We start from the raw sequence: 72,089 nt of genomic DNA, 5'->3' as shown, positions 1-72,089 counted from the left end.
GCTTATCTGCCAGCTACCCTATGATGTCATGTGTCTGTTCATAGTCAACTTCCTTGCTTCCCAATGTGCTTCTTCCTGTTGGCTTTATCCAAGACCTTGGTTCTTACCGCTTTTAACCTGTTGATGACAGAAAAAGTTATCTGGGCTTCCCATGATTGAGCATATTTTAAAATATGCTTAAAGTTAGGCCACTTCTTGCTTTCTACCAAAAAAATATTTTTGAAAAGTTGAATATTTGTGAATTAGCTGTCTGTTTTATGAGGCCTATTTGTCTGCTAAATTTGTTATTTTGTATCATGAAGGGATATCGTTGTCTCCCTTAAATGATAAACCATTTTGAAATCACTTCCTAAAAGCTTTCGTTTAAAGTTCAAGACAAAGCTGTTTCTTTAGGTTTGCAGTGGATACAGTCAGCTGATAGATAGAAATGTTTGAACAGCTTTTCTTGTTGGCTGTAACTGACATTGAAATATTTAAACCTTCAACCTAGAGAAAGAAAGAACAAAATTCTAATCACTATCACTTTAACAGTTGAAAGATAAATTGTGTTTCTGAACAGTGTTGACACAAGTATAAATCACATGTACTTTACCGAAAAAAAACTGACCTTTTTACCTCTTTCTGCTCTTCTGGAAGAGATATTTGTGACTTGATGATGCCATATCCCTACATCGTGATGCACACTGTATGACTATTTGAGGGAGCAGGTCATAGAGGTCAGTCCCAGGGAATCACAGTACCATTTTAAGGTGGGAGGACTATGTAGAGCACTTGGGCAGTTTAGAGGGCATGATCATCAGCTGGCATCATTTTCCTTAGAGGAACGACTTGCTTCCCAAGTCTTCTTCTTTAGGGACTGAAACATGTGTTTCTTCCCATGATGCCCCTCTTTACTAGGAGCTCAGAAGGTTGGTAGGTATGAGGGAGTCAAAGGATTCTTCTGCCCTTAAAGTAAGAATGTATAATAGGAACAGCAGAAAATGTGTTTATACATTAAATTCCATCTATAAAAAATACTATCTGTGTTCTAAATTACTTACAATATTACTGACATAGCTGTCAATAGTTCACAAAGTCAACCCCTAATAATCATGTACAATGTGGTGCATATTCTATCTAATCTATTTCCTTTCTTCCTTCCATACATTTCTCTTTTCTCCTTTCCTTTCTTCCTTTTTATCTTCCTTTCTTCCCTTCTTCTTGTCTTCTTTCTTTCTTCTTTGTTTTTCTTTCTTTTTCTTAGTTCCCTTCCATTCTTCCCTTCTTCTTTCCTTTCTTCCCTTTTTTCCCTTTCTTTCCTTTTTTCCCTTCTTTCCCTTGTTCCTTCTTTTCTTCTTTCTTCCCCTTCTGAAACCAAGTGTGTGTGAAAGCAAAATGATTTACCACGCTCACAATTAAAAAATATCTTCTAAATAGCAGGAGATCAGATTTCTAACTAGCCCTTGAAACTATAACTTTAAGCTAGAAAGAACCGAGTCTCCCCTTTTCCCAGTTTCTTTATAAAAAGAATAAAACAAAACTCTGTAGGGAGATAACATTTATTATACGTTATAGAATAAAAATCGCTGAACACGTAAAGTGCAGTAGGAGAAAGACAATAATCAGAGAGACTGACAAACTAATGGCGAGTGGGCGTAGCAAAATGTATTCACTAAAGGATTTTACTTGTCTTTCTGGATGTCATATCGGAGCATTAACATCTTAATCTGCAAAGATGCACATTTTCTTCTCCCTTTTTTTCTGCAGTCATTCTCAGGAAAGTAAGAATTTCTAATCATATTTCCTCCTTTTTTTTTCTTGTAACATTACTATGTTATTTTTCAAACACAGTGGGCTTGATTCAACGACCCATCTAGACCTTAATTGGCTTTCATGGAAGTGAATAACGCATGGTTAGCAATTCAATGGCCTGTCTAAAATCAACTTGTCAGGGTAACATCTCGACAACAGCCACTACAAAAGGCTACAATGATAGCTAATGGAAAAACCTGCACTTCAGTGTGGTCCTTAGCGTGTGTCAAAATAATACATTGTAGCCAGATTTTCTAGAAGTCTAGAAATTTATAGACAGGTCTCAATTAAAGGCAATATTAACACACAATAAAGAACATAATGTACATCTAATAATTTATAGCTTAATCTAGGAATCCTACTGTGTCTTAATTATTGTGAACCGAAAAAACCAAATAACACGTGTCACTCAGGTAAGGTGTAATGAAAAATTAAATAATAATAATACTTCCCTAATTGAACCGCAGCTCCCAAACAACACTCTCCTCGAAGTGTAAAATGCAAACAAACCAAAAATTGTATGGGGCGCAGGAACATATATGGGAAAAAACAAAATGGAAAACAACACAATATAGTGTAGATGGTACTTCCAATATTAGTGATTAAGTGATATATTGCACTCACAAGAAAAAAGGTAAATCCAACCTTTCAATATGGACTGTAAAAGGCTTTAATATTCTTCAAAGAAAATAATTTCTTCATGCATAAAATGCATATACAGGCATAGGTTGAAGTCCAATTGAATCTATATCTACGCGTTTCGCCCTTAGGCTTCTTCAGGAAATCAACTGGTCAGGTCTCTGCGTGTATCAGCAAAGTCTTACAGACTACAGACTTTGCTGATACACGCAGAGACCTGACCAGTTGATTTCCTGAAGAAGCCTAAGGGCGAAACGCGTAGATATAGATTCAATTGGACTTCAACCTATGCCTGTATATGCATTTTATGCATGAAGAAATTATTTTCTTTGAAGAATATTAAAGCCTTTTACAGTCCATATTGAAAGGTTGGATTTACCTTTTTTCTTGTGAGTGCAATATATCACTTAATCACTAATATTGGAAGTACCATCTACACTATATTGTGTTGTTTTCCATTTTGTTTTTTCCCATATATGTTCCTGCGCCCCATACAATTTTTGGTTTGTGTCTTAATTATGCAAAAGCCTTAACGCCGTCACTTGTTCCAGCTAATGTCAGACATTCAGCCCTTCAGACATCGCTTAACTAATAGTCATAGTCGTACGGCTTTGATCACTCAATATATGTCATACTTGTTTGTGTTATACAGTTTTTTATATTTTTCCCCTTATTTAACCCCTTAAGGACAATGGGCGGTCCCTAAACCCATTGAAAACAATGCATTTTGAGCCCGTACATGTACAGGCTTTGTCATTAAGGGGTTAATATGAAAAGCGGATGGTTAACACTCAAGCGACATCCAGTTCAGCCTGTGTATATCTAAGATGGCGCACCAAAGGGCAGGCAAAAGGGTTTATTCACTAAGAGGTCAAGTGGTCAGTTGGGTCAAGGGTCTATTCGAATGACCAGACTCAATGAAGATACGAGCATCGCATACGTTCAGCCAGCGGATTATGTCAAGGCTGTTAAAATAATTGCCCCGCGGGGTGGATGTTTTTTTTTTAAAAACATCTCTAGTTAAAAGAGGCCATCTCGTTAACCCGCGCCTCTGCAGTTTAAGGTTAGATCTTTTCAGATTCACAATATGCAGCAAAAGCTGGAGGAGGGAGGCTTGTTCCTGATCATGACGAATCAAGGTCATCTGTGCCTTTATAAAGCTGTTTGTGTGCTGTATGAAGCGAAGCTTTTCACAATTTCCATCGATGCGACGTCGTGTGTATCTGTAAGAATTATCGGTTCAGCATTTTAAGAGAAGTAAATCAGAGACAGGTGCAGGTTTTTTTTTAAACACACACACACACGCAGACATTCACAAAAGGTCTTTGTCCAAACTAGACAACAGTACAGTGTTTAAGAGGCAGCTTAATGAAATGCCCCAGTGTTCTGAACTATACTAACTACTTTGAGTAATTTGTAAGTGTCTTTTTCCAGGCCTTTCCTTTAACCCCTTAAGGACAATGGGCGGTCCCAAAACCCATTGAAAACAATGCATTTTGAGCCCATACATGTATTGTCATTAAGGGGTTAACATTATTAAAAAAGCGCAATTAGCCACCGCACTTATTACAAATGAGACGACCACCAAGCGAGAAACCCATTTGCATTTTAAGTCACACATTTTTTGGTAATTGATTTTTTTTCATCATTAAAAGCAAAGAAAACAGACTTTAAAACAATTATTTGAATATGTTTATCAGCATTTATACATTTTCTGATGGGGCTACTTAATAGGTCTGATGAGACCTGTGTAGGTTTCAGTCAAAGTGTAAATATCACTAATATTTGTGCGACATATGAGAGATTCATAAAACTTTTGAAAAGAAGTTGCTTTTGCTTTTGCCACCAGATGTACCGTACTTTGAAAAAAAACCCTTATTATAAAATTCTACAATGTTTCAGAAAAAATATAAAATAAATAACTGATTGTATTACCATCCTCGTGTGTCAGCGATGACTGGTGTGCTGGATTATTCAAAAATGTAACATTTAGGTCAATTTGTTCTCACAAAACGAGAATTAAAAGCCAAAATATACAATAATTGCTTAAAAAGGTCACAAAATTGGAATCCTTATAGAAATTCTGTTTTCGTCAGCCAAGACCGTGGTAGAAATTCACATCTGAGCAGGATAACAATCTGAACCATAAATGCTAAACTGTATTGGATGGAGGAGATCGGATTCTTGCGTAAGTGGCTTTACATAACGCAAAATGAAAACCTGCTGTGGGTTTTACCCTTTGACATCGTAGAAAAAAGCTGGTCTATCTTGGTGTCTTTTTCTACATGTTTTCGGGAAAAATTAAGCCCAGTTACATATCATATGATAACTTGCTTGGCCAATCCTGATGTGTATTTGAGTAAAAATTTACAAGATTTTTTATTTTATTTTTTAAATTGCTTTAGATGATCCATTGGAGACCATAATGAAGAAATGTGATAACTTTTTATTGGCTTCAAAATACCAAATTCACATTTTTTTAAAAAAAACAACTTACATATCATACAGAGATTCTGTATGCCAAAGAAAAACAGTGTTATCATCAATATAAAAATTATTTCAATAATGGTGCTTGGTACGATATGCCATGAATTAATATACATGCCATCACAGATGGTGGTCTTGATCACAACTGAAAGTGGCAATTAGCTTAATTGGAACTGGAAACGATTAATTATGAGACCATGAGCAACAATGTTGAGGTTGCATTAGTTGACTGCCAGTAGCTATATTTTTTCCCATTCCGTACTATTGCAACAAATGGGTTAACAAACCCACATTCTATCCACGGATATGGTGACCAAAACAGTGCTGTCTTTTGTGATGGAATATATTTATTTTTAAGAATATTCTAGTAAGCGAATATTAAGATACTGCAGTCATTTTTATTTTTTATTTCATAATTTTCAATTTTATCATAAAAGGCTTCTTCCATTTTAACGTAAAAGTGACTTTTGGGTCTCAATGGTTAAAAAAGGCAGGTTTGAACAAATTTTGCTGTTTTAACAACCCTAAAGGTTTGCACTTGCCATGCGTGACTCATTTTAATGAGCCTCAAGACAAAAAAACCTACTTGGTCTACAAAACGCTTCCTCGGTCTACATTCTCTGCTGTATGATATTCCGCACATCCAATTTGAATTGCCAAGATAGAACCTTTTTTTTATATGTGCAATATGACATTAAGGGCCGTTTCATTTCTTAAATTCACTCATTTTGACTTGTTGCAAATATTTTAAGACATGTGAAGTGTGTTGGCATTATTGAAATCCGTATAAAGGAATCTTACATCTGGAGAATTTTTTCTCTCTTTAGGCTTTTCTCTTACGTTGCACAAAAAAAGGATATTGGGACTCTACAGTTGGACTGTTGGACATCGCGCCATGTACATTGTGCTGGTGTCCTAGTGAACTATTCATATATTGTCTAGAGAACAGGAACCCAGGGTAATCCTGTGCTTGTAAAATCCTAACATCTTCTTATGTCATTTCTCCTATATATTCCATATTTCAATGCATAACGTCTTTTGGTATGCTAGTTTTCCACTGGGCAAAATGTTCGGTGCTGAATTGGTTCCAATTTGAGTTTATTTTGTTAGCAAAGCTGTTCCGTCGCCTAGTAACACTAGATAGAAAATGTCTCCTAACACTGTGTGTTTCAAACCAACAAACCCTAAAATACAGTAATATATATAAAAAAATAATGTAAATGGAAGACAAAAAAAAATTATTGAATAACAGTAACAGAGCTAGGCCTCTGATCTCGCCATGCGTGACAGAGCCTTTGCGTATCTGGGCCCCGGTGTTGCTGATATGGGTGGTTTATGCTTCATTAAACCTTTCGCATTGTGCTTTCATTCAATGTCTGCGATTCTGAGACAGGCAGTTTGCTTACGCTGATGCTCGAAGGGGGCATTGATGAAAAGGGTGAGGAATTTAACAGGCGATATCTTTTGGATCTGTCAGAGGCTGGAAAATGTCAGCCCTTTTTTCTTTTTTACCTGTCTGATAAGCAAATAAGGTTTAATTTGTGTAAATAGTGAATACGGTTAGCAAGCCATTTGACTTAAAGTGTTTGCTTCTTTCACAGACACAAATTCTGTTTCTGAGCAAATACTGTGACAGGACAGTCAGGTCTGTCTTTAACGTGGCATGGCTGCTCAGGGTCATTCCAGGGGCAGTGGCACACTTAGGTAGGCGGAGGGCACTCTGCCCCAGGTACCAATCTTCAGAGGTGGCCACAGTGGACTATACTGCCCGCTGGGGGAGCAATGCCGGTTGGATTAGTGCAAGGTCTGTTCATACAGACACCGTATCGCTGCTCCCTTGTGATGAACGCCGGCTACTGATGCTGAGCGCCTGGATATGATGCTCAGCACTGAAGCAGCACCTACCACCCTTATGCAGAAGCGCTCCGGAGCGGAAGGCCTTGTCAAAGACAAAGTAGACAAAGACAGAAGAAGAAGAAGAGGAGCTGCAGGAAAGGAGACAGAAATTTATTAAACTTCTCATTTCGTATTAATGTCCAAAAATGATGAGTTGCTCCCAGAGCCGGCCTTAGGCGTTGTGGCGCCCTGTGCGGACTACTCCTCTGGCGCCCCCCCCTGCCCCTTCAAACTACCCCTCCCTCTCTACCCCTTCAAACTACACCCCCCCTGTGTCCCTTCAAACTACACCCCCCTCCCTCTGTCCCTTCAAACTACACCCCCCCTCTGTCCCTTCAAACTACACCCCCCCCTGTCCTTTCAAACTACACCCCCCCTCTGTCCCTTCAAACTACACCCCCCCCTTCAAACTACTTCCCCCCCCCTTTCCCCCTTCAAACTACCCCCCCACACACACACTTACCTTGTTGCCGGAGTCCTGCGGTGAGAACGGGAGGCATCCGTCTTCTCGCTCTGCCGGCATTTCATGTTGAGCGCCGGAATAGCCCGGCGCTCAACATGAGATGCCGGCACAGCGACGGAGTCACGGAGAGTAAGGGGCGCCGAGCGGTTGCTGAGAACTTCACGAGCAACCGCTCGGCGCCCCTGACCAGGACTTGGATTAAAGCATCGTTTTTTTTCTTTAAAACTTTATTTAACATGAATGATGTTAAATAAAGTTTAAAAACAAAACAAAACGATGCTTTAATCTAAGTCCCGGTCAGGCGCCCCTGCAACCATGGCGCCCTGTGCCGTCGCACAGGTCGCACACCCCTAAGGCCGGCCCTGGTTGCTCCAACAAAACAAAGGAAAACAAAGCAGAGAGCTCTGAATTTTCCTTTGCATTATGTGTTCTTCTCACTCTCACATGCTGTCTCGTTCTTGCCAATGTCTCCCTGAAGCATTATTCTCGACATTTCAAAATGAACAAGAACGTGTAACTAATTACATTACGTCTTAGTATTACGTGAGTGATCGAGTTGTTTGATCATGTTACTTGACCCATGTGATTTTTATCGTATAAAGACTATGTTCAGTGAACTGAATGTTCATGACATAAATCATCTCAATAACTTTGGAGCTACATAGACTACTCTGATAATGCCTTTGGATTTTTTATTAGCCACGTGATTCCATACAATACATGTAGTGTGTAACCGAGTAACCTTTCCCCTTATTTATAAATTCCATGGGAAATGCATATAGGCCCTGGAACCAACAGCCAATATGGCAGCCTTTACATATGATTCATTCATTTACTAAAACATACTCCATTTATAAAAATAGCTATGTGTCTTCAAAGTGCATATTGTACCTGAGATGTTTGATAAAGGTTTAAATGTTTGATTTGTTTTACACTCTATTGACTTAACACACTTTTAAGTTGGATAAAAATACATGAAATGCGCAAGTTTATTCACTAAAATGTAAGCTTGTGTCGGTAAACGCACATGAATTAGAAGCCCAGCTTGCATATTCACTGCTGCCAACTCTCCTACACACTTATAATTTATATATATTACGTAAACATATACACATGTTTACGTAATATATATAATATAGAATTATTTTGACTTTGTGACCGTCTCTTCTCAATCAGAGGAAACAGTAATTTCACACAAGATATGTTTGCTTTGAAACAGTGATACCAATACCTGCTTACACTACTGATTCCAATGAACGCTACGGCTATTACATTTTGAAAATTAAATTACAGATATAATTACTTTCAGTATATCATACGTTTCCCAAATGGAAAAAAAAAAAGAACTGCTCTTCACTGTAAAGAGAGAAGGGGTGACATTTTCTCCAAGTGACTGTATGCGAGGAAGTAACCTTTAAAAATGATCCAACATTGTTCTGTTTGCTCATCTAAATGCAAATGTAGGCACTCGTTCTGATCAGTGAGAGATGTGGAGTGCACCGAGCCAATGCACTGATTCAATTAAGAGGTTTAATTACACTAACCAATGGGGAATCACTATTTTCACTCTCTAGCTCTTCAATTGTGGTTGGGTTTTTTTCTTATTTACTTAGCTTACACTTGTTCAAGTAATCATGCACCCATGGGGAGCATATGTTTTTTTTTTATTCTATGTGAACTACACTTTCTAAATTCTCCATATTGAGTTTGATGTGTACTGTTAATAGACTGAGTCGTCAAGTGGAAAGTCTATTGTCTAAATTGTATCCATTAGACTTGCGCGTTTAGATTCGTATGAACTTTAATTTTGCTGAAATTTGCCAATTTTGTTAGTTTGTATGAAGGAGGGACCCAAAGGAAACAAACAAAAATGAAGCAGAGAGCTCTCAAACTTGCTCTCAAACTCTCACTCACTCTCTCTCACTCTCTTCCTAATGCCTCGTTACCTTCTCCATCAACCTTTTCCGTGTCCTTGTCTCCCTTTCCACAGCTCCGCTTCTTCTCTGATTGGAGGAACAGGGAGAGGTTGTCCCTGTTGAGCTCACCGTGGCTCCGCCCCTTTGCGGAAGTACTCCAAGAGGCCAGAATGTTGTAGATGGATTTGTAGAGAAAGGGAAGCGTTTCTGCACCTCTCTTTTCTGTGAATCCATCTGCAATATTCCACCATGGTAACAGCTTCTCCTCTTCCAAGTGGGGCAGAGGTTGTGCACAGAGGCTCTGCTGTTTTGCGGAAGTACCTGAATAACCGAGCTGATACCGGGGAGAAGTGGATGAATTAGACAGAAGAAAGAAGACAGAAGAGGCAAGAGAAAATGCGGAGCTGCTGGAAAGGACACGGAAGTGGAAGGCGAAGAAGATAGAAAGCCAGTGAGAGATAGTGAATGAGAGCGCATAAGAGAGTGTGAGAGCGAGTAAAAAGAAATTTCATTTGTGAATGGAAAAGACTTTTCAAATCGAAAAGCACAGGAAACAAAATTTGTTGTCTCAAAACAATGGACCGAAAACAAAACAAAAAATGTATTCGAATAGTTTTAGGTTATTTTTCACAAGTCTACTAGCCGCGGTTTAGCTTCTTTGTTATATAACATATTATGCCAGTGTCTCTTGAGAGTACGTTCGTATTTTTTAATGAGTTTGTTAGAGATGTAACTAATCTATATGTAGTCATCTTTGAAGGTGACAATATATATATTTAAAGTTGATTAAATATGGCCAATTTTGGCATTTCTTAACATTTGTAATATTTCATTTCAGTATATTAGGGCACATATTCATCAGGATCAGCCTCAATATGCTTAATTAGTCATCTGAAATAATACAGAACATCCAAAATTACTATAAATTTAATGAAATCCTTTTGTCACCTTCTTTTGTTCCAGTAGTGTTAATTAGTCGAGATAATAATACCCGTCACTATAAAATCTTTTTTAGGAGCTCTTATCAAAGATCTATAGAGCTTCCACAGATGGCACCTATTCAGTGAATGGCAAAGGGATAATCTCAGATAAATAATTGTCGAATATAGATTATGGCGGAGCTTGGTGGCAAAATTACCCATATTAGCACATCGGTGGGCCATCGATGTCACAGTGCGTCCATCACTTCCTTGACATTAAAGGTTCAGTGCTTTCAGGAACAAAACATTCAAATATACCAAACCATAGCTCGTTTCTCCTCGTTCATCCTCTCTCATGACCGGCATCCCAGATGGCCAGTCCAGGGCTCGTAAATATAAGCTTAGCTCAGGACAATGAGAAACCCGTAGAGGTTGGCCTTTTGTAATAGACCATAAAGCTTACCAAGACACCTGATTCTTTTTCTTATGTTAGGCCAAATGTAATCTTATCCAGTAATTATGCATTTTGAAGGACCAAGTCTACCGTCCTTGCATTGATAATATTTTGGAACAAGGTCTCAGCTGACTCTTTATAATATATAGTCCCATTAGTGAGAATTCCATATTCAGTCACAGCTACTTAATGATATATTATACAGAGTCTGCTCTTGCAAGGGAAACAAACTTAGGGTTGGCAGTTCATATTAAAGCTTAGTAGAGTCAGAATTGAATTCACCCTTTGAAATGTACCTAAAACTTCCAGTTTCGTGAAGGAACCTATAGGCTTAGAAGGATTATAGCCTCCTGTGGTCCTGTTCTATCTGAAAAATTACCGAGGACATGGGAGTTAAAGTAAGATATAAAGTTAAAAGAACACAAGGAACATAAAAACAAAATATCAACCAGCTGCAACAGATCTAATCCTAAAAGTATTGCAGATATTCTGTAACATATTTGAAAATATATATAATCGAAATGAGGTACAAGAAATGTGCTCAAAGTGCATGTATCAATTGTCTCGATTTCTATGTAATCATGATCTGAGCTAATTGGTTTGACAGATTACTATGCTTACATGATTAAAGTTACGTGGGAGGAAAATCCACAGTTTAACTTCAAAACTGCTTTCATGTGCTTCTCTATTGTCGGATATTCAACTCCAGAATAACCCACGCTTCTTGTTCCTTAGTGTGATTTTGGCTTTGAATGATGCTTACCTACGGTACAAACACATGCCAATTTCATAAAGTACTAATTAGCCAGAAATAAAGCTGAAATGCTTTTTCAGCTGCTCTAAACAGATTCCAGTTATCAGAAATAAAGTGATTTGTGACTTTTGCTGCCAAACTGGGAAATTATTGGAGACCGAAATACTGGAACGTTAATCAAAGAAACAAATCTTTTAGCTGTTAGTCTGTCTTGGGTAGGTTTTTGTGAAATTGCACCAATGGATTAGGAAGAAAGAAAAGATGGAAGAAGGAAGGTGTCATTAAGCCGAATGAGTCTATGGAATAGCTGAAGTAAAGGCGTATGTATGTTTCCATTTGTAAGAGTTTTAAATATTTAAGTGTATTAAATCAAGTAGTGACAGTAGTTGTGGTCACACATGTGTACCCCAACACTGCATATCATGGATATTTACATTCAAGAACTACCCATAAAAAAAGTCCAGAGGTCCAACCAAAGTGAAGTGAAAGATAGTTTGGAGATTGATGCAGATGCAGATAACTAGCGCCAACATGTGGAATGTTTTATTGTGAGATTATGGACCAAAGGGATTATGGAACCCTTGCCTACAGCAAATAGTCACCACAGGAAAGGAGATACCCATCTCTCATTTAATGAACTGGATCCATTCACGGTTTGGTGCAGATTTTAACCAATATAAGAGGGGTGAGTTCCATCACATATACCAAGGAACTCTCATTTAACTTTGAGATTGAACAAATGAGTGGTTTCATTGTGTCTTTATTGGTAGTCAGCATTGCCATTAGAACATCATATAAAACTGCTTTGGAATTTATCTTTTGGGACCATTCTGATGAAATTGTCACAACGTAACTATAAGCATTGTCTGAAGTTGGGACTTTAGTTATGGGTAATTGATGTCCTATAACTACTTACAGCACAGTCAGTGATGCTTTCTCGTATAATCTAAATTTTAATCTTTGGGTTCTATTAGGTTAGAACAGGAGCTGATATCAGATAATATACTTCTCCAAAACTTCTCTTGTGAAGGTAGTGTTCAAACAAACAATTACATTGTCCTCTTAATTGAAGTTCTATCCATGCTTGCCAATAATCCTGATGTGGAATATATTTAATATTGGAATTTATGTTTCCTTTATTTATGTATTTTCTAATTTCACGTAATAACTGGGCTCATACAGTGGTAAATTTGGCATGAATTAAATATGAGAAGCTGAAGAGTTGGGTAGGCAGGAGATGGCGTGACATCACAATTATAGACCCTTATGTTCATTAGTAGTATTTTGCACGTTGTCCTGACTTTATTCCATGAATAATGATACATTTTTTGACTTTAGTTTGGGAAACCCAGGCGTTTTTCCTTTGCGGTAAAGAAGGTTGCTTTCTAGTAGCATTTCAGCAGTAATTTTAATTTAGTAGATTTAACTGGAGGCTGTTGGTTAACAGAGCAAGGCTGTAGTTGAAGGGAATATTAAAAACATGGCCTACTTTTTAGTCTAGCGGATAAATTTCTGAGTGTTTAGAATGTTACAAGTTACAACTCCAAAGCGCCAAGCCTTATCTAGGAGTTATATAATGCCATGTAAAATATTTTCTTTGGAATGATTGAAGTTCCTACAAAACAGAAACTGATAAGTGACAATTAGGAGAATTTCCAGGATGAAAGCAGAATATTCCATAACACAATTAGATACCTTTCTCTTTGGCACTTTAAGTGTTACTAGGTTACGTTGTAAGCATTTCTTGGCCACTTGAGCGTCATTAAAATTTACAACAAGCAACGAGAAAGGAAAGAAAGAGAACTGTCTAGGGTATTTAGTAGCATTCAGAACCGGTTTATGATAATCCAGAATGGATGTTCTCAGCTATGCTTTGACTGCTTTTCTTGCCAAAACATAAATTTGAAAAAAGGTAGAGATAATAATTGGGAGGGATAATGGTACAAATCCTGAGAACATACAGATAAAGGTAGCTTAACCCATGATATGCACATAAAATGGGTTTATAATATAGGTAGATATCTTATTTTAGTATGTAATTTATTTTTTATTTAGTGTAAATTAATATAAAATGTAGGTTCTGTGGAAAGTGACAATTCTGCTTTGCTGTCTTTAGAAAACTCTTTGCAAGTTGGCAGGGAGCTAAATCACTCTCCACGTGTTTTTCGATGTGGAATCTTCTTGTGTTTTATCTGTGCTTTGTGTTTTACTGTTTACTCATTGTCATAGCTTTTTTTTACCCTCTACAGGACAAGGGACAAATCACGAACCTACAAAATTTCTAATCCGCACAACAATCCTACCATCCTATGTCCCGCATTTCTTTTGTAAGTGTTTTCCATCTTTCATCTGCCTTTTTATATGAGACAAATGTGTTTTATTATGTTTTTAACGTTGTATTCCATTTTTCCTCTTTTTTTTTTTTGCAATGGTTTTTTTAACCAATTTAAAAAACTGGAGTAAATCTTTTGAGATCCATCATGCTGTTTTAGTTGGTTTCCATCATTGTTGTCATGCGTTCCCGCATGTTTTTCCCTGTCATCATATCTGACGCCGCTGATCCAAAGTTGCTTTTACATGCATCAATTTGTTTGTTATTAGTTGCTAGTATTGCGTGTTTAGCTGCAATAAATGCTTCTTATGTTAAAATCAGAAATGTGTTGCCCTACATAGCAATGCTCCATAATAGGGGAAACATTTACATAGTAAAAAAGATTGCCAATTTTTGTAAAAATTGTCGGTTATATCAGTTGGTCTTTTCTATGTTTCTAATAAATTCCAGTGGGACTTTGCACTTATGGAAAACACTGCCTGAGTGTTGATTATCCCGAGGGTCACACATAGCTGATAACGCTATTCGTTTTAGAGAAGGTTGTTAAGGAGTAAGTCAAAGGACCACGATGTGCACGATGACTTCAGCAACAAGTGATTGCCCCGAGATAAGCTTCTTTTCTTTAGAAAATCACTAAAGATGCTAGTGCTAGCAGCAAAATATGTACAGCCTTAGTCTAGAAAAAAATCTAGACAACCTGGTCATGGCCCACGGGTCTGTGCCTTCCCAGATTTAGAATTGGCCATATAACACTTCACACTGAAATGTAGCCAACAGCAGAAAAACCCGAATCTGCAAAAGGGTGCCCTTTTGCCCAAACTCACCGGGAGGCTAGAATAATGAAGACGGATTTGCTGAGAAACATAAGCGTTTCTGCACCTCTATCTAAATTATTTTGGTCTCTCTGAGGACTTCTGCAAAAGGGTGGTGCCCAGAGGACAGCCTCTACCTCATTCCACTAATTGGTGGAGAGGCTCCTCTCTCTTGCAGAAGTTCACTGATAGGGCATGTCCAGTTGTTAACGGAGAAGAGGACGAAGAAAGAAGACCTTTTGGATGAAGAAAGAAGACAGAAGAACAAGAAGATGCAAGAGAAGAAGCGAAGGAGACAAGGACACAGAAGCGGTTGGCAGAGAAGGTGGGTGAGACATTTAGAGTGAGCATAAAAAAAGAGTGAATTAGAGTGCGAGAATGTGAATGAGAGTGTGAGAAAGTGTAAAAAAGCATGAGAGAGTGAATGAGGGTGAGCAAAAAAACAAAAACATTTGAATGCAAATTCAGAGCTTCATTTTTGTTTGTTTCATTGTGGGTGCTTCATCCTTTTCAGTGATTTGTACAAATTGATGAAATTGGCACAGTTTCATAAAATTTCAAATGCACAAGTCTAGTGTATATTGCCCAAAATATACCCCCTCACAACATCCATAAAAAAAAAATCACAATCTTTTCCATTTCTTTTTAAAAACTGTATGTTAGTTGTTTTGCCGTTAATAACTATACGAAGAAACTAACCTAATATTGGTTTCCTGTTACATAATTTTAGATCTACAGCAACATAATTTGAGTCACTGTCATTATTTAAATGCTGCAGTAAAGTTAATAAATTAGGTATATCGTGACATTTAAACAATCCCAAAGAATCACATTCTGTGGATGTTTTAGCAGTTGGCTTGCAGAACATGCTGTTAGCATGAAGCTGACTTTTTTTAAAGGTCAGACTCTTTTATGTCAGAATATATTCTTCATGCTTTGGTTGATTCATTTTTTTCCTTTTTCATGAAAATATTGTGTTGGTTTTTTTTAAGTAAATTAAGTATTATTAATAGTAATTAGAAAATTAGTAATTGAAAAAAATATATATATTCTATTGGGAATGTCTTATCTTTGGTGAAAGGCAACCAAACCTGGGAACTCTCTGGGTTTGACCTGGAGTCTCCGGTTAAAGCGTTGCTTCCCTAGATCTCCAGGGCAGTTTCCTATTTCTCTATGTAGGGGAGCAGACATTTGTGGTTATGTCCATTCTCCTACTCACAGCCCACTTAAGACTGTCTTGGGCTGGAAAGTACATGATGTGTGTTACCAAATTAATTTCAACTAAATACTCATAAAAATCAAATACGCATCCAAATATGGCAGTTCCTGCTTGCTTTTCCTGAAATTTATGGAATGGGATTGTATCCTGGAGTAGAGATATAAACAGGGTACAGTGGGCTGGTGAGCAAGGGAAGGCTGGTAGCCCTCTGGCCTGAGGAAAAGGTAAAAACAAAAGGTAGAAAGGCACACTGGTACCGTAACAAAATGTACCAATAAGCATATATGGGATACTCACAGGAAAAGTGTACAATAAGATATACAGAAAAAGATGGCACTGACTGGACAGCGTGGAGTATCAGCTATGGGCAGGTAAAGCCAAGTGGCCCCATCGGCCCTCTGTCCCACGAGTAACTCACATGCACACATTTACACAATCATGCTAACACATAAACATTCATGGTTACACATACTTACACACCCATGCTTTAACATAGTACCTATCACACACTTACCAACACACATTCAAGCTAACACACACTTACACATACACATTCATGCTCACACGCACTTATCCATACACCCTCACTCTAATATACATACATACTCCTCTTTACCTACCTCACCCTGTTACCACACATTCAGCTTTCTTTCTGGTTGCTCCCATGCTAGCAGCCTTGGTTTTACCATAGGGTCATGTAGCATCATGTGTTCTCCAATGTGTTCCCCAAGCTGGTCTGATAGGATGGATCAGCCCCGTTTGTGTTCCAAAAAGTTCTTCCTTTGCAATAAATATACAAAGTAGTATTTTATGACAGCTCAACTGTTGAGAGTAACGTACCCCACACATATATTTTTCACAAGTATTTAGCAGATTGCAAAAGAAAAATGTGTCATATGCATTTCAAAAAGCGGATCTAACACTCATCCAGCAGGTGATAAATCTTAAACAATAGTGATAGCCTTTAGTTAATGATCATATCGGAGCTCGCTGTATACCAGCTGAATGTATAATGAACCAGTAATTGCTCATTTGGATATGTTTCTCCCTCTCGATAAATATCGATGAATAAAAGCACAACATACGTTTGGTGCAAAGGTGACATTTGTAGTAACCAGCTGGGAATAAAGAGATTACAAGCCTTAGTTGCTATCACTCCAGCCATCTCTATTTTACAGTTCATTAAGATATTTACCACCGTTTATGGTCCTTATTTACTATACTTACCATCCTTCTTATTTGTAGGGCTTACTTATTAAACCATGAGATGCTGGCGAAGAACAGTGGGTCGAAACATCAATGATTTACACCAATCACCTCTAAGAGGCTACGACATTTCTTTGAGTTTTTTGAAAATTCTATAAATGTAACATTATATATGAGACTTTAGTTAAATAAGATAGAATGTCTGGAAGCATATACATTAAAATATAATTCTGTAGACCAAGCACTATTTATCTATATGAATGCACGTGTCACGGTCTGTGCTGGACGTTTGGTTCATTTTACCAATTAGTAAAGATATAAACTAAAGATTTAAGTCAATCCATAAGAAGACTTTTCTCTCTATATATTATCTAATCTCACCTTTGGCATCACACATTTTATAGAAAAGGCATGCTACAATTCAAATCATATCTGCTGATCAGTTCCATAATATAATTTTAAGATAAACATCAATATATCAGCACTCAATCCCTTATTAAATAATAGATACCAGTGGGCAGCAAATAAATGAGAGTAAAAAAAACTGCTAAATTAGTTGAAAGCAGCTGTTAGTTATCAAAAACACAGCAGTAGTTAACATTCTGATGGTCGCTATAATACAAAGATAAAATACCAAAAAAAAACAAAAAAAAACTGAAATCCATTATATACTAAATAAATTGTGAATTTTACTTTTTTCACTTTTGGAATGGAAAAGTTTTAGACTTCATTTTTATTTGTTTCCCGATACTAGATAATTAGATGTACGGTGTACGGAATTGTGTCTCAATGTGATTAGTGCATGAAAGGTTTTCAAGAAAGATAAAGGCTTATGGCAAAATATCGTTCTATGACAATACACATAAAATAATTATGCTACATTTCTTTATTCACTTGTTCTTTTTCTTTTTAGTCATAATTTAGATACACATCATTACTTGTGATAATTTAATTTCATTAGTACTATTTAATCTTCTCTACTAGCGTGTTAATGAATATGGTTCTTTTATTATTATGTTAATTAACTGGCTAAGGATGGTTTTTGGTATGTAAGGCACATTTACTCCTATTTATCATTCTATTTTTTTTATATCATTTTATCTTTCTCTATCCTCTGCACGATTTGTGTCGTAAAACTATTGCTTTTGAGGTGTGGATTTCAGTGTTTTGGATATATGCGGCTAAAAAAGCAAGTTAAAGGAACTATGTTGGACCACTAAATGTTTGGGGGGGGTGGTTGCTACAAAATCAAATATAATATTATTTTTTATCTATTATTAGATTTTGAATGATTTAATTATTCTAAAGGGATATTGGAAATGGAATGGGAACAACACTAATGAATTTGTATTAGTAAAATCCATAGAGACGCTATCCTACAAATATATTGTATAATCGGTGATATTTTTGCTGCTTTTTTGCTTGAATAACCCACTGAACTGAATAGGTCAGGCGGTTACAGACTTAATAAAGAGTTGATTTTGATATGAAATGCTGGCCTCCGCAGGTCAACTTGACTGTCAACTCGACATGGATTTATTTACGGAATAGACGAAGACTGATAGCCCTGAGATAATGCTTTATACCCGGCATGGTGAAGAATCAGTTTTAAGTTTAGATTTCCATATTTTGTCAATGTCAACCATGAAGAAATGGCGGTGTGTAGCCACCAGAATCCTTCGAACCCATGCTGCAGTAGAGAAGCTCTATTAACATATTGTTTCTTGGTTTATTATACTTAAAAAAGTCAAAAGGCAACATGTGGTTTCGTACGCTTTATGTATTAATGCAAGGTATTATTATGTGAACAATACATATCTGTGTATGCGACAAGAAAAAAACGTACTGCAACATTTCTTCCATACGTTATGTTTGAACGCACTACAGAAGAATATGACTTTAATGGCGTAGATGAAGATGAAGTAAGGCATGGTCCTGATGAATCCAGTACCTTTTGAACGTTATACGTTCTACAATTCACTAATAATATTTTGCTGATTAATTTGGAAGTTCTAAATATTCTACAATGAAAATGGCTGCTCCCAACATTCCATAAATCATATACAATTTTTTTTTTCTGTTTTTCCCCAATTAATTCTACCATTTAAGGGAGAACTGAAACCCTATATTGTTTGTGTGTTTATATGGACAGTTGTTTAATCCCAGATTCATGGCTGACCTCATGCATCTATTAACATATTGTCTTTTTATTTATGGTTTTGATTTTTATTTGATTATGACTTTAAACATTCCACTTATCTCAATAATTGGTAAAGTTCTACCAACAAGGTTTATGTGTGTACTGTCCAACATACTATTGAAAGGTACAGTAATACAATGTAATCATCATCAATATTACCACATCACACCTCCCATGTGACCTTATAGAGGTGGGACAGTCTCTCGTTGAGCCTCAAAACCCTATCTCTGTTCCTCTTTATTTCAAAATGTTTTTTTAGGATGTGCCCGAAAAGTTACAATAATGTGCTTAGAAACAGCAGGGAATGGGTTTATAAACAAAATTTTGAAAAAAACAATGTGTTCTAAAATGTATCTGATGTCTTTCTGCAGATCAGGCCCTCCGTTAGGAAGCCATGCTTGGATTTTGATAGCCATGTTTCAACTAGCCATGGATTTCATTACTTGTGAATCAGGATCTCCAGACAGGACATATAAATATCTACAACGTCCTTCACTAGAACATAGAACGCAACATTTTGCTTTGTGGAATCCAAGGGGAGGACCCAGGTTGGGAAATGTAAGACATATTTGGAATCCGTATACAAAATCTGAAAAACATATTTTTAAAGCAGAACCACAGAATCCAAATATTCCTCATAAAGACCACGCGCACAACATTTTTTCTAGAAACGTGCAGTTTAAACACTCCACCAGAACAAAATCAAATATTTTAACGCCAGTAACAAAAAATGCACTTAAAAATACTCATCTGAAAAGGGGTAAGAGGCAGCTCCAAAGAAGAAGTTGGAATAACGTAAAGCCTTTCTTGGACAGCGAAAGTCAACCAACCACGATATCTGAGTTTATTTTATGGGGGCCAACTGGGGATGATGAGTTTGTAGAGTCCAGTACATTTCCTGGGATTTATGAGACCACAAAAACCTCTACTTTACAAGCCAGGACAACTTTGGTAGAAACAACGACTACCACCACAACTTCCACAACAACGCAGGCTAAAGGTATTACTTCGGAGAATCCAGGGGTCCATGCAGGGAAAAAAAACCCTGGTAGGATTAGCACAACGAAACCGTACCCGGGAAATGGAAAAGCCGCTGAACGGCCGAGGATACCCAGTGACACCTCAGGTAAATCTGATTATACATTTATAATAATATAAATATTTTTTTTTTTGAATGTCTATATGTGAAATTTATCTTATTTAAAAAAAAATACTATAATCCATAATGTTGAATATATTTGTCTTACTGCAAAGCCGCTCAACCTGGAATGTGGGTGAATATGGGGTCCCGATGACCAGCGGCCCACCAGGCATTTGCCCAGTGTGGCGGATTACCAGTCTGGACCTGGCAACCAGAATCTTGATATATACTTTCCAGAATTTCAATAAAATAATTATAGTATGGACTAGTTGACTTCTAGCTATTTTTGAATTATGCTTCCTATGGTTCTGGGCATCTAAAACAGAAGGAGATCCAGAACAATGATAACTGCAAATAAAGGGGTTTTTTTTCGCGTGAATTCTAAATTGCATTTCCATTATTGTATGTGACAAGTAATTTTTGCTTAAGATTACTTGTTGTAGGTAACATTTTGCAAATTGTGTTGTCATGGTGAACATTACACTGCCATGATTCGCTTAATGTCAGTCTGGATACATTTAGAAACTAAAAAATGTCCCAAAACTCTACGTTACTAAAAACCAGCAATTTACTGTGGGTTGGAGGGGTAAAATATAAAAAGAAAACTCTAAAAAATCCCAACCTACCACACAGCTCTAAGTCCGCCCAGGTAGAAGGTATTAGGTCCATCCATGTACCCCTTGGGAGTGAAAATCACTGTTTACTCCTTGGCACTCAAAGGGTGCAAACATGTTGGGAAAAATATGATCATTTACCTTTTTCAGGGTCCATCCACTGATGGTCAACAAACCCATTGATATTGATATAGAAACAGCTGAACATTTGTTTATCACAAAAATACATTGTATCTGCTAAGTAACCTACACACTTACATAAACACCTGTCATTGGGTTAGAACGTTAGATAGGGGTAAGAGAAACTTACATTTCAAAATGATGTGATAATGTGCATTATCCTTGATTTGTATAGACTTTAGGTATATTGTCTGCCCATGTGACATTGTATTCACACTCACACGTCTCTTAAATGTTATTCCATTTTGGACTAGGTAGCTTTCATCTAAATATATCATACAGCCTCCGGGGTTATAGCTTCTGTATCTTCCTTCTCTTTTAATAAACATAGCGAAGCTTGACTAAAATTGAACAGACACCACTTATAGTGAACAGTGTGTGACATGCTGTAAATTGGAGCCTTAGTTTACTGCGAAAAGTGACATTTTAAGACGGATATTGTCTTACCAGGACTTCATGCCACTGTTAGAACAAATCATATTAATGCACTGGAATCATTTTCTTGACACAGTATACAACCAAACTACAGATTCCAATTGGAAGTAGTTCCTACCACGTTTATATCATAAAATATTATTTTTTCTTTGATATTTTTTTGTTACTTAAATCAAATAATGGTTTTGGACACCAGATTTGTTTTTTGATATTTTTTTGACCTTTGGAACATAGTGTAGAGTATTAATATAAAGTTACCTCTGTTATTTTCTGGATGTGGGTACCGCCATCTTTCTGCTATTTGACATTTTAAATTATTGGCTAGAAAATATAAATCTGAAGTGGAACAATAAAAAAATATTAACACAGTTGATATATGTTGTCACAAAAACTAGAGCAGGATGGAAAGAATTGTCTATAAAACATGGGCAGAAAGTTCCCTTTCCCACCACCAGGTAACCTGTCTTCAGAAATACCTTGTTCCATCACTTGAGTTTCTGTCGATGTATGTTATGACGGCTCATGATGTCACATTAATATTTCCCATTCAATATTTGTCATACTCATCCTAACTTCTGCAGGAATTACCCTAGAATGAGGCAAAAAAGCCCTCTCTTTGCATAAAATCCCGGGAACGAATGTGGTTTTCAATTTTTCTTCGAACAAAAAATGCTACATACTGAGGATATAAAAAAATTTACATTTCTTCAAGGATATGGGTAAAATTTGTCTCATGGGAGGGACTTAGCATACGGGGTGCCTGTTACGTCTAAACTGGTTCAGATTTTGTGTGTATTTTCAATATTACAATCAACATGTATTAATTGTAAGGGACTAGACAGTTACATTTAAAACAGTATTTATCTCATCTGTTTGAAAGATTATCACCCTTGTGGTAAACAATATGTCATGAATTTTAAAGTGAAAACCCTTAAGTAACCTGGCATTAAAAAAATGGACACCATATATCTGAAACATCTGTTTAGCATACTGAAATTGCAGATTATTACTGTTAGAATGGATAAGGTTATATCAAAACACACATACAGACAGGCAAAATGTAAAAACAGTTGATTCCTTTCATGTGATTTATTGTAAATGTTCAGCCGCACAGAGCTAACCTGCATAATTTTTAATTCTGTCCCCGGTTTCACCACAAGATATTTTTGCAGTCTAGCCGACAGATAAAAGTAAGTCGCGGAGCCGAAAATCCCCCTCCTTATCTTTTTCATTAAATGGTATATTTATTTATCCTGAGTTTTACATTTTAAATGTAAAAAAAAGTATCAGTAATTCTCCTGGTAGGCTTAAAAATCTTGACGAGGGACTATCGCATATGAGATACCAAAAAATGTACTGTTTTAAAATGATATAGATTTATATTTTCCAGTTCTGACTTCATTAAAATGTTCCCTTCAGTGAGGAATCTCATCAGAATGGCATGGGCCGCCCCAAACAGGAAGTTCTAACCCACTTCCTGGACTCTTGTCCGGATGCATTGTTTTAGCACGTGTAACTGTAGACTTAGGGATTGTTTACAGCCATGTAGCCTCCCCCCCTGAAATAGCAATTTTTAACAATGATTCTAAGGAGAGTCAACATTTCCCTTTCATGAGTATAATTTAAATGATCAGTGGTAAAGATGCAGTTCCACTTATATGCTTGTACTCATATAGGCACAGAATGCGTATGCTACTATAATGTTAGCTCTAACTCTACCAGTTACCCGTTAATGCCAAAGCCCGTATATGTACGGGCTCAAAATGCATTGTTTTCAATGGGTTTAGGGACCGCCCATTGTCCTTAAGGGGTTAAAAAATGGAGAAAACAATCAAACGGCAAAAATAAGCTATAATGGAGGAACATGTTTGAAATGGATTAGGAAAGCAAAAATAATGAGAATTTAGCATTCTAGAGTACATCCAGCAAGAGTGACATTAATTGTTCTTTAAATCCAATTACCTTCCTCCATCATTGTCTTTTAAGTTTGCTTTAATCACTAGTAGTAAATAAAATCCTTATTTGTGACTGTTAGCTGTAAATCCAACTTATGTAACAGGGTAACCAAAATCATCAAGCCCTGTTGCCTGCCAAAGTGCCAATTGATTCGCTAACCTGACAGTAGTTTTTTGAAGACCATCTGATGGGGCATTTTGACAACGATACTTATTTTTCTGGCCCCCGTGATGAACAAGAGAGAACTTGGAACCAACACAGAACTAACGGGAACAGCGAGGAACTGGCAGCACTTAAAGCATAAGGAACTGGATCTCGTTGACATCGAACATGCTGTGCAGGCGACAACATGGTACATATCATTAAAAAGTCACCAAAAAAAAATGTTTTTCATAACGCACAGTTAATGTGTGAGGAAAATGTTAGAATGTCAAATCTTATTCGAATCACGGCATTCTGCAATGTTTTGTCACTGAGAAAGAAGTAGATCAGCAAATTATCCTTCTATCCCATGTATTAGAGGGTAATTTAAAAATTAATATCTCCCAAATGTCCAGGTCTGAGCAAGATAGTCCCGATTTAAGGGCTGTTTAGCTGCTTCACTAGGGCAGTAGGGATCACGGGCCAGTTGGAGCTGTAAATTCAATGGAGGTTTGTTATGATTTTTTTCTTGACTTTCTGAACATATTCCAAGACTTATTATTTTTTATTACTTTTTACTCGGTTCAAATGGGTTCCCCAGTACTGATCAAAAACTGATCAACAGAGCTTGCAGTTAAATGGAACACAGGACTTAAATTGTTTGTTATAATAAAGACAAAATGGGCTAGAAGGGGACGGGATGTCTATGCAGAATATTTAGAATTTGCATAGCAAATACATTGAATACATTGATATTTTTGTAATCTTTCACTGGTTTAGATGACGGATATTCTATATTCCATAAATGAAAAGAGTACATTTCAAGGATGTTACGACTTTCTTCCACAAATTGCTACCAGATATCCATATCCTTATTTAAAGTGCTACTCAGATTCAAGTTATATTCCTATTTTTTCTTGATGTATGTCCTAGTGAATTAGTCTCACTGTCATACGAGAGCAACTTGGATTATTTCAGCCTTCGAGGCAACTCCGAGGTGTAAGCTGCAGACACAAGGAAGAAAAATATCATAGTTGCTATTTGATCTGAAAGCTTCAAAAGATACTGCTGATATACTTTTCATTTTTTTTCTGTTAAGTAGCTTTTTTGTGACCAAAGTCACATTTAGACATAGCTCATGGTTTCATATGATTGCTCATATCTGGGAGCTCTCCTGTTTCTGGGGGGGGGGTGACTCTGTGAACCGGCAGGGTTAGTGGCATGTAGAGGTAGGGCTAGTTGCAGATGGGGGGCTAGTCCCGGGCACCCTTTAGTTTGAGCAGAAGTGGGCAAGAGTAAGAGGGGAATGGGTGCCGGAGTGGACTTGACCAAATGTCATTCCCCAATATGGAGAAAGAAGAAGTTAAATGGACCGCCCCAAACAGGAAGTTGTAACCCAATTCCTGGACTCTTGTTCCCCTATATGGAGAAAGAAGAACTTGACCTGGAGACTCCAGGTCAAACCCGAAGAGTTCCCATGTATGTTCACAATACTCTCTTACAATGTCTATGAATACTTTTTCTGAGGGTTTTGCATCTGCTGCAAAGACCATTAAAGAAGAGGACTGGCTACTGGTTATTTATAAAAAAAAAAAAAAAAAGATGGCAGATTTCAGTAGGGATTGACAAACGGCTTCACTTGCTACAAGATCCTATCTCTTTAATATTCAAGAGTTTTCTGGGTTTATCTTGGCTTTCAGTGTTGGTTTATTCTGCGTTGTATAAGTGTATAAAGTAGGTGAGATCTCCAGATCACAAGCCAGCTCACCAAGCCAACTTACCCAACTTCCAAAGAGGGATCATTTGTTTGTTCTTCCAGATGTTCATCATTATTATTATTGCTACTTTTATCTTTTATTTATGTAGCGCCAACAATTTCCGCAGTGCTTTTTACAATATAATATATTCAAGGGGTCTGACAAGATGTATGCAGGGATTCACTAATGGATTAGAAAGGAATACTGAAGGCAGATCATTCCTTTGGTTCCTGTCCTCACCGGGGAACTCGATTTTCATACATGTGAGACGCATATAGTATTAGTATTTGCGTGGACTTGCTTCAGAGTGCATTATAGTTTCCGACAGTTCATTTGCAAATATCTTGAGTTTTCATATACGCTGTATGGTGTGCTGTCTCCATCTGATCTGCATCTATAGCCTGTTCCTGTAAGGCAGATCTATAGAAAGCTCTAGGTTTGTCAGTTATCAAAATCTGGCTGGTTCTGAATTCACGACTTCATGCCAAGCCTGTATCTACATGCCAATTAATTATCGGCGTGGCAGCTGGTGTGTCATAATAATGTCTGCCTGTGAGCCTTTAGTTTGATTTCTATATAAATGAAAAGATAAGAGAAACTTTAACTTATATTTTGGGATTTTCAAAATATATTTTAAATTCTGAACAATTCAACAGACAACCTTGGCAAAAAAATGTAACTAATGCCTACGTTGGTTTTCTATAAAAACTGTCGAGTCTATTTATATATTTTAATGATTTTGCTTCTGTGACAGAAGAAAGTCCTTCTTACCACCCATCAAGGTCGTATTTTGTGTGCTTCAGCACCCTACTGTGTCATGTCCTTTGTCCTTGACAGTGCGGAACCTAAAGCATTTCATTCCTGTTTTTTAAATACTTTGACATCACAGCGAGTTCCGTAACATTCTGAAAATAATATCAGAGTCTCTTTGAAAAGAAGATTAGCCGACATTTTCACTTATGGAATCCACCTTATGGAAGACACCTGTGTTTTTATTTACGTAGAGATTCGTTTGTAACTTTGTAACAGTATTCGTTTAACCTTTTTATGGCTTTAGGTTCTCAAACTGAGAGGCCAAGTACTGGCATAATGTGACCTTCTGATATAAATTTTCTGCTGGTCACAGGGTTGCTTCTTTTAAGGGACTGAATACTACTCTTATTTCTCTCCTTTAAGCATGTCAAATAGCTAATTGTACAAAGAGATACAAGAATAGCTTAACTGAGAACAGACCAATATTGCATGATCTATGTTATATCTCCATCTGGGAAAGTTATAGAGAGAAAATTCACCATTATCATTTTAATCTAAGCCCCCTACCAGGACCATGCAAACAAATCCTTCTCTACAATTAGAATAAATAACGAAGCCGTATGCCTCAGCTCTTTCTTGGTGCAGTTGGTATCACTCTAAGTACCATTGAGCAAGAAGGTCCATGTCTGTGCTCGCCATTGCGCTTGGAGTGAACCCCAAGAGATCCCCAATGGGAGAAAATGCACACTAATAACCCTTATAGTTAAAAAATCATCAGTATATTTATTAACTCTATCCCACCCATAAGGGTCATCCAAAACCAAAATACAATCAAATTTCCTCTGCATAAACTAATCTTCTGTCCCTTTGTTTCTTTTCTTTTGTGGAAATCTCTTGGGCTTCTCCCCAAATGTTACAGAGAGTCCAGATGTGGACCTCTTTGCTCACTTGCATCTAGAGCGCTATTAATCATGCTCTGTTGATGAGGGTTATAGATGGCGGTGTGTATGTCTAGTATTCTCGAAAAAAACCTGCTTTATATTGTTGTTACAAACGTCTTTCATGTAACATTGATATACCGCATGAAAGCGTAATCCAAAAGGCTAGATTTCCCTGAGTGAGTATGCGTCGTAGCATAGGTTATTTTCTGTTCTTGGTTGAGTTAGTCTTCTATCTCTTTGTCTCAAGTGGCTTTTTGAGCGCAAATAAAATAAAGGTATCTATCTGTTTGTCTCTCCAGTCTCTAGCGAGAGCTTCCCTTTAAAAGATCCTTAGTGAAATGAAACCAACTAAAATAAAATTATTTTATTAGAATAATATTAAGCTCGGTGTGCAGATTTCCACAGCACCAAAGTAAATCAAATTAGCATATGATAAGCCGCAAGAGGTTAAATGTAATACTTATGAATTTCATTGTTTCTAAATACTCATCTCTGGAACGCACGCTGTTTCTCTGTAGTAATGCAACCACAGTTATTGTGTTACTCTCATAATCAGCACACACGGACTCCGTCTAATGATTAATAGGAGATTACAGCATGTTTGCTGTTGTGAATTATTCATAGGGTCCTATACTAATGACGCTTCATTTAGAGTTACAGCGTGGAACCTTTAGTAAGCTGATTTATTTTTTCTTACTTTCTTTAGCTAATGAGTAATCATGAGTAGTCTATGAAATGCTGTTTCATGAAATGTTAAAGACGGTAAAGCTAATTAAACATGAATTATATATGTTCCATAAAGCATCATCGCACGTAATGAATATTAACAAGAGGAATGCATCGATTCTGTTTGCTTGTTATTTATTTGTAACGGGTCTTGGCGCTGAGACTGAACACAAAGATTTATGACACAATTATTTGTTTTCTATTGATGGGTATGGTTATTATAGATTGATCAATTAACTCTGCCTTTCTAATCCTATGGAAATATGCAGTTCTATGATTTGAAAGACTGAATATGATCTTTATCAACATGGCTCCATTATACGGTCTTTTTCGGAATGAATTCAGAAGCATGTTCATATAATAAGTCTCTATTTATAATCAAGCATTCCATTCACCTCTGTATTAAATAAGCTAGTAGCCACATAACTCGATGCTGCATTTTTAATTAGAATTTATCCTCGTTTTTTTTCTAAGAGCAATAAAAATATTTTCTTTTATTTCATCCCTTTGAGTTTCTCATTGCAGAGCGTTAAAAGGTGTGCACCGTGATTGATGTTACAGCTATTGGTATATGCGAATACATTCATACATATGGTATAGGGTTTTTTGGGGTTTTTTTTTTTTGAGAGAACTGTGAATCTCATTTATTTTTAATTTACATTTGAAAAAGAACAAAATAACGGGGGGAATCTATCCTCCTGTGCCTTGTTACACCTTTTCCACTTTTTTGCCCCTTGCTTAAAGCTACGGAGAGATGAGCGAGTAAAGAGGTGAGCCAAGGAGAAGCAAGTGAGTAATTATAATGCAGAGGTGGCCCTCGAGGCATTGCAAACGCATATCTCTAAGGTAAAATTGTCTTTAACTTATAAAGATGATACTTCCTATTTCAGTTTCTGAAGATATGTTAAATAATCCAAACATTTCTCAGGACACAGATGAGTTTCATTGTCCTGATAACATTTCTGTATCTACTAGACAAACACCCTGACTCAACCAGACATTCTGACTAATGAAAGTCTATGGAGGAACGGACTTCATAGGCATTGCCGTAGAGAATTTGCTCAGTGTGGTTCTGGGGCACAGAAAGTCACCCAAAATATCACACAACGTCATCCTGGTCTGCAGATAAATGGAGTTTATTGGAACAAAATTAGATAAAACCAGGCTTTCGCCAATGTCCACCTACGTTATTGTATACATGGCCTGAGCCCCATTGGGTCGTCTTTTCCATCATCTCATTTACCGAAATAAAGACACAGAGACCAAAGGGATGAATTTTGAATTGGCTGCACAGTTTATTGTAAACTTGCGACAAAAAAATAGATTGGAACATAACGCCGAGGATATTGAACATTGATTCCTGCTTATTTAACACCTCAGAATAAATTTGAAACCTGAGAAAAGAGGAGGAGGTAAGCCAGAAGACGATGAGTCTATGCCCTTCTCTCCAAACAGCTTGATTGTTCGCTGAATACTACCTGCCGCATTTTCGCAAACATATATATATATATATATATATTGACCATTGTAAGGGGTACCATCCAGTTCCAAGAGAGATTTTGGAGGTCTTTAAAGTCATTAAAAAAAGAAATAATAAAAATAATTTAAAGCATTTTTTTAAAAAATAGGTGCCAAACACTTCTTACCCCTCCCACTAAAAATATACATGAAAATAACCCCTTCTTTGCATCAATCTAAAGTCCAAAATTAAGTTAAAATTAATGTAGCAAGGAAGAATTTTCCTCTCTTACTTTTTTTTTTTTTTTTTACCTTATGAATGTGGGATATTAGGGGTTAATACAGATTTGACATTCAGTCAAAATATTCACAATCCGGCAACAAATCAGGCTGCACAAAAATATATACGTATGAGTATACATATATAAGTATGACATTTGTTAACGTTTCTGTTCCATTTGTTTCAGATTCGAAAAAATTAAACAAAATGAATGTCATATTTTCTCCTTGAAAACGCTAAATGTACCTGATAAATTTATTTTTAATTACTAATTCAAAATAAATTGACTTCATTTGGACAGGGTTTCAGTAAGAGTACTCAACATTGCAATTAATGTTGATTGAGAATTAATTGGTGCCTTGCTTTCAATAGTATTGTGTTGTGATTCATAGAGGATATTTTAATTACGGAGCTGGAGAAGAGTCTAGCTTTATTTGGTCTGGATAAATTACCTGCCCATATGTTAACAGAGATAAATTACCGGTATATATGTGAGCATGATGCAAAAATATTTTCATCTTCTAATATTTTGTACATATAGTAGTATTAGAATAAACTAACCAGTTGAAGAGTGCCGAAGGTAACTGCTGGTGAATTTTCATTATCATTGAGTGCCACAGCTGGCAACTCTTTTCATTTTACCTGAAAGATCTAGAAATCAAACCTGATTGCAATGCCTCAAAGTCAGAAGCATTGTCTGGCCGCACCCACTGTATGCACAAGTACCACCCACTCCCTGACTTTATCAGGTATAATTGGAGCCAACCACACCCATGTGTGCAACAAACCCTGCCCCTTATCTTATCTGTGCCCTCCTATGAGGAACAGGAGGTGGAGAAGTCTGAAGGAGAGCACTGGGATTATTCTTATTATTGATCAGAAGCTATCTATAGAAATCTTTAAGTTCAACAGAAATATTATCAATACAACTTGTACAATTCACACTGTTAGTTTTAGTTATCTAGAGGAACGTTATAGCATAGGGAAAAGGGATACAACACTATAGTGAACTCTTGGAAAAAAAATTGTGTTTCTAATTATCCGTAAGGTGTCTTTTCTTCAAAGTATACCCAATTTCATTGCATCTGAGGCCTCTAAGACATTGCTTAGCATTTAGGATAAAGAAAAAAAACTGAAAATAATTAAAGTAGCTTCAAGCTTCTTAGTGTGACGTGCTATAAAATGACTAATTAAACCTGAAAGGTCAGAAAACAACAAGCAGGTGTTCATGTTTTTTAACTGAGATCTTTATTAAAAAGATGCACTTTAAAAATTGTTCAGTAATGATTTATATTAAAATAGATTTTCAGCATTCTGGAGCCATATAAATGCTAGTGTGCCAATGATAATGTGTATATGGGTGCCAGGCCTGGACTGGCCATCTAGCACACAAGGCAATTTCCTGGAAATGCCTGGCTGAACACTACATGAGCCTAAAAACATGGCCATGTGGGCATGCATATCCAACCGTCGGCCGCACTAATGTCCTCTCCCCTATCCTCCAATCACGGGAGAGAACATCATGGAAAGTGCCGTAATTTTGCTCCAGTTCAAGATCAAGATCTTCAACAAAAGCTTATTACAGTATAGCAGAAGTATGTAAGAGTTTTAATATACTAGCAATTGCCTTTTTTCCTATTGAAAGTTATTTTACTATTAAGTTACTATTATATTACATTTGCAGGTATGTAGGTTAGCCACATTAGTGAAAAAAATACTAACATCTACATCCCGTTGTTATAGATTTTAGATTAGCCTGCCCCAGCGATGTCACGTTTTCTTTTATCTACCCCTGAGCTCAGTAACATGTATGAAAGACAATCCATGCCGCCAGTGCTTTAAAATGTAAACTTGTATTATGGACTGTTGCAAACCAGTGTTTTCTTTTTAATTTTTTTTGTGGATTGTTTTTTGATGCTGCGATCGAGCATGATGCGTAAAGCTGATCACTTTTCCATAATACTGGCTCTCACAATTCTACATAAAATAAAAATTTGCGTTTCTGTTTACAGGATAAATACAATAAATATCTATGTATTCAAGTCCTGCTTTATGTATATACTTTGCAAACAGTCATCATAACGACCTGTTCTCAGGATCTGCACGATTACACTCTCATTAAGTTATCTCTCCGATATTAATAAGTTGCTGATTGTTGTCGATTGGTGGTTTTAATAAAATGTCACATCAAAGTTTCTTTTGTTGGTATAATAATAATAGTTACTGATAGAGTTTATGTCTGCTCATTTGTCACAAGGCTCCTTTCTCTGTTTCTTCATACAGGTCTAGCTGTTCATCAGATAATTACCATCACTGTTTCCCTAATCATGGTCATTGCAGCACTGATAACAACACTCGTCTTGAAAAATTGGTAAGGATAATTTTCATTTCGATGAATGTCATTGCACTCAGTGGTGGAGTGTGTGTGTTTGAGTGAGTGTATGTGAGTTGCAGCAGTGGGGCAGGGGCCAAAGGGCCTATTAGGATTTACTTGCACCCTGGGTCAGATGGTGTCATTTCTCCCTTGCCCCTTAGACTTTTTCTAGCCATAGGCTGATTAAAACATCTTAGTTTCACTTGGGAGGGCGAAAGGTGGAGAAAGAATGCATGTGTACAGTGCATTAAGCATGTACTCACAAATTCACTAAAGCCAACTCGCATTACCTCTCGCAAAACATGAAAAAACTTGCATTGGTTTGCATGCAATACTTGCAACTTTAAATGTGAGTTGGATGAAAATTCAGCTTGCAACCCCTGAGATATCATAAGGTGGTCAGTACGGACTTGTAGATGTTCTTTTAAAGAGATAATGAGACGTAAAGTCATAAAGATGCACCGTTTTTTACAGTAATGGCTGTAATTTACATTTTATCTTTTTTTGTTTCATAGCTGTGCACAAAGCGGAAATGCTAGACGGAACAGCCACCAGCGAAAAATTAATCAGCAAGAAGAGAGCTGCCAAAATCTTACGGACTTCACTCCCGCTCGTGTTCCCAGCAACATGGATATATTCACGGCATACAATGAAACTCTGCAGTGTTCTCACGAGTGTGTAAGGACCCCGGTACCTGTCTACACAGACGAGACATTGCATCAAACTGGAGCATATAAAACAACGTTCAATGGCAATAGGTAAGAATGTGTGATTGGACAACAAATTATGTGTTTTGACTTTATGATTAGAGAAGCCACTTTGAAGCCCCCCATATACATATAAAATTTTGTATAATTTAGGTAAAATGTTTGATCTAAATCACTCTATGATTTATAAAATTATTAGTGTTCGTATATTAATAGAGTGATATAAAAAGTTTACAGAGAAGCTTCCCAGTCCTTTGATAAAATTAAACAAATTCAGAGGTTAATGGCAAATCCTTTCTGCTTCTTAAATTAATATTTATATGTTGACATGTAAAAATAATTTTAACACCTACATAAAATGAATTAATCAGAATTTTTTATACACATTTAAAAGATAAGTAATAAAGAAAATATGAAGTTATTGATTCCACAATTTAGTTTATTAAATCCTTCTATAAGAGTATAATATTTTTTTAAAGAATATCATTGGAATCATGTACATAAGAACATTTAGAATAATATAAAATATAAATATAAAAACTGAATCTGAAATTAAAAAAATACTAACAATTTTGACAAATCTATGAAGTACATTTTTGACATTAATTATCTTATTTTTCCAGTATATTACTTTATCACATTACTAAAGATTCTTTTCTCATAAAAACATTAGGTAATATAATTATATGAAACACCAGTGGTCAAATTATGTATATAATATGAAATTTTAAGCCAATATATTTAACTTCAAACATAAAATATTTTAGGAACATTCATGGGTATAGAATGTTGTTTATCTTTTTTTAAGCATATATCACAAGTACTATTTTTTTCTTTTTTTGTAAATTGCTTGTTGGGTATGGTTAAGAAAAATAATTTGTGTTTTGTTGTGTTTTTGCATGTTTTTTTTAACTTTTCTCTTGATCAACAAATATTACATAGAATAGCTCTATAAAGTGACACAATATTATTTTTAGCTACACTTTTTGCGCTCTAAAAATATTTTTATAAAAATATAATGTGAAGAGATATTGAAATGAAACAAGGACATGCAAAACGTGTGTAAGAGAGTAATCAAAGTACATTTTTTGAATATTAACCAGGAAGATAATCATGAACAGGCCCAACCTGGACATTAGGCGGCTGCTGACCTTAAAGTGCCAGGGCAGCCTGATTATCCCCAGTCTGGACCTGTGAATAAGCATAGTTAGCATAGATTTTATACCTATATTGACTAAATGAATTGTATTAGAGTAAAAAGCTTTCCAAACTACTTAGGTCTTTTCTTTAAACATATTTCATCTTAATTGAGGAATTTATGCACTTACAACAACTAGGGTAATATTCTATTACATTTTATGTATCCATACCTGGGAACTACGAGTTTTGCCCAAAAACTCCAAGAGAAGCGTCTCTTTTATGGTTCTCCAGGTCGACACCTGAATCCTCCGGGTCCTGGGAGTAGGGTCCCGACACGACCCACTCCCCGCCCATTTCACCCCTAAATGGTGGGACCGCCCACCGACATCAGCAGGACCACCCACTGACATCAGTGGGTAGTCCTGGCCACGTCCACAAGGGTAGGCTCCAGGTAGCCGGAGCCCAAAAGTTCCCACGTAAGAGTATATCATTTTGATGTATCATCCTACCTAGGAACTTCCCAGGGTAGGTTACCCAGACCTCTCCCTCTTCAGGGGGAGCGACTTTGAGAAGTATGGGGCTAGCCACATGTAGTCCATGGCAGCTGGGAGTAAGAGGGGCAAGGGGTGGGCATGGACAAACACCGCTCCCATGCCAGAAGAAAGTAGCCCAGGAACCAGGTGAAGCAAGGACAATTCTCAGAATATCATAATAACAATCTCACCCCCTTAGGGTATAACAACATACATATATAGATACACAGATTCATAGCTGGTGAAGTCCATATAAGAACCCATAAACGTTCTTCATAGTTATATTAAATATTATAAATTAAAAAATTTTTAATATCAGCATCTTACTTGGACTATATATTCTCCATGTTGGCTCTTAGGTAAACCAGTGAGCAGACGTACTATTGGCCGATCAACTGTTCCAAAGCAACAATTAAGTTCCTGAATACTTTACCAATACCTGACCATGGGCTTTGGAGTTTCTCTGAGACATTCCTGTTTGACCGGCTAAAAATTCCAAGAAAAAGGACAGTGTTTAGGTAGTGGTTTTAGATATAAAAAAGTGTGCAGTTATGTGTAATTAAATAGTCATTTTAACTTTTTCAATATCTGCCTGTTATGCAATTATATAGCTATTTTTTCAGAGTATGTTTGTAATAGATATCTTTAGAAATGTACACTGTCATGTTAATACTATAGAAATATAACTATATATTCTTATATATTTTCATGATCATCATAGATTTCAAAATCCTTTAGCATATAGTTTTATTTAAATAAATATATTATTCATGTTCAATAGTTTTAAATATTATTATTGAATACTTTGTATAACTTCGTAAGCAGTATTTGTATTTGTGGGACCATATTTTGTTGAAATAAAAATTCCAGAATTGTTATAATAGACCTTAAGATTTCAAAATTAAAATCTCATTTTATAATATAAATAATTTTCATCCCAGCTTTTACCTTTATACCACAAATGGAGATCATAATAATATTCCTCTAGACATATCTCTCTCTGTATTGTTCATTTTACTTAAACTATTTTGTATCCCTGACACCACTACTATAGAAGAATGCATTGTAAAGTAGACGTGCAAATGGGCCAAAACTGATTCAGACTACATTTTTGGTTCGTTTTTGGCCCATTTGTTTTTGGACAATGAATTTCATTCCCTGCCTCTTTGTTTTGGCCGAAAATTCAAGGGCATTTTTGATTTGGGAACTAAATTTGTTGCTCTGTGCCCACATTCACTCTCTTTCTCTCAGACTCTCATTCTATCACACTCTCATTCTCTCTCGCTCATGCCCTCTAAATGTTTCCCTACTTTCTCTGCCGACTACTTCTGCTTCTACCGACCACTTCCGCTACCGCATCTTCTTCCACGTCATCTTCATTTTCTATCTTCTCCCTTCTCTTCTCTCTTTACTAATCTATCTTCAATCTTCAATCCAAATCTGCTACATCTTTCTTCGTCTGCATCTCTGTGGACATAACCCTGTGGCAACTTCCGCCAAAATGGCAGCACTGCCCTCCCCATCATGGGAACTGAGGGCAATAGGACACAGTGCCGCCATTTTGATAGAAGTTAGAAAGAAGATTGAAGATAGAATAGAGAAGAAAAGGGAGAAGATGAATAAGATGGGAAAGAAGATGCGGAAGTGCCTCACTCATACTCACACTTACTCACTTATACGGTTGTTGGTCCTGTTGAGCAGAGAAACGATATTGTGCTTTTCAACTAACCATGTAGCTATCACAGGTGTTAAAGTGCCCATGATGGCTGACATGTCCCTTTCAAAAACATAAATTATAGAGCCATTCCCATTATAACCAAATTTACGTACTTCGCCTCTTTCTTTTTTTTCACTGCTAAAACATAGACAAATGCATGTGGGTATCGCAGTGATTTTGAAAGGTATTACCATCATTATAGCAATAGTAAACTCTCTTGTTTGATTTTTATTTCATTTATATTGGCTATGGAACCTGGGAACAACAGCCATTTCTAGGGATGTAGCGTTAAACAATAAAGCACAATATGCAACAAGCAAATAATAAAAATTTAAAATTGGATGAGAAGTAGCTCTGAATACGGAATGAGCAAATTTTTCATTCCGAACAAATAGCATCACGCAGGAATCTCGTATTCAGTCGGCAGACATTGTTGAGATGAAGAATTCAGAATAAAAAAATAATAACAAGTGCAGGCCCATGATACAACTTTATACACAGGAAAATACATATGCATAGATTTTTTCCCAAAAGTACTATATTCAGATTGGCGATAGACAGGTATAATGCATATGGTACAACAGGGCACAATAGGGGCCTTTAGTACTTATTATCTTAATGAGATTCTGTGAGAAACAGAAATGAATGCAATTTTTTTGTCTTATATAAGCAAGAATTGTGTACTATAAAAAACAGCATCTCAAGCTTTTGCTCACTTTTGCCAATATAGAAGAACAATGTCCATCCACATGTCCAACTAACAAAAGCCATCCAGACATAAATGCAGACATTCTCTGCATGACGGAACCAACAAGCCCGGCCATATATTTCAGTAGCAAGATATGACTGTTATCCCGCTAGGCACAAGTGTGCAAGAAAGTCCTACATCTGGAGGCATCCGAGACATCCCTAGAGAGAAACAATGTGTACAAAAAGGTATGAAAGTAGCTCAACCTAAACAGATATCATCTTAACAGCCTGCATTACAGAAAAAATATCCATACCTATATCAGTATAATCAATCTAACAAGGGCAATACGGATCTAAAATGTGGGACAAGTTGCGCATGCTATTTCTATCCACCTCACCATGCCATGAACCAAGCTTTCGTTATCTATGGTAAATAACCCCAAGCATATCTCCCATTCAACAGCTCACTTTTTTAGGATATATATAAAATATATATATTAGGATATATATAATATTAATATACAATATCTGTATTATTTTTCTACAACAAATTGTACAAATCATTCTGAAATATTTTGAAGGATTATTTTTAATGACAACTGATTGTTCAATTGAACTTCATTTTACTGGTTTTGTTTAAATATAAATATATATTTTTTTTAAATTACGGTTTAAAAAGATTAACGAGCACAATTTTCTAAGACAAAAGGGCATTGTGTCAAACGTTCACACGTCGGGCAGCTCTAGAATAATTTATTATACTAGCTCATACGAAGTTATCAGTATTTAAAACATTTTGACCAGGAATAGAAACATTATTGAAAAAAGAGGGCTTAGAATAAGATTTATTCATCTATTCACTTAAACAAAGGCCAGTAGACTTTAAGACTTTAAGAAAACTATTTTGTAAGAAGCAAACTTTGTGTTCTCTGGTTACTAGAGCGTTCAATGTTTGTTGATCAAGAGGAAAACAATGGTGTGTTCAGTCAATGTTGCTGTCGTTACAATATTTATCCAAATATGTGATTATAGAGAGAAATATGAAATATGGCTTTTCTGGTCTCCTTAAAATTATTTTTAGCCTTGTTTTAAAAATCACACTGCACTTAACTATCTGATTGCTGGCTGGCATTTTACCTCCTGGGTAACTCAAATTGAAGCTGGGTCTATTCAACGGAAATATAGAACATTTTACTTAATCTTACTGTATTGTACTTTATTCTAATTAACTGGTTATAGCTTAGTTTTTATTGAACAGTTAAGAGATTTTTTAATGATAGAAATGCAATATGGATTTTAACCATGGTTTAATGCAGAGCTTCCGGATGACTAAAGTTCTTGGGTTCGCAATAATTCACATAATGCATTAATAATTCCAAGGTTACGCATTTGTCTGTGTTTTATCAAAGATAAACCTGCCTTAATATATATTACAATTTCTTTTGATTAAGACTTAAGGAAGTAAATCAGAAAACAACATTTCTATATTAAATGTATTCCTTAGCATATCGGATCACACCTAACAATATTAAACAAAGGTATATTGTATTATCTACCTTTATTTTACTTCTCAAATAATTAAAACACTTTAACAGTGTTATATTATATATTATATTATTATAGATAATATTAATGTCTGATAGCTTTGGCCATCAAATATTTCAGTGGTATAGTTGTCAAATGTATGTTTTACATATAATTATATTTAATTATATTTTGGCTGATTGACCTTTGGTTAATCACATACACGGCAAAGCTTACATCCATTCTGGGAATTCACGCAAAGGTAACATTTTGTCTTAGGAACCGATTCTGATGAGAATTTCCCAAAAAGTACAGTAGGCATTTTTGAGGGATGAGGCAGGACACGCATTCACCCTTATCCAGTTATGTTGATCTTCCACCTAATTTTGCCCACGGCATGTTAACTTTTATTCATTTCCATCTCCTATACCCTGTCCACAAAATTCAATTTTTTCAGCAGCATAGGTGCCTTCTTTGGCATTCTTATGAGAACGTGTGGTCCCCTTCTCCATATATTGGTTCTATGGCCTTTCCTTGCAAATTATCTCTCAATTTGTACTTAAAATTGACAAATTATTCAACCAAATACCATTTCCATTTCAAACAGTTTCAAATTATACATCAATTGTATGTTTAGAACTTTTTTTATGTATGAAATAAAAATAGTCAGTGTAAAAAGAAAGTGTTAAAAACTATATAATCATTATTGAGATAGAACTGTACTAAATTTTTGCTGTAATTTTTTTTTGACCTCCTTCTAGTTTAATTCATGTTAAAATTGGTATGTATCATTTTGATGTCCAGATCTCGGAACTGCCCAGGTTTGACCTAAAGTCTCTGGGTAAACCTACTTTACTCAGTTTTATGTATTATACAATATACCTAGAATCATAGAAAATATTATTATTAAAAAATATGCAAAAACATAATTTTTCTCCATTTTGCGTTAAATGGAATTTCAATTGCATTGTAACAAAGAATAAATCGTGATTTGAATAATTAGGGTTGTATTTTTATTTTAATGGGTAATTTGTTTGGGGTTACCGGGGAGCGTCTATAATTTCCGTTGAATAGAACCTATTTTCAAAATGTTTTTTAAATTTTATTAATTGCATATTAGAAGTAACATTTTGGCAAGAATTTTCAAACCATTTCACATTTGTCTTTATTATTAATACTGACATGTAAAAGTCCTTAAGTGTTCGGTAACAATAAATAGGTTTTTCTAAAATATTGGTTTTACCTTTTTTGTTACCTGTATGCTTTTTGTTGAACATTGTGTTTGTATCACATTAGTATAATCAGATGAAAATGACTCATTGCTTTTTCTTTGGTTTGAAAGTAATGCTTTGTTGGATACATTGGCCTTGATAAAAATACATATTGCAAGATTTTCATAAAGCCCTATAAGAACATATTAGTCTTTAACCCTAAACCCCCATAAACAAGCAATACCCACTTCTGCATTAACACGGTCAACAAATGTAACATATATTAATAAATTTAATAAAATTAGTAAAATTGTAATGATTCAAGTTCTAGATTAATTAATTTTCACGCTGGTAGTTTTTTCCTGTTAGGTGCTGGTAAAATCATACATATTTCTCACTTTTCATCATACACACAAGCAGAGGCGTATTCTGGCCTAGGCATAGGGTGTCAAGTCCAGGCGAGCAGCACCCCCTTTTATCGCATAACCGGGAGCAAATCACTCTCTTGGGCAAGACCTATATAGCATCTCTGTTCAATGGGCTGGTTCAAAGGGAGATCACTGATCTCCCAAAGCAGTCTTTTGGCATTATGGCGGACCGCCGCATCGGCACAGCTTCCATAGCTCATTGGAAGCCCAAGGCGTAGTGCCGGCATATGATATTACGGCAATATAGAGGAGTCGGCTGGTGGAACTCTCTTAGGTTAGGCCTAGACTAGCACCAAAAGTAAATATGTCACTGGTTCATGGCCAAATATTGTCAAATTAATGGAAATTGCACTTGTGACAGGTTCTAAAACAAAAATCTGATGGAATTAGAAGGGACACGTTCTTCAGTCAGCTAAACCTAAATCGTATTTTTGCGTTTGTAACCCCAGTACAGCTTATTCATTGGCTTGGCGTTTCGCAGCCCAATAGCCAAAGCCTAGCAGCTTTGTACATAGAAAATAGAGGTTGTGCTAACGGGTGGCGTCGCCCGCGGTGCGACCGCTATGCTTTACAAATTGTTTGGCCTACAAACTATATAGCGGACGCATTGGCGTAGCACATAACAGAAACACTCAGGTGTTTATAACAAAGATAAAAGAGATGTCTATATATACTAATATCTACATACATTTGTTTGACATTCTGTTCTTTCACATAAACCAACTTAAATGTGATCGTCACTGTTAATATGCTTAAACTTCACTAGAATATGTTTAGCATATGCTGTTTAAATAGCTTAATGGTAATTTACAGAATTGGCTGAAGTACATGTTTCTTTGAACAGATTGCAGGGAAAAAATACATCAATATCCTACTGCTTTGAAATGACACACAGATGCATTGATCGGGCTCAGATGAAACCACGCGGCTACATTAAAAGTCACAAAAAGTTACAACCCTATGGTGCATAATCAAGGAGCAGATATACCCCTTACTCAATATTTGATGGCGCCATATAAAACAATAAATAATAATAATAAAAAATAATAGTCCAGTTGGGGACCTTTATGCTGGTCCAATGGACGTCTATGCCCAGCCAACACAGTCTTTAAGGCATGCTGTGTTTGTTATCAAAGAGGAACTGCTATATGTGAGCGCCGTAGTTGAATATTGTAGCTTATGATATGTTTTAATATTCTGTGTTAAATAATTCTGATTTATATCTCCCAACACTTAGATCCCAGCTCTGACATAACATCTGCCTCCTACAGAGCATTAGCCAGGGTGTTTTCTTGTTATACGTAACCAAGTATAAAATCAAAATGAGTATTAAAAGATAAAATTAAAGTGTATCATTGGTAGACTTCATAAACTTCAGTTTGACCTAGATAAGGTATATTGATATTTTTTGTTACTGTATTCCATTTTGAATAGATTTTTTGCTAATGGGCCAATTTACCACCGAAGCATTATTTTAAAACATTTCCCTCTAAAATGGCTAGTTTTTTTTTTTGTAGCAGGCCTTACGAGGCTTGCTTGTTGTGTGTTACAAATAAGCACGCGCAAGCATTTTTTTCTGCTCGCTGCAGACCCACTTCTTCTGATCGGCATCTCATTCCTGTGGCCTTTGTGTCAGAGAAATGGTTTGAAATCTCCTGCTGACTGGCTGAAGTCTGTTTTTCTTCCTGAGAGCAGGGCAGACGCCATGTTTCTATTTCCTGGTACGTACGTCTCTTAAAAAAAAAAAACTAAAAAAAAAAAAACCATATATCACTTTATTCTTAATATTGTTTCGCGTAGTTTTAAACATTGTTGTGTGTAAGTTACAATGTCACATACATGTCTTATTGATATAGGGTAGGCAGAAGTGGGTTACAGACATGAGAGGGAGCTGGAAGTTGTGGCGATGGGAATAGCTATGCATTGGGGTGTAGAAAAACATAGAATATAGAATATGGTGGTAAATAAGACATTTTTGGCTCATCTAGTCAAACCTTAATTAGTCATTGGTCTCATTTTAAATTCAGGAGCCATATGCCTATCCCATACATGTTTAACCCCTTAAGGACAATGGGCGGTCCCTAAACACATTGAAAACAATGCATTTTGAGCCCGTACATGTACGGGCTTTGTCATTAAGGGGTTAATACCCTCGCTGTATTACCCTCTACAACTGAGAGAGGCTGATCCACTTATCTCCCAATCTCTTAGTAAAGTAAACCTTCTTTACATTCCATTAAAACCTCCGACCCTCTAGGTATAGATTATTGCCTCTTCTTTTAACATTTCTCCTCCCTTGAAATATAATTCCCTCCTATACTTTGTTAAATCCCTTTATATATTTAACTATTTCTATATCATCTCTCCTCCAAACGGTATCCATTGAGTTCCTTTGTCTTTCTTTAAAAGACAATACAAAGTTGTCAGAGACAAACACCACCACTTAGAGAAAAAGCCCCAGAGCCATAGCAACCAAATGTAATGCATGGGGCACCTGGGGCAAATCTATATACAGATATAGTGTTTCTTTCTAGACATTTTTACCTACCCCTTCAATGAGACATCATCCTCTATGCTGGTTATCTACATGCTTTACATGAAATACTGGTGTTGATTGAATTAAAATGAGTGCATAAAAAGTAATAAGACGTGTATCGTGTTGAAATGTAATCTTATATTTTTCCTTGGGTTGTTCATGTGTTTGAAACGAAATCAGAATTTATTGCATTGAGAATTATTTATTACACCTTTTTTATGTACCACATGTAAGCCTCTATCTTCATGAAAAATATCAAATATTTGAATGTATCTAATGCTAGAAATAGACATAAAGAAATAAAACATAAAGAAGTGTATCTAGACGACCAATTTAAGCAGCCACTTATCATGTGTGTAATGAGATTTATTGCTTGTATTAAAATGACCGGATTATGATTTTTTTTTGCTATGGGACACTCTAAATCAATAATACTTAATCCATAAATATAATAATAATTAATAATATAAAATAATACAATAAAATGGTTATTTTCTTAAAAACAAAAAGTAATGCCAATTTAGTTGTTGACCTAGACCAGGGGTAGGCAATCTTCGGCTCTCCAGATGTTGTGGACTACATTTCCCTTGATGCTTTCCCAGCATTATGACTGTAAGAGCATTATGGGAGATGTAGTCCACAACATCTGGAGAGCCGAAGATTGCCTTCCCATGACCTAGAGTGATCCTGATGAAAATCACCACCGGGAACTGACCTGCTTTCACCCATCAACCTTATATTGTTAGTACCTTGACTGCTCTTTCCACAAATGCCATCGATGGAGCTCTTAGTCAAACAAGAGGAACTCTCGTAATGAACACCACAAAGAATACTCATAGTCATTGATATTTAACACTACGGTTATCACCATTTAGGAACAAAATCATAGTGATGCTGGTGATCAGTATTCTATATTGATTTATTTAGTTCCATCATCATCCGCAGCACAGTACAATGGGATATAATAGAAAACCTCCCCAATCTTTACCACCCATTACCACTTCTTTCATGTTATATTCTTTTTCTCATCTCAAGCCATCTACCACGACCAGCTTTTCTTCCCTTAATCACAGGAGCTCTTTCAATCAAACTTTCTTTGGTATTCATTTTTATGGCATCGTCCGTTTTGATAAAAGACACCGTGTTTCCCTTACTGAGTATTTCAGGGCTGTATTGGCAGCCTTGGAAGGATACGGCGTCACATTGGTTTTATGACATATATCGTATCTAAAATACCATAGGAGCCATTTCACAAGTAAGTCATTCCATGATATCTAGCGTCCTAGTGTAAAACTTGGACAAAAGTAAATTAGCTCTGAATTAGCTCTCTTCATTAAAAATGGAGGTCCTCTTTGAAGATAAAGCGTCAATTGGATCCAGCCCTAAAATAAATCACTTGTATTTATTATTATTATTATCGTTTTTTACATTATTAAGAAATATAATTTGAAGGACAGACATCACATCTGTCTCCAACACATGCATAGCTAGGGTATTTCATGACCATTTGCTTTCCCATGATCCCTCAGTGATGTCAGGGCAGCCCTGGCACTTTAAGGCCAGGTGACATAAGTGCAGCCAACGCCTGGATATGTGTGGCCACATGTTACGTCTTCATGCCACTGGCCACACGCTACAGCACCCCATCTGCTGCTGGCCACTTCCAAAGCAATTGCTAAAGTTCCCATTCTAAGGGTTCAGGAATGTGAGTGGAGATAATGAAAATTCTAAATTCTAAAATAAAAATGCCCTTTAATGAGAAGTATCACTACAGTTTGCAAATTAGAGCTAAAAAATTGTCTACAGTACAAAATATTCCATCTGTGCTAAGACTGAATAATAGCAATTACTTTCAGAGCTAAAAACAACTACTCAGTAGGAATAGTGCATTTTAATAGTATATTATAAATGAAAAGATCAGATTTAATCCAGTTTTTTTTTATTTCAGACTAAGATTAAATGATTAGTAGAACTTTTTTAGTAGTAGTTATATTAGCTCTGTTTCGGTTCAGATAAAATGCCTTTTTTGTTCCCTGGATTTCACGGAGAGTCATATAGGACACTTCTTTTTTTTTTTTTGCACTAGTCACAGTTGATTTATCCCCCGACTGGCAAAATGCAAAGTGAATATAGGAAAAAAAAATGACCTTTGAAGTGCCTTACTGCAGTCTTCTCAGAGTAGCCTTTTTTGGGGGACTTTCTGAACAGACGTGTTTCTTGAAAGAAAATCTAAAATTAGTTCTTATAACCCCGGCGATCGTCTAACATTCATAGGAGAAATCAAGAAAGCTACAGTGACCCAAATGTTCATTAAAACGAGGACGTTTTATGTCATTGCTATATTTAGGCAGAGCGGAGCTAATAATGTCAAATGTTATAACAGCTTAGGAAATGTGAATATTAATATCAGCTTTATTCTTTCATTGTATAGAATGTCTTATTTCATATTTTGGATCAGATTCCATTTCTTGCCATTTACTGCTGAAAAAAGCAATTAGGGATTTAAAAAAAAAAAAATCTAATTTGTGCCAGCGTATAGATATATATAGTTGTATATCTAAATGCTTCCACACACAATAAAACAACAACAAATAAAACAATTTGGTGACATTAATAAGTATATCCGATTAAATTGCTTCCAAATTTTTTCAACACATGATTGCTGGAAGCTATCTCATTCTTTAACAACCTGAATTTTTTATTTGTAGCGTAAATCCAGAGCAGAAAACAAATGTTTTGTTGCCTAAAACCCCCCAAAATGCAGTACCCCAAATTAAGAATGGTCTGTAATATAGAGCATCTTACTGGGAGACACAGAGGAGGATCCCCTTCTTATTTCTTTGTTCATTTACCCGCATTAAAGAAATCATTCTTTCACACAGCTATGTCTGTGAATGCACGCTCCAGCTTTTCATAAAAAGTCGCCTGTGTCATTACTTAACATCACTTCTTGTCAACATCAAAACGCACACGACGCAAATAATGTAGAAACTCAATAATACAGAAGCTACTTCTATTTGCCCGTTAATGGAGGCGGGTGACATTCTTCACCCAACGCGAAACCCGCCACAAAAAAAAAAAAACACCATTCAATAATGTTATTAATGTATTAGTCTTTTTTTACTATTAATGTCCAAATACCCTTGAGATATATCCTTTATTTAGAATAGAAAATCCTTAATTAAACATGTTTATTTGCCTCAAAATGCTTTTCTTATAGAAACACAGAATTTGACAGCAGATCCGACCCATTCAGCCCCATTTAGTCTTCCCGTTTTCCCTACTGCAAAAGATCCTATCTTAATCGGTAGTAGGTCTATGCAGTAGGTATGAATATATATGAGAATTAGATACCGGACCCAAAGGAAAATAATTCTCATTCATGACGTCGAATGGTTAAATCAAATAAAGCATCACCTCCATCACCTTTGGCCAGCTCGCGTAATTTGATCATTAAGGGTGCAAAAAATAGCCCCTTAATGAAATTCATTCGACATTGGCTGCAAAATCTCAGAAAACTAGGATTAATAGCACATTTAGGCTAATAGGTAGGAAATGCTTAATATCTTAAAATTTAGCCCACTTAAATAATTTATATTCCAATTACATTTTAGAACATGCAGCTCTAATCTGATGTGACTGATACTCAGACAAACCATATTTTTTCTTCGATAAAATTGATAAAAAAAAGTGGGGTTTTTTTGTGCAAGGCAAAAAAAAAAAGAAAAAAAAATGAAACAGGCAAAAATAAACAGGCAAAAGTAAAGAAAATGTTTATTTGCCAAACTTGAAATATTGAAGAAAGAAAGTTACAATTTGCCTTACCTTTAAAAATCTAAACTATCCATTTATTTAAATCCAAATTAATTTTTTTGTACATTTTTTTTAATCTAAAATTTTTAAATGAAGATTAGATCCATATATATTGCACGTTTGCGTGTATGCAGGGGTTAGAATGTTTTAAGAGATAAGACTCCCAGCTCCATGGTAGTTTTCAGTTAGATTTATAACATGCCGTTTTTATTTATTACAACAGGGCTTATTTTTAATCAGACAGATGGCAGATTTGGAATAATGCACTATTTTAGGCTTTTACATATATTTTCTTCTAAGACGCTTAAACAATGCTTAAATGATGCATTGGGCATGTATTCATCATCACTACTTGACTGTTAAGAGACCCGTTTTTATTCGGAGCCTCGTTGTAGGATAATGATTCGTGTCATGAAGAACATTGTTTTATTTCCCTTATTTCGCTTTTTATCTTTCATCTATGTAAGAGGAGTAAATTCCCCCCCATTGTTATCGGATTTAATTAAATACTCCCCAATAGGCCTTGACGATAGAAGCCTCATTCCAATGAAAGAGGACAAGGAATACCAAAATATTTAAAACACACTTATACTACCGTGTACATGCACTGTGTACCTTGTGTATTTCTGCACGTCAAATTAGGTTGTCCTTGGGTCTTATTTCCATTGCTTCTGTATTAAAATCAAATGTTAATGTCCTTTTTATCCACTTAGGTGTATTCCTTAAACCAGTATTGCGCAAGATAGTCGATGGGACCATTCATTATAGGGTCAATCCCAGTTGGAAGCTCCTACAAGAAGGGTTGAGCAGCTCTGGCGAGTAAGATGACTTGCCGGAAAACCTCAGGATTTTAACTATACATTATACAGGGCCAAATCAGCCCCTCTTGCGGGAGAAGCTTACTGTGGTTGACCTTTTTTGATTCATATTGGAGCCATTGATTTGAGATGCTTAACCTTCCTGAAAAAAATCCCAATTAAATAAATCTGCATAATGGTTGGAGAAAAACAAAATCTGAACAATTACGTGTGATAGAAACAATGGTGATGCTTTTTTTTTACCTTTCTGTATTTGCCTAGGGAAAATAGTCACCCATCTGCATCCCATTTTACAGAAATATTTAAGGGTTAAAAAGCCAACATTTTCTTCATTTAATTCTTTATTATAGATGGAAATTCAAATCACTGAAGACTGTGCTGTCCTGTGAGTATGCCGAGTAATTATTACGTGTGTAAACATACTGCTCTTTGAAGCAACCGTCTCCTCCCTCTACTGCTTCTAAGATTCATGAACCCAACAATGTACTCTACCGACAATCATTGGCTGTAATGTATCTTTTTAACATTAAAAGTGTGTCGGGTTGGAGGCCCTCTTGACCCCTATCTTCTGGATAAGTAACCAGAAGTAATAAGTAAAGTAATAGAGTTTTTACAGCCGTTAACACCTCGATGCTGCTTCTGCCACCAGTCTAGTCTGAAACCAAAGAAACAATTTGCTAACATGAAAAGGATGCCCTTATTAGCCATGAATTCTGGAAGATTCACAATTTCAGGTGCACAGCGTTCAATAACATCCCTGCTACTCCGGGCAATGTCATCCACCCACTATTTGGCGGATTTGGGCCACTTCCAAAGCAACATCCATTTAGATTAAATGTGATTTTATTTTTTTTTACCCAGAAGCTAAAACCTGAGTCTCACAAATGCCCTTTGCTAGTGTCAGGACTCTCTTCCATTTTCTACTTGAGATGATTCTTCAACATTTTCTAAATAATGTCAGGAATGGTCTCCGCTGTCAGGATATTTTGCTTTTGACGTCAAGGCAAGTTGCTCCGATTTGTTTTGACTGCAAACTTAAGTTGACATGCACGGAACTTATTCTTATTATTTCTCTCGCCGTTCCCACTTAACGTTCTGCTATATATATACAGTATACACGATTCACCTGTGCTTTACCCAAAGAAAATGAGGAATTTTTATTGCCACTCGTTAGAATCCTACATTAAGACTGAAAATAAAGGAGCACATTAAGCCCAGTAAACCATCTTTACAATAATTTGTAACTATTGTAAGATACAGACAGAGTCCACAAGGAGTTCAGGTGCACTTTATAAAATATTGTTCCAAACACAAAGTCAGGCATTGAATTTTGTGTTATTAAAATTAAATAAAATCTTTAAAATGACCAATCGGATATGAAGATGTTTTTGCTACATCAGTTCCCCTAAAGTGTCTAGTCTTTATCCTAAGAAGTTAAAACCCTTTAATTTTTGTTGGAATAATAGTTCAGAAATCGAAACAGAATAACTGCCCACCCCAGTGATTTCTGCCCTTTAATATGCATATTTAATAAAAATCCCATGTAATTCATTTACATGTTTAAGATATGTTGGCCCATCCCTGTTGAGCAAGACATCTAGAAAATACAACATACAAAACAAAAAAAAGACACTCATCCGAGAATGAACAGCTGCTTCATAGCCTGTCCCACGGTGTGTTACTGCTTGGAAGCATCTCAAACTTTAGATGTACCATTACAGAGGAAAAAATTGACATCAACAGATCAGCCTGATCCTGGCTCATTGGCAGTCCCGAGCCAAAATGTGAGGCAATTTCTCCCCTGCACGAGAGAACCAACAACCTTTATTGGTCTTGTCTTGTCCCTCTACACAATCGAGCCCCCAGGCCACCACTACGTCTATTAGAGATACAAATAAAGGAGGTGACAACAAGTTATAGTAATGGTGGGGCTACCTAAAAAGAATATCTTGAATTAGAAAAAACTAAATTTCACCTCTGCATGCATATAATAACAATTTATAGGTCACGGTAGATATATTATTTTATTCTATATTCAATAACACAAATGTTGCAAAAATGTAAAAATATATAAAAATTCGAAAGAGCAGCATTTGTAAACTTTTCTGGCAGTCATTAGTCATTTTTATTATTTGGATTTTTGGGGGCATCTGAATGGTTTCAATTTCGATTATCTATAATTTTATGGGTATTATTATTTTGCTAAATAAAATCTGCCTTAAAATGTATCGTAAACCATATTGTTACATGTACAGGAATGTCAAAAAGGTTTACGTGTTTGCACACAATTAGTGACAAATAATAATAAGTAGCGGAAACTGATTTAGGTAACTGGCGTCAAATGCTATTTTTGCACAATGATGGGTTGACTCATATTTGCACATTCATATAAAACATTAATAAAGTCCTTTATCTTATTTTTTAGAAGTGCTAAATTACACAAACCCTAAACTAAACTGTAGAATAAATATTTATTGTATTTTTTTTTCTTTTTTCATTGTTATATTTTTAATTGATAAATTTTGATTTCAACATAAAAACATTTTGTTTATTTTAAAAAAACACATTTAAAATACTAACTGAAATAACAAATATTAATCTTGCATCACAAATCTTTTACAACATTTGTTTTTAAATTCTAGAAGTAGAGAAAAATGCTCAATCTTTTAGTGAAACTTTTACAATAAATATATGGCCTTTTTTATAAAACAATTGATAATAAAAAATTATATTTTTTTTCTTAATTAAATCTGGTGCATTTCATTTTTATTTAAATTTTGTATTTCATATTAATTTCCTAATATTTTGTACAAAATATGCTATCATAATAGATTTTTGATATAGCTTCGCAGTTTTTTTTTTTAAACTGTATAATTATATTTGTATTTGTGGTTCAAGGTTTTTTAATGATGTGTTTTTTTCATTTTCCTTCAACAGGATTCCATTAGTAAACCTGTAAAGAATCACAGGTGTCAACTATTTTGTTTACCACTGGGACTCGAACAGCAGACTCTATTGGACAAATATATTTTTATAGAAATGAAGTAAGCCTACAGACACTGTAATTTTGTTCCTAAAGGTATATGAATTTTTTTTTTTTGGATAAAAGATAATGAAAAGTACATCTATTTGACCAAGAGAACATTCTTAAACAAAGGACTGACCTTTGGCTGAATTTTTTGGATCTGGACTGTGATTTTTGAACCTGTGCCAATAAAAACCATTATGTGCCATGAAACGATGTGGAAGATTTCCTTGAAAATTAAAGCTAAGTGTGTTATTCTTTGAATAATGCACCAAATAATGGATTTGGTGAACTGTTTCTAAAGATAAAACCATGTAAAAAAAAAAAAGACATTAATACAACCCATGAATATACATTTTTGTGACTTTTTAAATTTGTTTTAACTTTAATGTTTTGGTTAATTTAACTTGTTTATTTTATTCTGAATTTTGGTGGCTTTTTAGTAAAGTATACTATTAAATATTATTTGAAAGAAGTTATTAATCAATTGATATACTGTGGAAAAAATAGTTTTTTTTCATGAAAGTTATTTAATACTTTTAAATAAAATGTAAGCTTGCCTTTGGATACTGTTATATTATGAAAATATGCAACACTATCTACATCTGAGTTTAGGTGCATTTCCCTTTTCATTGGAAACGAAATAACAAAACATTTAGGGGGGGAAATGCATAAAAGTTATATCAGTGATCAACAAAAAAAAATCATTAATTTTTAAAAGATTTGACAAGCGTCCACTTGTCATGCTGTCATGCATTTTTTTTTACCATATATGGTAATTGAATATATGAATGAGCTGTTCCGCCTGGGGTGCCATATAAAATATCACCAGATAAGTGCTGCATCATGTAGATAGAGGTGAAATAAACATATCTGTCATTTTATTTTTCTCCTCAATTCTACTTAAAAAAAACTTTTATTTAAAGGTTTATTGAGATACTGGAGATGCTTTACAACAGAGTCCTGTCATTTTTCCCAAAAAACCCTCCTCTATGTATTACATCACAGCAGTCTGACCTCATACAACCACTCTGGCCCTTTAAGCTAATAGACCGTCAAGCAAATGCCGCTTCTGTAAGGTCAGAAATTGGCAGACAGCCAACAAATTAAGAGGTTCCGCTGAACAAGAAGCTACAGAAAAATGATACACTATTTTGAAACCGGAATATGATTATTTAACATTTATACAGTTCAAGATAATATATATATATATATATATAAGTATTTAGGAAAGCTGGGAAAAACCATATTGTTAGAACAGCCCCTTTAAGGGAGAGCTAATTTTTTTTTAACAATTATTCATATTAAATAACATCTGGAAGTGATCATTTAAAATTTGCAAGCTTTTTTATTTTTACCAATAAAAACTAACATACATTACCCACAGGGAAACCCAACGGGTAGGGATTTAGAATCATATACTGTGAGTTTTTACTGTATTAATAAATATAAGAACATACACCTTTGTATTCATTATATGTACGTTTAATAAAAGCACACGTATAAGAACTATATCAAAGATAATTTAATTTGCAGAGAAAAAAAAGTATTTTCTTTAAGTATCATATTAATATTTAAGTTTTGTGTAATTTTCGAAAACTCCAAATGTAAGTTATTGTGCAGTAATCAAAATCACATTAATATAACACACTTCAGATTTACTTTGACATGTATCTTCAGATATTCCTATTAGTCAAAATAAAAAAAAATATTTCTACAGACGGCATTCTTTTTGTGTCTGTGTTAAATGAAAAAAAACATTTTAAAAAAAAATTGAAACTTGAAATAGAATTTCTTAAATGTTTTGTAATAAACCAAACTGAAGAATATTTTTATTATTAAATTAGCATTGGTTGCATGGAAAATTCATTCAAAATATGAACAAAATTCAAACTTCTGATTTGACAAGGTTTTAGCACTGTTGACCAATGGATGACCAATTGGCAAAATGAAGGCATCCGTAATTTTTTTATATGGACTCTATAATGGCAAGGAAACCCATATGTTGCACGGCATTACATGCTTCATCTTATGTTGTCTGTACTTCTCATTAGGGCCATTCTGTAGCCATCTAGTAGGTTAAACAAGAATATTAGGGAAGCGGTAGCACATCAGGGGCTGCGATGTTCGGCTAGTGGCTTCATATGCCCAGCCGCATGTCACATAAGCATAAAACCGTTATATCAAGACCTTGTGTCTTTATCCTCCAACAAGCACTTACTTTCACCCGTAGAATACTTTTATACCATTGAAAGATCATCTTACCATAGTTTCATGTGCATTTCTTTCTAAATCTTAAGTTTTTCCTTATTTAACACGTTTTTTCTATTTAAATTTAATTTTCAATGTTATTGTAAAAAGGATTTACAAAGCGTAAAACAATTAGCGTTTAACTATTGATCACTTTAATCTAATGTAATATCACTGCGAATGAATGAACGTTTGATAATTCAGTGTGAGATTAGATTTCTATGGGGTTATATTAAGTTATTTTCATTTTGTATGTTTATTTATGAATTTGTATTACTTTCCAAAGTCTGCTTATAAATTGATACAATACAAAATAACAATAAAGAAAATAATAAATCCAAGGTAATTTGGGGCATATGTCCCAAACCAGAATTGCCATAGTCCTCGTGGATTATGAACAAAGCAATTTTTTGTAAATCACCTGATTATCTTATAATAACATGAATGTCATTAAAAGGACAATATTTTTAGGTTTCGCGGAAGGCAAGCATGCCCAGTAAGATAACGTTTACATTTTTCTACTAACATGTCGTTTGGTACACCAATCCCTATATTATTTCATAATAATATGTAATCTTGTTAATGATCATTCATTTGAAGCGCAATTAGAATATCACATTCAGTAATCTACATAAATAATGAATAATAACGTGGTCGTTTTTATAGGTTGTTATCTTTGGGGAGTGAATATCAATAATTAAGTAGATTGTGGAATCATTGTTTTCATTTCCATGGTGTTTTTTGTGCACATAAACACTCATTTTCTATTGCATGGCTTGCTTCATTTTGTAGCACAACACTACAATTAATCGTTTTAGGGGAACTCCCATAAAATTGTTTTATGACCAGCGTCAGATTAAGAGTAAGCATCCAAAAATATTGTGCTATTTTGTTTTTTAAATCAAGTCATAGTTTCTGCATAATATAATGATTTTAGACAGTTGTATGTTAGTGATTTGCATGTTTTCTAGCTCTTTTATCTGAGCCCAATCTACTAGACAGACACCCTTATTCCTTACCATACTGCTTGTGGAGTATAGAATGGCTCAGTCTTAATCACCCAGCCAGACACTCTGACTAATAAAAATCTAGGGAGGAACAGACTTCATTAGCATTGCCATAAAGCATCAGCTCAGTGTGGTGTCATGAAGGTAACTAAAGCGCTACATGCACTAAAACAGTTCTTCATCACCTGTTCAGTAGAAAATGGATGACGTCTCATGAGGTTGTGCTATCTTTTTAAAGCTTCTATGTAGTTATTGACATCATGGGTGCTACGAACCAATTACACGTAGACACCAAAAATAACAAATTGTTATCATTTCATGAGTCGCTGATTTCAATAGGTAAGCATCAACCTAGCCAAATTCTACTAAACATTAAAATTATAGTTGATGCTCAAAATATTAATGAACATCTAGAACCTTTTCAGTGTGATGGCTATCTTTGAGCAAATACAATTAGAGATAATACACGGCTAAGGAAGATGTCATAATTTTTTAAACATTCATTCTAATATTACATGCATGAGTAGGAATTTCTGCGAATTAAAACCACTGCAAGATAAAAGTTTCTTGTATGTGTTTGTTACATTTTAAATTGCTGGAAGCCAAAGAATACATTTCCAAAAAGCACAATTACATATATTGTAGGTTATACTGAATATAGTTTTATTTTGTTTTTTGTTTGTTTTTTAACAGCCGCTAGTATTGGGCTAAAAGGCAAATGTTGTAGATGTTTTCATCACAGTTCCAAAGGAAATTAACGTAGTTCATAACATTGACTTAAATTTTGCATTCTAGAATAGAAGCTTGAATGTCATTACATAAACATCTTCTGTCCTAAATTGGCCTGAATCCCCCAAGTGTTCTCCATGTATTAGTTCTAGCAACTCCCCATCACATTTCATTCCCTTCCGCCTTTTCCCCCAACCACTTGTCACTTGCCCCTTCCCATTGATGTGGCTCCCACCTTGCTCTATCCCAACCAGGTTCTGTATAAAAAAAGGAAACTGAACTCCAACAAGGGCTGCAACATTGAATTAGTTAACAGGTATGGAGATTATACAGTTTAAGACATACATTACATTCCATAGAATTATTTTTTATCAGTTTCCATCACCTAGATGCTATGACATCATATTTCATACTCACTGGAGCACTATTTAAAAAAAAAAAAAAATTGGGAAAATCTTACACACTTCCACTTTAAATCATAAACTATAAAATAGATAATGTTAATGCTATTTTATGATACTTGTATATTTGTAGCTATCTTTTTCATTAGATAATGCTGTCATATGAAAATTCCCTTATAATAAAATGAACCTCTCTTATTTGTTTTATGTAGAAGCCTCCTTAACATATTACTTACTGAATCTACCTCCTTAATGAGCTTAAACATACATAAAGTACAAATGTATGGATTCATGATTGGTTATATATATCATTTAAACCCACATCGGTCATTCCCTTGGTTGAAGCGATGAATATACTAAAGTTTTCTTCAAGAAAAACCTAGTGGATGGAAGCACCGCATATTAAGTTGTTATTTGCTTAATAATTAAAAATCCTAATGATTGACAAACTATTTAAACACATCGAAAACATGTCAGTCAAACTAAAGAAATGATAACTTGATCCCGTAGATGGGTCAGTTGGTATGGACTAGGGCTGGGCTCAAACCCAGTTCCTATTTCAACCAAGCTCAAGAAAAAGGCAGGAGAGCCAGCAGGCGCCAAGATGGCTAAAATATGCCATTGGTTTATGTCAGGGCCACCATAAGAAATCTTGAGGCCCAGTACCGGCTTAATGCCTGAGCCCCCATGCACCGGGAAATTACATCATATCCCTTTGGGCCTGGGGAAGCATGACCTACAGTGCTGGCCTAGTGGTTTGCCTGTTGGGTGGTGGTGGAGCTGGTGTTGAGGCCTAGTGGCACCTCCGTTACGCCATTTACTGGGTGCCTTGCGTCCACAGCACTCTCCTCAGAGCAACCCTGTACACCCCCCTGATATCGGCCATAGTTTCCGTGTAGAAATGCGCCTAGATTTTTGGCCTAGAACAACCTATGCCGTAACACCCACTAGACTGGCCAACATAAACTGGAAACCAACATGAAAAAAGACCTGTAAAGGTCAAACACAAAAAATGAGCAGATTACATGGGTAAACTGATTGTTATCTAAAAAAAAAACCCAATGTTTTTATGTTTTTAGAGAAACAAGACATTGTATGAAAAAAAATCATTGCTACAAATGAGGTCAAAGTTTCTGTAATTTGCACAGTTTTTTTTCCGGGGACTGTCAGTAATTTCGAACAATTTGTGTTTAAATACAATGCACCGTGCTGTTTGTGTTAGTACATCCTTAATAACAGTTATTAAACTATTATCTTTAAAGTGGAATTGTCTTTTTTTGTTCTGTTATGACTTCTAAATTGATTTGCATTTCCTATATTGTTATCTACAATTGACCGATGGTTCATGTAAATGTTCATCAAACTGATAAAATATATTTTATGTGGATTTCCTCGTAACCCAAGTGAAAACACTTAAAAAATATATATTTCCATGAATAGACTGACCCCTCGTATTAATTCTGTCTTCTTCTCAATGTTACCAATCATTAAAGCACAATAATGCATGGGTGGAATTCACCAGTTCCAATATCCACACCGCTGAATTATACATCCCGATGTCTACGGTCCTTACTGTAGAAAAAGAAAAATTTGGCACGAGGCTTCTCTTAATATTCATTAGGATATTCGGATATTTATTAGGACTCAGCAAACCATCATTTTTTTGCAGCTCTCTGCTAATAATTTATATGAACTACAATAAAAGTAACATCTGGAGCTTTTCTGGGTTGACTTGTGGTCAAGTAATACAGCTCGCCCCAGGCAAATATAAAATAAATCAAGCTAACCTAATCTGTAATAGTGATAATAAATAAATTGTATTCTCTGAGGCAATGTACTAATACCCCTGAGTAAATAGGAGATTTTTAAACAAAAGGCACTCTCTGAACTCTCCCTCTCTGACTTTAAACCAAAAGATAATGTGTTCAAATAGTTTATAATTTATGATACATTTATCTACTTAAAAAAATTATAATAAATATTACTTGAATGTGTTTGTTTTAGTCTTCTCGCTATCAAAGTCTTGATTTTTTAAGGGCATTTTAGTCCCCAATTTTTTTTATTTATTTATTTATTTTTAGTACATACTCCAGCCCTATCTTCATGGACTCCAATGCATTTTACTGCATGCATGCTCTGATTATTGCAATTCGAAAATGAGACTTTTTTTTTTTTTAACTCCTCCCTCTCTTTACTAAAACCAGAAGGCACAAATACGAAGCATACTTAAGTATGCTTTGTGCATATGCTCTTTAGCTTAAGTATGCTTTTTTATTTTAACCCCTTAATGACAAAATGCATTGTTTTCAATGGGTTTAGGGGCCGCCCATTGTCCTTAAGGGGTTAACAGAGGCAGGCAGTGGGAGGAGCAAATAAACAGTGTATGATTTTTACATGGCAATGGAGCTGGGGTGGCCCTTTAATATCCCCACATTTTATTTCACTTTATTGAAAAAAAATTCAACAGTAAAACTGTCTTGGAGAAATAATACATTACAAGGACAACGCAGCTATGAATATTGAAACTTTTTTTTTATTTCAAGGTATTACCGACCCTTTTATGTGCTCCCATGTAAGATAATTAAATATCTTGACTGAACTAGTCAACAGGAATAAGAAATAAATTTTTATGGCCCACCATTAAATGTTAAAATATTTTAATTATTGCTCCCATGAAACATTTTACTATATTTCATGCCTGTATGAACTTAACGGGAAGTGTTGTGTGTTGACAGTCAAGTACTTAAGTGTTTAATTACTGCATTTTTTTAAAATGTTTAATACATATACATTTTCTGATGGAACGCAAAAAAACTGTTCAAACATATGCATAATTTGTGTCAAATGCTTCAAAATGTCACATTGAGTTTTCACAGAAAATGTTTTCTTACTTTGTATGTCTTGACGAAAATGTTGTTTTTACTGAGAGGGTGGCAGATGCTAATACAGTGAGAGAATTTAAATATGCATGGCGTGTGCATATGACTTCCGGATCTAAAATGAGACCAAGCAATGATTATAATTGGATTATTTACATTAGTAAAAGACTCATGAATGTGAGCATGAATATGTTTGTGTGAGCATGAATGTGTATGTGTGCGTGTGAGCATGAATGTGTATGTGTGCGTGTGAGCATGAATGTGTATGTGTGTGAGAGGGAGTATGTGTTAACATCAGTGTCTAAGTCCATATTAGCATGATGATGTAAGACTGTATTAGTGAGTATGCGCATGTGTGTTGCTGTGAGTATATAAGTATATGCATATGTGAGTTATGGGGGGGTGCTAAATATAGGATCCACCCCGGGTGCCAATCTACTTAAATTCAAATTTATTTGGAAATTGTGGGTTACTCAAGCTTTTTTTCATTTGTTTCTGTATTCTATTAAGTATTGTATTAAAAGGTACTAAAGACACGTTCAGTTACTAATCTCCCTCCGTACATTATTACTATTGCTCTTAAAATCTCTATTAAGAGATATATGGTTCTTTTTTAACAGATACTTTTTACGTGTGTTGTTTCCATTAAATTTGAAGTATATAACCAAAGAACCCTTCTTACAGGTTCAATGAAAATTAAATTAATACAAAATGTAATTTTTATATTGCTTCAGAAATATGGTGACCTACAGAGATAGCCAGACCGAACACAGCTTTAGATTAAATTGCTTAAACCTAGAATATGGGTAAAAACCCTTTTAGCAGAACTCTCACATCTTTGGAGATTTGCACAGTTAAACATTTGCGCCGGATGAATCTTTAGTGCTGGGTATTATTGCAGATTGATGTATTTTGTATTATTTATTCCAAAGAATTTCTCTCTTTGACCGTAGGGAATAAGATCAGCCCTGAGTTTAAACCTTTCTACAACAATGTTAATCTCTATTTTATTGTATCACTTCATCCCTGAGAGTTCATGGACTAATGTATGGATTATTACACTAATTATAAATCTATGGCAAGTTTGATGTATGTGCTTTCAAATATTGCTAATGCATATATTTCAAATTACAAAGAGCACAAAGACATGGTAATTATAGATATTTTGACACTTGAAGAATCAGAGTAGATGAGAAGACTGATAAAGCGTGCTTCAGAGAATTTGGTGGCACTTCCAAAAGTTGTTCTTAAGTTTCTTTATCTCCTATGAACAGTTTGCTAACTACCTGGGGCCAGGCCTTGCCGGTTGGATATTCCCAGCTGTATGTAGAAAAAAACTAGCCAGAAGCCGTGTATTTCTTTTTTTATGCATTTTTTAAGTTTTACAAAAATATCCAATTCTCTTTCTAAGGTTCCTGAACTTTGAAGACTCTCTGACTACAGTTAGCCCCTTAATGACAAAGCCTGTATATGTACGGGCTCAAAATGCATTGTTTTCAATGGGTTTTGGGACCGCCCATTGTCCTTAAGGGGGTTGGAGAGAGAAAGTATGACTCCAATAGAATTCTACAACCATTTACTATAAAATGTATTCAACACATTCCTACGGAAAATGCAAATTCAAGACTTTAATACTAGAAAAGACATTAAGATGGGATTACTCTAGTCCTTATTCTGGAGCCCATCACTTCTCCGCAAGGTCAACCCATGTTTTATTTATTGATAGGTCTTAATACTGATAATGTGCTAGAATCCAAAATTAAATTAAAGAGGATAAAAGCCGAGGGAACTGTGTTTAAAAAAAAAAAACATCACTTTTGTAGCAGAATTTGAAACGAGGATTCTCCTGACGTGCAATTTGGCAACAAAAAAAGCCCTTTACTCACATTTATTGAAGTGTTAACGCTTCTGCCAGAACCTGTCAGTTTGTATCACACCATCACTTATCTAGTAAGGCCAAAATGAAACATTGTGGCACCGGCAATGCTCTTTGTCGATCTCAGCTCAGGAACCGAAGGTGAAAAGGTCCTGAAGTTCAGATCACAAATAACGCTTTGTATTCATACTTATTTTTATCCATTTAGCAAAATCCTTGACAGGCATCAACACTGCTACAAAAGGAATTATATTTCCAAGTCTCTGTAAAGGAGCGCTACCTGATCTTTGTCCCTGCCATTTATTTCATTTCTCCTTGGCTGAATCAACAAGTTATTCATACGCATGTCTTACTAGAATAATCACAACCGCATACTCCATCATATCAGAGCAGAGAAGTAGTTGGGTACTTCTTTAGTTTACTGAGGGGGTGGAAAATAAGTGGAACAGCCTCCCAGCAGAAGTGGTAGAGGGTAATACAGTGAGGGTATTAAACATGCATGGGATAGACATACGGCTCCTGAATCTAAGACAAGCCCATAAAAATGAAATAATATATACAAATTGGGGGGGGGGGGATAAATGGTTTGATTGCCCCTTTAAATGGAACCCCGCTCAATGAATTTGTAGGATGGTCTAGGCTTTCAGTAATTTTATTTTAGGGTTTTTTTCTGGAGTTTTTTTTTGCTCTATCCTTTCACCTATGTGTCCACGTCATGCTATCGGATCATGGACCTTGACTGTGATGAATCCTCATAACATTAGTCTGCAATCCGCCCGCGTCGCTGAAAGTCACTTGAAGTTTTCAATCAGCAGCGATTGCAATTAATAAAACATTTGAGCAAAGGTCACAAAGATACATTCTGCGCTTTTATTAATAAGCGTTACAAACACTACAATCGTGGGAGAGGGGTGGAGGAGAAACTTGCACTTAAAGTATTTTATACATATTTTAATATTTTTAATATCGTATTATATTTAAAAATGGAGACAATGTATTAATATATATAAAGAGTCATTTGTAAAGCAGGACAAATCCGACTTACATTTATACCTTCAGGATATTACATTATTATATAAGATGAGTGATTCGTAAAGCAGATTTAATGTACCATTGTAACCCATGTAATATACCATTTATAACCCACACGAAGTTCCCTTCTCACCAATAAACCCGCTACAGTTTGAACACTATTGGAACAGTTATAAAACTCTAAACTGTGTATAAGTTGAAGCCTACGACTTATCTTGCTATGTACTTAAGTTTTTGTTTTTTTCTTTCTGTTGGAGAGGTTTTCGTCTGAAGAAGAAGCTTAGTTATGGATGATTCACTTTTATCTTCTTGATTCTAAAACAGTTTCGGATGCACTTGTATATTACGCTCACTGGTGGCTCGTGTTCAATTTCTGATCCTTCGCTCACTTATTCGGAACCCTAAAGTATTCGGCTGCTAAAGCAGAAACATAATATCTAAATATGCATTAACATGGCTTGAAATTACCACTTTACTCCCCTGTCACTCTTAGGAAATAATATTTACACACATATATACAAACGCAGACGACAAGCATTAGAACCTTAATATGTTGCTGAAAAGCCCAGAAGCTATTCCTGAAACAAAAATCTGCATTATAGACACTAAGAATCCTCTAAGCAATGACTAAAAACCTCATAGAAGGGAAAAAAATGGTACGTTATTGCATAAATATCTATAGGAGGTTAGTAGAAGCATTTAACCCCTTAAGGACAATGGGCGGCCCCAAAACCCATTGAAAACAATGAATTTTGAGCCCATACATGTACGGGCTTTGTCATTAAGGGGTTAATTTGATTAACGTTATGACTGGTCATCTGTATACATTTGAGTAGAGCAGGCACATACGTTTATCGCAGTAATACTCGCTCAGAGAATTCATTGTCTCATTATTAGTCCGTTAGAGAATTCTAAAGCCTATTTACATTGTTGGCAGGGTAAACCGTACCATGTAGGCAACTACCTAGGATCCTTACCTGGAGTTGACCACTACTACCATGATCCTTTCTATATTAACCCCTTAATGACAAAGCCTGTACATGTACGGGCTCAAAATGCATTGTTTTCAATGGGTTTAGGGACCGCCCATTGTCCTTAAAGGGTTAAAGGCTCACCCTGGCCATCATATGCAGTTTAAAGATTTGTGGTCCCTTTAAATTTTAATGTTGTTGCTGGATACAAATGAATTGGGAGAATCCTGCTGCCGAATCCCCCCATTTGTTCTCCGCCAGGTATTTACCCCGCAGCTTCGCTTAAAGGTAGGCGATTTCTTTTTTGTTTTTCATCAATCCAATGCTTGGACGAGTAAACAGAAAAAAAAAAGCATTTGGTTATTTTCTCCTGTTCTATTAGAAATGTATTTGCTAACTCGGTTTATTTCGGGATCCTGGATATAACAAACATATATGATTGCATCCAGTATATATATGATTGTCTATTAAACATTTATAGAGGACAGTGATTTAAATTTCCATCGCTGATTGCAAACTGTCGGCATAAACCGCCAAACTGCATCTAATCTCATTGATTTTTATCCAGACAAACATTTGTCTTCCAGAGGAAAGGTCTGTGCCAACTTTCCCTAATAAAAGTAAAGAAACCTCCGAGTTTGTCGTTTGATGAATTATATTTGGTATATCCATACAAAATTTTTTTTTTTTTAATAAATATACCTATGGCCAGTAAACATGTATTTATCTCAAATAATGAAACTATTTTTCTAACGTATAATTTGACACAATTTCTACCGTGCAAAGAAATAAGCAGAATATTTGTCCAAAATTGTTGGGGTATCCCTGTTGGGTATCTAGTCTTGTCTCCACCTAGTCCAACACCTAAGTCTGATAACCACTGTGATCGTTACTATTCTATACATACTAAGCATAAAAAAAAACTCTCAGTCATTACTTGAAGGTCACACGATGCACGCAGAATCACATTTACATTTAACAATACTGTATCATTGTCCACAACCCTAAGGGTGTTTATTCCTGAGTTTGCTGCAGTCATCACTCGTCCCCCTTTCAGTTAAAACCAAAAAACATAAGACTGGCCGGGGACCTCAGAAGTCTTCAGGTAGAACAATTATGCATCTCAGAACCATAAATCATTGCTCATTGTTTCAAGTATTTCAAGTTTCAAATAACACATTTTTTTATTATCATTATTTTATCTTTGGCGTCTGTTCTTTGAATTCAGAATGTATGTTCTCTTTCACTCTACTGGGTACAATTAACATCCGCGAAATATGATTAGGTAACCAGGTTTCTTTTCACATTGGAGCCGTGGAATGTATATGCAAGAGAAACAGAACTGACTTCTTACCACCACTCCCCTTCTGTTTCTGAAGCCAGTTGTGTTGGTTGTGTTAGTTGTGTTAGTATCTGTGAGCGTTGCTGTTAGCAATAATAAAAAAAGGTTTAAGTCAGCATCGACGAACAATGTATCGGTTTGTCTTAGTCTGTCAATTCTCAGCTTGTCAGACCCCTTGAATATATAAATTGTTGGCGCTATATGAATAAAACATAATAATAATAATAATAATATTCTAGAACATAGAACTAGAGTAGAACCAGGAAACAAGCTAAGTCAAACACCAAGGACCAAATTTGTTCCAAAATGCCGTACGTCAACTATTGAGCTGAACATCAATTCACCTATTCTTCAGCAAATTTTTTTCTCCCAGCGATGAAAATAAAAATAATGATAGTAAGAGCGGGACATAAGCACTATTCCCTCTAGCAGCAGGCTTTACAGAGCGGCGGACATGACTTATGGAGTGCAGAGCGGAAATTCTTCAACCAAGATCAAACGTTACAGTGTCTTAAGAAATCCGTCACACTTGGTGTCAATCGCGGCACATCACTGCACTAAAAAACGCTGATTAACTGTGACTGCGGAACTTGTTCTCTCTTCTGTCTTCTATAGTTATTCTCAGATGAATGTAATTTTTTTTTTCGTCTTCTTTACGGTTCCTCCGTCACATGTGCCTTGACAGACTAAAGTATTCTATTCCTATTATCATGCTTCACATGGTTAAGTATTTTAAACCATTCTCCGGCTCTGATACTTCTTTCTCCATGAAGACTGTAGGGACTAAATGTCATACTCGATTAAGACGGTGGCAGAAATCCTGATCTCTATTAAAAACTCTAAGCCTGAAAATTGTCTTAAAATTAGACTTCATTGCTTTTTATGAAACAGAAACTTGATATAGGTGATGAAATTAGCTATACATATGGAAAGCATTCAGATTATTGCCCCTTATATGTCAATATTTTAATAATCCAATATATTTACAGCGTATCGGTATATTTGATAAAAACAAATTTAGATACAATAAATATGAACTTTTTTTTTAACAAAGGATATTTGAGCCTCTACTATAGTTCTGTAGATTAAAAATATTTAGAATAGTTACAAATATTATAAAATGTGTGAAAATTGTTGCTTATTGACATTACATTAGCGTGGTGAGAAGCATTAAATAGCAAATTTGTATCCAATTTCATTTTCACCACAATACCTGGAAGTATATTAGATTCAGCAACATCATAGAAATATCATACTTTCAGCAAAATTGTGTAATTTATTGGCTGGTTGTTAAATGTTAAGATCCATTATAACATAATATAAATATCTAAGATAAACTAATAAAACTATTGGGGTGCAGTTTAAACCTTTGCTTGCATAGATTATTGGTTTGACCTACAAATGTTTCAGTTCCTTGCTGGGGAATTTGGACGTATTTAGGAGATCTTCTAGATGGAGTTAAACATCCATAAATGCTAAGCTATGCAGTTTTCGCAACCAAGTTATACAATATAAAGGGTTGTATTAAAATGAGGATAAATGGTAGTCAGGGGTCATTTAGGGTTTGTTAACTAAAAAGACCAGTGCCCAATCCTGTTAACTTGGCTGGCCAAACTTGACTTCAGTCGCATCCTCTCACATGCTAACAGTCGCAAAACAACTAGCTGATTTACTGACTTGCAAGTTGCTTGCAAGGGCATGCAAACGCCTGTGATTTTGTGAGCTACAGAAGAATGCTTGAACAACCTGCCTATGATTTACTAAATAACCAACTTCCATGTTGGTTATTTCCATGCATTAATTAAATAAATAAATAAATAAAATGGTTGCTATGGCCCTCTATTAACCAAGAGGGTAAATTAAAAAACTCTTTGGGTTATATGCCTCTTTATACCACCTTCCCCCACCTCTGGAAATAGGGAAGAGGGAATTACATAGTAAATTAAGAAACAATGGAGTATTTTCAATGTTTACAAAACATATTTGGTATTTATCACTACTAAGTATTAAGTTGCAAGATTGTTTCCTTTAGGATAATGAATTTGATGACCTAACACAATTCTTTCTAGTGTCCATTTAGTTCCCTTTAGATATACAATATAGCAACTGTAACATAGCAATTTAGGTTAAACAACACAAGTCTGCTGTTGAAGAAGGCAGTAAAGTGGAAAGTTCCTTCTGGACTCCAAATGGCAATTTAATTTTTGTGTTATGTTAATATTAATTCATTTTCATAAATGTACCTGAAATCCAAATTCTCTTTACGGATTTTCTATTGTTATTGCCAAATGATTTCTTCTCATCTTAGTAAAAAAAATTCTGAAAATATATAATAATTAAAGTGAAATCAAGCCAAACGTCAATCCATAACCGCTAACTTCTTAAGAGTAAAGGATTTAGTTAAGAAAAGTGTATTTGACAGAAAGTATTGTAGCTAATGTAAAAAAAAAAAAGAGTATAATCAGTGGGAGTTCCACGAGAAGTAGAACAGTCAGAAATAATAAAACCGAAGTGAAGGCAGATTTAAAAGTGACAGCAAAGTATGAATAATAATAGACAGCCAGGCAGAAAGCTGTGGCTGTACAGTATATCTTTGGCTTTAGCATCGCATAGCATGTACTGAAGCAAAACATAATGAGTGACAGCAAAAATGTCTTTCAAACCGAGAATAAAAAATGAATATGCTTCAGAGGCTGGATCCCATTACTGTAATCTATTTACCGATAACGTTAAACAGTGTTTATCGAGTTTGTGCACTTACAAAAAAGCGGATATTTAGAAGAAACATTAGAAGACATTTTTTAACTTTTTTTTGTTTCCATTTTTTGCTTGTGATATAAAGTATACAATGATTAATGCCATATGCAATACTGATACATTGTTTCAGTTCTACGGTCTGGTCCATTCAAAGTTCTTTGTGTCCAAATTCAAATTGTGTCTTTATCCTTATGAAGCCACCACGGGGTTCTTCAGATGCATTGTTGAACCTGTAGATTTGACGAAGGTCTCTAGACTTAACCGACTAAGTCTGGACCAAAGTTAGGTTTCAGGTATTTAGAAATTTGACCATCGTCCTTCAACATTATCCATAGTCACTGGTTGGATGGGATTTGAGGCCATCATGTAAAAACATGAGTTCTAGGACACATGGTGTGCTGGTCTTATATGATAAACACTTCTTTTGTGAGAAGATAAAGTTATTCACATATTCACTCAAGTATCTCCTTGACTTCACTATACATGATGAAGGTCCAACCCCAATATGCTTCTGTTGCAGAGCTTGTCTGGCCTTGTATAATGTATAATTGAGTTGGTAAGAGTTCTCCAAAATCTCCTCCCCATTGGATCATACATTATACAGGACCAGCTCAGCCCTTCTCAATGGAGAAACCTGCCAGTGTTGGGCTTTCATAATGAATAGCCAAGCGAGAGATATGAAGCCTCAACCCTCCTGCCAACGTCCCCTATACTGAATGAATCCCAACAACCTGGCGCTATTGGCACAACCAGAACTATTGAACTTAATTTGGATCTTAATGGGCGACGTTAAAAACCCTGTTGAGTTTAATTCCTATTTTGTTGGCCATGACCCACAACCACCTACGAGAGTCTACCTCATTTGAATTGTCCTCTGCTCATTTTTGACGATGACCCTGAATGTTTAAACTTGTCCAATAAGAATCTGGATGATAGTTATGGTTGTTTTACCCTAATATTTTTTTATTATTATTATTTTTATTTTCTGGTTATCGGATTTTAAAAGATTTCTAAAAGTATGCAATATTCTCTAAAGTATTTTGGGTAAAAAAAAAAAAAAAAGTAAAAAATTCTGCACTGTGTATAGCAATGCCATTTCTAGATGATTAATTTTTTCACTCGAACAACACATTAGGCTAATTGGTCGCTTTCCAAAGATAAAAGAACATTCAATATTATTTCACCGAAAAATGCTCAAAATCAAATGTATGTTGTCAAAGAGCCCTGATTGAATTATCTATTTAGAATCCTAAATGAGTCAATTCAATGCTTTTAAATCAAAACATTCTGTTCCCACTTGCTCTTTTTATGAAATTTAAATTATTACATTAGACCAATGCAGAATTTTTTTTTTTTTTAAATCTCATAATACGTTAAGTGTGCTGGAGACCGATGTACGTCTTTATTGAAACCCGTCCAGGAGATGCCAGCTGTGAAGAAAATGCCACAATCTGGAAACCACAAGGGAACAAGAGAACATTACTAACGTTCAAAAATACTACTGGCTTCCTAGCCTCAGGAGGGGAGCAGAAAGCGTAAGCATTTGGTGCAGTCACAAAGTTAGGAACAGGATCAACATTCGTAAGCAGACGCAGCTGTGGCTTTCCCCAGATGTGCAACTTTCCTAAATATTTTGTCATATTTTAGCTTGAAGCAGTAAAAATAAAAACTAATAGCATGGCAAAGGAATATGTTTTTTTTAGTAGATTTTTCTTTTTTTGTAATCAAACATTTACATTATGGCATGTATATCTTTTAGGGAGAGGGTGGTAGATCAATGGAACAGCCTCACGGGAGAAGTGGTGGAGGGTAATACAGTGAGGGTATTAAACATGCATGGGATCGGCATACGGCTCCTGAATCTAAGACGAGACCAACGACTGATTAAGGTCTTTCAGGAGAAATGGGCGACTGGATGAGCTGAATGGGTCTTGAATGTTCTCATGTATCTGTGTCGGATGATTCATTTTTACAGCTTTGTGATACTTTATATCCAGATTTGAATAAAATGTGTATAGAACTTGTGATAATAATCGCATAAATAGTAGATACCTTAAATACATGCTGTCCATGACTCTGTTTGACCGAGAAGACAAGATCATTTTATATTTCTATTGATTTTAATACCAAGGCTTACAAAATAAAGTACAGATATTTTTTTTATAGTAACATAGTATTTCTGTAATTTTTATTTTTTTTTATCAAACTTGGCTTTTTTAATAAAATGCAGCAAATTAGCCCAGTTAGCGAAGCCCAGTCTGGAGTTTTGTGAAGTTTCTTTCCAAAACTCTGTACTAAATATCGTTTGGAATCGGATATAAATCAAAGCCTTTTGGCAGATTTCAAACAGCGAGATTTCAGCGTTTTTGGATGTATGCGGCTCCGCCGCACTGGAACGCTTCCCCGTAAATGTGTTTTAAATGGAATGGAACTGGGTAAGTAACAGCCAGATACCCATTGCTGTCTGATACCCCTCAGGCATGTTCAGCCTCTGTCTGCTGAGTAAATTAACATAAGATTCATTTCGGAGAATAAGTGCATTTGCTCCATTAAGTTCATATTATAATCGTTTTTAATGTTAAAATGACAAAAATCACTATTTTCTCCATGTGTAATACTAAAACATTCAATCCATGCCATTAGGTACTTTGCAAAGTACTCAATACGTATATATCTTGTACAATACCATGAAAATGCCCTTTTTTGGTGTAATATATATATATTTTTTTTTTTAATTATTCTTTATTAAATCTTTTAAGAAAAATTATAACAAACATCCAACAAACATGTAAGTAGGATTATACATAAATAATACAAAACTTATAATACATATAACATATATAACATATATGACAAAGCTCTATGATAGATGGACCTAGTGTATTTTGAATGTAGGGGATACATATAAATGTCGTTACGAAATTGAACAATTAGCCATGTTGGACATTATTAACATACTTTTTTTCTTATCATCAAGCTTGTTGATAGGGTAAAATGAGACATTTTTATAAGTATAGTTAATAATCGAGATAAAATGATTGAAAGCGGCCATTTTGATTTACATCGTGACTATAACTGGTTGGTTTTATGACCAATACTGCAAGGAAAATGATGCCAATTAATTATAGTTACCCCTATACAAGCAGGGGTCTCACTATTATATATCTGAAATGTAATGGACAGTTTTCAATCACTTTATAAGTAAATATACTGAAAGCACTTAGAATATGATTACCCAGGAGCATAAATTTGGCAATATGCTCATGAATTATCAATGGAAAAAATGCGTAATCTATTTTGTTAATCATACTATGTATTAATCTACATTATATTTCTTTATCTTGGTTATCTGTCTATACTTTTCAATATTCTAATCAGCTATGTCCACTTGAACCCAATTACATGAAGACCTTGAACATGGATGTAGCTGTCTTGGTCCAGAAGAAGATGGAATCTTCAGTCCAAGACCAACGTAAACCAGTGACATAACCGTCTCTCCATCGTATAGTATCCGGAGAGGAGAACTATAAAGTCCTCAAAGCTTACATGACTATATCTTTTTCCACGTCGGCCTAGAATAATTCATTGCCTCCAACTAAAGACCCGATGAGTTGACTAGTCCGGGGGGATTAATATGAGTTTGGATAACAGCAGCCATAGACTGGGCTTCGGAACTCTAGCCTACTTTGTGGACAACTCCAAGTCAAAACATATCAGGAAGAAAAGAACCAATCAGAGGCCACAGCTTTTGCATTCCATCAACAAAGGTTATCAGAGAAAGCGAGCAGTCACAAAACTCATATGTGTATGTGTAATATATGTTCAGCTGTACGTTGTAGCAGGTATTGATCTGAAATCTGCTAACGATACATGTAGATAAAAAAAAAAAGCCAAGTCTTCGCGGATGTAGATTTCTTTTAAGTGATTGATTTTTTAACCCCTTAATGACAAAATGCATTGTTTTCAATGGGTTTAGGGACCGCCCATTGTCCTCAAGGGGTTAAAAATATATATTTTAAAACTTCACCACTTTTAAAGGAAAACGAGCAGGTTCGATTGCTTAGATGTTAAAGTAGTTCATCCTCCGGAAAGCGAATCTTTGTATCTTGTTCTTTCACACCAGACCTTCTCAGGCTCTTTTGCCGTTACTGAAAACAACACCAGGTGCATTTTTAACTGGCGAAATTGGGAATCATTCAATTCTTTAATGGCATCAATTAGCTTTACCGAATGCATGTCTAGATTGTTTCTAATTAAGCAATGCTCCATTTCTGCAATAACGATCTCGTTTAGATTGCACCCAAAACACTTTCTAAAGTAAAACTGGAAACATGTAAACTGTTATTCATAGATTGTTCACAAGAGTTTGCAAACAGCTGAGTAACTTGCTGGCTGAGATATTATATGACCGGCTTTAGAACACAAAGGACGATGCATGATCTTAAGAAAGGATTTTAAGCAGCTCTGTTATATAATTCCCTTGTTGTATTACCCTATATCACTTCTGCTGGGAGGCTTTTCCACTTATCTACCACCCTCTCTGTAAAAGTGAAGGTTCCATGAAGCAGAAATTTCAACTATGATACAAAAGTTTGAAAACTGTGATACGCATATAAACATCATAAAGTCACCTGTATTCATGCAGGGATTTTGGATGTACTATACTATCGAGAAAAGCACTAAATATGAAATCTCACCTTTAATGCCAAAATCCTTGAATTAAAATCATTTTTGACTCCGACGTTCTGTAATCAACGCAGGCAAATCATTATAATCTCGTTTAAGCGGGGAACCCCGTATCTTTTGTTTCTGTTAGGGGCCCAAAGGGATCGAGCCTTTCCAACAATGCGCATGCTGACACGCTAAAGCCCTTTTACTATCCATAATAATGAAACTGTGATTTCTCCGACGAGAAATATCAAAATACCATTCCGAGCATTTTTTACTTACGTCTGAAATAATTAAATTAGAAGTGCAATCTCATTTAATTATGTCTGAAATGAACTTGAAATAGACTTGTTCCATGATAAAGTCTTTCATTTTTACCGCACCACGGGAGCGCTCTTCTATTACCACGCTCCTGCAGATCATATTGACAATTCACTTTTTTATTTCATACGTTAATGAGAATGAAATGTTATAAACGTGGTTTTTGTTCTGAACACAGGTCGATTGTTTTATTGATATTTCCCAGACCTCTACAACTTTAGAACACGGACACGAGTACACTGTGGTTTATCCTAAGAAGAATATCAAAGATGGAGTAATGGAGGCATAACCAGGGCTCTTGATGTCTAGGCCAGGGTTGGAGGTCCTTTCCGCCACTGCCATATTTGTTTCTGTTTGCTGAATGACATGGAAACGCATTGCCCGTAGGCAGCTCAAGCGTCTCCTCGGTTTCTAGGGCAGCTGCCCCTCTTGCCCCAAAGAAGTTGCTGCCCTCACAGCGTGCAAGGACAAGGACATTTCTACCTGTAACATAATTGCAAAAGTGTTTCTAATGATCAATTAGCCTTTTAAACTTAAACTGGATCAGCGAACCCAAGGTGCCATTGGAACACAGGAGTGATGGGAGTGATAAAGGGCAACTGGAACACAGGAGTGATGGGAGTGATAAAGGGCCATTGGAACACAGGAGTGATGGGAGTGATAAAGGGCCATTGGAACACAGGAGTGATGGGAGTGATAAAGGGCCATTGGAACACAGGCTTGATGGGAGTGATAAAGGGTCATTGGAACACAGGAGTGATAAAGGAGTGATGGGAGTGATAAAGGGCCATTGGAACACAGGAGTGCTGTGAGTGATAAAGGGCCATTGGAACACAGGAGTGATGGGAGTGATAAAGGGCCATTGGAACACAAGAGTGCTGTGAGTGATAAAGGGCCATTGGAACACGGGAGTGATGGGAGTGATAAAAGGCCATTGGAACACGGGAGTGAAGGGAGTGATAAAGGGCCATTGGAACACAGGAGTGATGGGAGTGATAAAGGGCCATTGGAACACAGGAGTGATGAGAGTGATAAAGGGCCATTGGAACACAGGAGTGCTGTGAGTGATAAAAGGGCATTGGAACACGGGAGTGATGGGAGTGATAAAAGGCCATTGGAACACGGGAGTGAAGGGAGTGATAAAGGGCTATTGGAATACAGGAGTGATGGGAGTGATAAAGGTGTGATGAGAGTGATAAAGGGCCTCTGTACGCCTATGAAGATATTCCATTAAAAATAAGCTGTATATATTCCCAAATAAGAATCCAGAATTAATGGTGCAATATATCTGGTAGGTAACTTTCCCTAGAACTACTGGGAGTTTGACAGCATGTCAAGCAGAGCTTCAGACTGCTGCAAGTTTCAGACTGTAGTCCAATTACCGTAACAGTTAGACAGCAGGTTTATTATGTGAGATGGCGCCTCACCGTGCTCTGCCTCCTTCAGTAACTGTTATAAAAATCTACCCGCAGAAGTGAAGGGTTGCCGCTACACTGTTATCACAGACAAGCGGTAGCACAGTCCTCTTAATTAATTTTAATTAAAGAGACAAGAGCATCTCAGAATCCTTTCCGGTCCCGTAAGCCAAATCCACGGAGGTGCGAACCGTATCATTGTCAACCAGTTCTAACACCTTCCCTGTTACATCATGAACTATAGGTCCTGGTGTCAAAACAGCATGAGGTGTTTAAGAAAATATGAATACATCATATATCTTAATGTGATGACCCAATTAAAAGAATAGTCAGTTTTTATAAAATTTTATAAAAAAAAATATACATTGAAGTTGTTCCAGTCTTTTTTATACAAAATATATTGGAACATAAATATCCAAGGAACATAACTACAGCGTTTATATGGAATGGATTG

General features: G+C 35.6%; 1 protein-coding gene across 1 annotated transcript; it reads left to right on the top strand.

Moving 5' to 3' along the window:
• The first annotated feature begins 18,757 nt into the window (after nt 1-18,757).
• On the top strand, nt 18,758-41,457 carry LOC149286807 (adherens junction-associated protein 1-like). The gene is made up of 5 exons (XM_089493640.1): nt 18,758-18,816; nt 19,461-20,215; nt 31,755-31,842; nt 32,361-32,603; nt 41,385-41,457. The coding sequence occupies exons 1-5, from the start codon at nt 18,758-18,760 to the stop codon at nt 41,455-41,457; spliced, it is 1,218 nt and encodes a 405-aa protein (XP_089349766.1).
• Nucleotides 41,458-72,089: the final 30,632 nt, after the last annotated feature.

This window comes from Sceloporus occidentalis, unplaced genomic scaffold, assembly GCF_023333645.1.
Source record: "Sceloporus occidentalis isolate IW3139 unplaced genomic scaffold, rSceOcc1.0.p SCAF_66, whole genome shotgun sequence".
NCBI classification, from domain to species: Eukaryota; Metazoa; Chordata; class Lepidosauria; order Squamata; family Phrynosomatidae; genus Sceloporus; species Sceloporus occidentalis.
Note: the sequence above shows the minus strand (reverse complement) of the source record. Positions and strands in the feature narration are given on the sequence as shown.

Coding starts and splice junctions, on each gene's coding strand:
- LOC149286807 (XM_089493640.1), top strand. CDS start 18,758: ATGTTTGAACGCACTACAGAAGAATATGACTTTAATGGCGTAGATGAA. Junction 31,843..32,360: donor ACACTCGTCTTGAAAAATTG/GTAAGGATAATT, acceptor TTTGTTTCATAG/CTGTGCACAAAGCGGAAATG. Junction 32,604..41,384: donor ACAACGTTCAATGGCAATAG/GTAAGAATGTGT, acceptor TGCTCGCTGCAG/ACCCACTTCTTCTGATCGGC.